Raw genomic sequence first — 72,089 nt, 5'->3', positions numbered from 1 at the left:
CTTGCTCTGGATTAGGCTTTGGCTTATGGGAATGTTATGGCTGGTTTCATCTAGCCAGGCCACTCAAACTTCCTCCATATCAGCAATAAAGCTATTTCACTTTATTATTTGTGTGTTCACTGGAATCATGCTTTTTATTTCCTTCAAGAACTTTTCCTTTGCATTCACTGTTTGGCTAACTGTTTGGCACAGATGCCTAGCTTTCAGCCTGCCTCAGCTCTTGACATGTCGTCTTCACTAAGCTTAATAATTTCTGGCTTTTGATTTAAAGTGGCAGATGTGCAGCACTTTCTTTCACTTGAACACTTAGAGGCCATTGCAGGGCTACTAATTGGCCTAATTTCAATATTGTTGTGTCTCAGGGAATAGGGAGGCCTGAGGAGAAGGAGAGATGCAAGGGAAGGGCCCTGGAGTAGTCAGAACACACACAACACTTACCAATTAACTTTACCTTCTTATATGGGCACCATTTGTGGTGCTCCAAAACAATTACAATAGTAACACCAAAGATCTCTAATCACAGATCGCCATAATAAACATAATAATGAAAAGTCTGAGACATTCTAAGAATTACCAAAATGCAACACAGAGACACAAAGTGAGTAAATGCTATTGAAAAAAATGGCACCATGTGGCCATCATCCAGATGGTCAACTGACACATGAAGAAATGCTCAACATCATTCATCATCAAAATACAAATACAAATCAAAACCACAATGAGACACCACCTCACACCTGTCAGAATGGCTCACATTAACAACTCAGGCAACAACAGATGTTGGTGAGGATGCGGAGAAAGAGGATCTCTTTTGCACTGATAGTGGGAATGAAAGCTGGTGCAGCCACTCTGGAAAACAGCATGGAGATTCCTCAAAAAATTAAAAATAGAACTACCTTATGACCCAGCAATTGCACTACTAGGTATTTATCCAACGGTTACAGGTGTGCTGTTTTGAAGGGGCACATGCACACCCATATTTATAGCAGCACTATCAACAATAGCCAAAGTATGGAAAGAGCCCATATATCCATCAACGGATGAATGGATAAAGAAGATGTGGTATATGTATCTATATCTATATCTATATATCTATATATCTATATATCTATATATCTATATCTATCTAGTGGAGTATTACTAGGCAATCAAAAATAATGAAACCTTGCCATTTGCAACTATGTGGATGGAACTAGAGGATATTATATGAAGCAAAATTAGTCAGAGAAAGACAAACATCATATGACTTCACTCATATGAGTGAGGACTTTAAGATACAAAACAGATGAACATAAGGGAAGGAAAGGGAAGCAAAAATAATATAAAAACAGGGAGGGGGACAAAACATAAGAGACTCTTAAGTATGGAGGTCAAACAGAGAGTTCCTAGAGGGGTTGTGGGAGAGGGGATGGGCTAAATGGGTATGGGGCATTAAGGAATCTACTCCTGAAATCAATTGTTGCACTATATGCTAACTAACTTGGATGTAAATTTAAAAAATAAATTAAATTTAAAAAAAAAGAAAAAAATAAAAAATGGTACCAATAGTCTTGCTCAACATAGGGTCATCACAAATTTTCCATATGTAAAAACACAGTATCTGTGAAACAGGATAAAACAAAGTACAATAAAAAGAGGCATACTTATATGTTTTCAGACTTTTAGAGACAGATGTTAAGTGTTTTGGAATCTGATACCATGAAGACTTGGGCTTCAAGGCAAGTAAAAATAGGCTCCACTTAGGGGTGCCTGGGTGGCTCAGTTGGTTGAACATCCAACTCTTGATTTCAGCTCAGGTCATGATCCCGGGGTTGTGCGATCGAGCCCCATGTCAGGCTCCCATGCTGAGCATGGAGCCTACTCAAGACTCTCTCTTTCTCTATCTCTGCTCCCCTCCCAATCCCACTCTCTCTATAATATATATACATATATATATATATATATATATATATGTATATATATTAATTTTTTTAAAAGAATATAGGACCCATTTATACTGGATACAAGTACAAACCCTGTTTGGAGACTTCCCCTCCCACAAATAGCTAATTCCAATGCTGAAAACATTTATATGTTCATCAGTCTTCACACATAAGTTTAGTTGTAACAAAGGCAATAAGAGTTACACGGACACTATTATTCATGGAAGTTCTAGTAAGAACCTTCTAAAAGAACTGGAAAGAAAGGGAAATTAAATTTTTGTTATGAAAAAGTTAAGATGTATAGTGATGCTGGGAATAGGGGGGTTTCAGAGGTAGAAGTGGCACTGTGATTCTGTCCACACATTCCATGGGAGAGGGTACCACTTCTAAGAGACACGAACAGTCACAAGAGAGGAATCCTCCACTGTGCAAGATATGTAAGGCTTCACTGTGTGCTGAGTAAATGTTCTACTTCCCCTTATTTTCCCTCTAGGTTTCTCATGCAACCTTCTGTTTAAATTCCTTTTCCCTGGTACCCTGATGCTAGGAAAAGAGTGGAGCTAAATCAAGGCATTCTGGTCCCCCAAAAGAGTGGACTTGTCCAAGGCCCTTGTTGACACATCATCACAGCCCAACTTCTGTCTCTGCCCAATTAGCCTCCTTTACTTCTCCTCCACAGGTGTTGATCCTAACACATTCCTATATACTAATGTCTAGTTCACAGTTTGCATGCCTGAGAACCCAATCTCCAACCTCTATCATTTTGGTTTTCATTTTATTTTTTTTAATCATTATTTTTGAGAGAGAGAGAGAGAAAGAGAGAGAGTGAGGGAGAGGGATTGGGAGAGGGGCACAGAGAGAGGGAGACACAGAATCCGAAGAAGGCTCCAGACTCTGAGCTGTCAGCACAGAGCTCAACGCAGGGCTCAAACTCACGAACCATGAGATTATGTCCTGTGCTGAAGGCGGATGCCCAACCGACTGTGCCACCCAGGAGCCCCTCTGCAACCTCTATCTTAATGCACACTAGGATACAGGTGTTCAAAAGATGTCAGCAATCTGTCTGCTCTGCATTAAATTCATTTTTACCAAATCTCTCCTCTATGGTAGAAAGTTGATTTTAGGTCATTTTACAAAGTCTTTTTTCCCAAAATTAGTTCTGTTAAAATAAATTTGTTGAATGACTTTGTTGATGTGCTTTCTTTGTTGAAATTTTGTAAACAGTTGCTAAAAATAAAAGTTAAGCTCATATGTCATCTGAAGAATTGATACAAGAAAGCTAAAAATGCCTAAAAGGAGGGGGAATAGAACATAAAAAAAAAATCATCCAAAAGAAATGAAGTTACTCTGGTTTCTCACAATACACATTTGGACACAGGAACCTGGAAATAATTTGCTAAGAGATTTGACTTTAAATGATAAAATTATTTAAAGCAGTGTTAGGAAAATTAGGATGAACAGAGGCAGGTGATTGCTATTATTACTGTAATGTACTATGTGATAACTATGTCATTATTTGGCATATAGGAAACAAACAAAAAAAAACCCGAAGATTTGGAGCATCAAAATAGAAATTGGCCAAATATCCTAAAAATTATATGTTTAAAGTATAAAATTAACTGCAAAGCAATTAGAAACAAATCATACCAAATATTAAATTTTATACCACTTCTTGGAAATAAGCTAAGATTTAACTGTCAAACGGAAGACTGGCAGAAAAATCTTAACAGCAACAAAAATTGACATTAAAAGGATATGAAGGGAGTACCTGGGTGGCTCAGTCAGTTAAGCAACTGACTCTTGATCTCAGCTCAGGTCATAATCTCACGGTTCATGAGTTCAAGTCCCACATTGGACTCCACACTGACAGTGCAGAGCCTGCTTGGGATTCTCTCTCTCTCTCTCTCTCTCTGCCTCTCTATTTCTCTCAAAAATAAATAAATAAACATTTTTTTTAAAAAGTATATGAAGTAAACAGAAACTGAAAAAAATTCACATTAAATGCCCTTGGTTATTGATGATGAAACACTGTTTTCTAAATATCAAATAATATATTTAGAAGAATAAATTACCCTATGGTCCTTAGAATTTACCAACTGTAAATTCTTTAAGATGCTTATATAAAAATAAAAACTAGTAATAAAAAATAAAAACTTAGTTTTTAAAAATCACTTACATCCTTTAAAAGCATTTCACTAGGCATAAATTATAGAAGTCTTTATAAGTAGTTAAAAGAAATAAGATTTGGGTAAATTGGTAGATTTGTCATATAAGTGAATTTTCATTTGGGAAATTTAATTTCAGAAAATTAGTTTTTGTAGAATTGATTTTCAGTGAGTTGGCTTGCTTCCAGCAAATCAGCCCTGGCAGAGTCACGGTTTTATATTCTACCAAGCCAATCAACCCCAGCTAAAATGCACTTTGTTCCAAGAGTTCCAACTGAAGTCTTGGCATTAACATTGACCAAGACTGCTTGGGTCATGAGCTCATCTCTGTACCAGTGACTGTGGCCAGGGATATGGAATACGGTGACCATTCAAGCCTGATCCTTGTGACACCCTCTGGAAGTAGGAGAGCAGTCAGGCCCATCTGAATGACGTGGGCTGCAAATGGAAAAGGGAAGACTTGCAAAAGGAAAACCTAGGTCTACTATCAGAAAAGAGGAACAGTAGATATATGGTATATCTTTCACTCTGAGACTTCAAATAAACTTTTTTCTTGTTTAGCAGCATTGCTCTGACCATTCCTAATGGGGCCAAATTTCATCACAGCTCTCAAAAGAAGCTATCTTATCATGCTTTCACATTCTAACCCACTTGAAGTCAGAAAGGGTACAAAAGGCATTTTTTTCCAACAAAAATTTGTTTGTTCCCCTATAACATGCTGTGAAGAAGAAATGGTATCTTTTTCCTCTACTGAATGATTTCTTTAACCACTCTGCTTTTTTGCTTCAATTCCAACATTCAAATTACTATTCTATACTTCAGAATGACAAAAGGAAAGATGTTCCCAAGTTGAAGTACATACAATTTGATATATGTTTGATATATTTTATTAGATGTTAGCTATTGCATACTTCTATTGAAAATAGATGCTGGTATATAAAACTTTTTTGCTGTATATCAAAATTTTTCATATTTTAATTTTTAACATATAAACTATTATTACTTTTTACTATGTTTAATCTCTAAATTAATTAACTCCACCATGGATAATTGAGGATTGGCACATTTTTAATAAAGCAAAATAAAACTACAAGTGTCTAAAGTGAATCTTCAAGGGCACCTGGGTGGCTCCGTTGGTTAAGCATCCAACTTTAGCTGGAGACATGATCTCCACATGATTTGGAGCCCCACATCGGGCTCTGTGCTGACAGCTGAGAGCCTGGATCCTGCTGAGGATTCTGTGTCTTCCTCTCTCTCTACCCCTCCCCCATTCACACTCTCTCTCTTAAAAATAAACATTAAAACAATTAAAAATTAAAGTGAATCTTCAGATGATACTGAATATGTTCTCATACTCTTTCTTTCAACAGTCATTCAAGAAATACACATTGTGAGCCAATCACTGTTCCAGGCACTATGAATATAGCTAAAAGAAATGTCTTACCCTGTGGAACTTACATTTAGCAGAAGAAACAGAGCACATAAACAAACATATCATATCAAGTACTGGTAATTATTATAAAGAAAAACAAAGCAGGGCAAAGGATCAGAGAGTGAAAGGGATATTTTAGGTAGAACAGTCAGAGTTTACAGACATTCAATAAATAATACACTCAGGTTGCATGGGTGGCTCAGGCGGTTAAGTGTTTGATTTCAGCTCAGGTCATGATCTCGCAGTTTGTGAGTTTGAGCCCCGTGTCAGGGTCTGTGCTGACAGCTCAGAGCCTGGAGCCTGCTTCAGATTCTGTGTCTCCCCATCTCTCGGCCCCTCCCATGCTCATGCTCTGTCTCTCTCTGTCTCTCAATAATAAATAAACATTAAAAAAAATTTTTTTAATAAATAAATAAATAAATAATACACTCAAGTTGTGTTTCAACTGAGAAAAAAACAAATAGGAAATTAACATCTCCCTTTAATTTGTAACACTAATCGTGGAAAATGTATCTGATAGCTGTGGGCAAGTGGATGTTCTAATATTGAAGTTCACAATTAGATAGACCTGCCAACCCAGTAATCATCGGTGTTAGAAAAGTACAGTCCACATCACAGGGTTAGATCTCCCTCACAGCAACATTGCACAGAAGGGGAACTCTTGCAGGCAGACAGATGCCGAGGATGAGGCAGATGTTCCCAATTCCACCTCTCAGTCTCTCAGGTAAATAAATTTACATCTCCTTCACTGCAGTGTTAGTAAGAAGCTAGAGACAGGATAGCTATGTTATTAAAGCCCCTCCACATGGAAGGCAAGAAGAGGAGAGGGATAAGAAAGATCTTCATGAAAAGATGTTTTTCTGCAGCCACCTTCTGCTGCTCATGTGTAGGTGCAAAGTACGTAGACACAGAGTTGGCTGTGTTTAACCAGGGATACACTATATCTGATGAGTGCTACAGAAGGCAAAGATGCAGAGGAGAATGGGAAAAGTGGTGTTGAGAGTGTCTAAAAGGGAATAAAAGACCATAAAATATAAATTGCACTAAGAGAAAAGTGAGTCCATTAAAACAGTAATAGTGAGTAAGCAGTATAGTAAATGAATTAGATCCAAATGTAATCAAATAATGTTGAAGACAGAGAATCAGTAAATGACCTGGAAATACAAGATAGTTGACTTGACAGAAGGAAATAAAGATCCACTGAAGATGTCCACATCCTGATCCCCTGAACCTGTAAATATGTTACCTTACATAGCAAAAGGGACTTTGTAGATGTGATTAAATTAGGTAGTTTGAAATGGGGAGATTTCCTGGGGTCATTGATATGGGCTAAACATAATTACAAGGGTCCTTATAAGACAAAGGCAGAAGAAAGAGACAGATAAAGGAGATGTGATGATAGAAATAGAGAGTCAAGGGGCGCCTGGGTGGCGCAGTCGGTTAAGCGTCCGACTTCAGCCAGGTCACGATCTCGCGGTCCGGGAGTTCGAGCCCCGCGTCAGGCTCTGGGCTGATGGCTCAGAGCCTGGAGCCTGTTTCCGATTCTGTGTCTCCCTCTCTCTCTGCCCCTCCCCCGTTCATGCTCTGTCTCTCTCTGTCCCAAAAATAAATAAACGTTGAAAAAAAAATTAAAAAAAAAAAAAAAAGAAATAGAGAGTCAGAGTCAGAGATTTGAAGATGCCATGGTTCTGGTTTTGAACAGGAAGGAAGAGGTCACAAACCAGAAAAGTAGATGGCCTCTAGAAGCCAGAAGAGGCAAGTAAAAGGCAAGGAAACATTTTCTCCCCTTGAGTCTCAAGAAGGAATGCTGCTCTGTTGATGTTTTGATTTTAGCTTTTAAGACCCATTTTGGACTTCTTATTTCCAGAAGCATAAGATAAAATAATTGTGTTGTTTAAGCCACTAAGATCATTATAGCATCAGTAGGAAACTAATACAGTTGGTTAAAGAGTGGGTGCTTGAATTCTGTATTTGAAGGTGGGGGTTACCTATTGGTAATGACAAAGTCTAGGGTATGTCATGGGCTATAGTGTAGTCAGAAACAGTGAGGTCAAGAAGCACAGAGGGGTTGAGTGTGATCATCTGCAAGGCTACTGAAGCCATCAGTAATGAAAACAATGATCCAGAGTTTTCAATCTTCGATGAATGAGTGGAGAGGGTTGGACATTACCAAGAAGGGATCTACTTCAGAGAATCTTATCTTTTGGAGAAAGGAGGATAATACAGTGGTCTAGAAGGAACATTAAACAGAAGGAGAACACCTATCTCATCTTCAGTCTCCATTTTATGTGGAATGTGAGATTTAAAAACTGCCACCAGTAAAGAGAACTAGATAAGAAACATCTTCAAGAATGACAAGGTATCAGTCAAAGAAAAAGGGTAAAGGTAACAGTGAGGACAGAGTAGTGGATATCAAGGATTTCAGATTTTCATGATACACTCTAAAAGCACAGGGAAAGAATTTGAAGTATGGGGGGGGAGGCAAATGACGTGGTCCTATCAGGATATTTGAGGTTTATGGAGCATAAGCCCAGGTGATGATCTATGAATTGAAATTTGGGGGCTTCTGAAGGTGACTTAGACAAACATGAGTGTAAAGTGTAATAGGGTTTGTCCTCATGCTTTTTTTTAGAAGGACAAGCAGTTCAAAATACAGCATTTTTTGACAATTATAACCTTGGATACTTGTAGTGATGAGATGAATGAAGAGGGATTATCTTACTAGCAAGAAGTGAGGCCTCTGGGCTTCCTTCCCTTAAGCTTGTCTTAGGGAGACAGACTCATCAAACACACAAAACTGGGAGGTCTTGCCGAAATCCTGCCTCAAGCCTCCTTTTCAAATTCCAGAGAGTGGACCATGGCTATGGGAGAGGCAACGAAGCTGTGGACCTCTCACCAATCTGCTGTGGAACCTGGTGGGGTCATGGTGGAGAGAGGAACAAGCCAAGGAAATTAATGTTATCATATGAGGGTTTTCCTAGATCTGGAGTCCTATCATTTCTATTAATTCAAGTATCTTCAATAAATATTCTATCGAAAAACATAATACCATATTTGGAGAAGGAATAATTTAAAAGAAAAACTGAATCGGTTAAAACAGAGCAGTGAAAATGAAAAAGAGAAAACAGTGCAAATAAACAGCACAGATCAAAATGGCTTTCACAAACACAGAATGAGAATGACTTTTTTACAACCTATGAGTGTATACACAATCTTAAAAGTTCAAACCTCTGTAGAAAAAAATTCACATTCACAAGAGAAAAAAATACATTCATCAAATTTGTTCTAAAAGTGAATTCTGTGTCTATGGGGTTGTTTTTGTTTTTGTTTTTGTTTTTAGAAAGTAGAGTGTGAGCGGGGGAGGGCCAGACATAGAGGAGGAATGAGAGAATCCCAAGCAGGCTCTACGCTGTCAGTGCAGATCCTGATGCAGGGCTTGAGCTCACGAGATCATGACCTAAGCTGAAATCAAGAGTCAGACACTTAACCAGCTGAGCCACCCAGGTGCTCAGAAAATTGAATTCTGTTTCTTTACAATGAATAGAGCTATCCCAGGAGAACGGCATAAAATTTTAGTTTGCACATTAAATTTATATACTTAATTTTTTCAAAATGTTTATTTTTGAGAGAGAGAGAGAGCCAGAGTGGGGGAGAGGCAGAGAGAGAGAGGGAGACACAGAATACAAAGCAGGCTCCAGGCTCTGAGCTGTCAGCACAGGGCTGGAACTCATGAACAGGGGAGGGGTGGGGGGATCATGACCTAAGCCAAAGTCAACGCTTAACCAACTGAGCCACCCAGGCACCCTATATATTTTAGTTAATACTGAAAGAAATTGTGCATACTTTATTCCATATGGTAAAAAGAGCTGTACAGAAATTGTTCCCTTTAGGACAAGGGTTCTTAAACGTGGATTCAGAGTGCCCATGAAGCAAGTGACATTTTATGTGAAACTACATAATAGAGTGGATGTCAGTGAATATAAGACGAGGGTCCTTAGCTTCCTTTAAATCCTTAAAATGGATTTCTCTTAAAAAAAAAAAAACATAAAAAACACAGTGCTCTAGGAGTATGTAATGTGAAACAAATTAAATCTGATAATGTTAAAAGCATAAATGGATAAATTGTAAAACAATGTGTTAAAATATGAGACTTTCATTCTCAGATTAGTGAACGGAGAGGGGGGCGAGATCAGTGGTTACCAGAAGGTGGAAGAGGGCGGGATGAATCAGCATAGCACAGAGGATTTTTAAGACAGTGAAACTATTTCTGAATGATACTCTGGTGGTGGATACATACCATTATACATTCCTCAAAACCCATAGAATGTCTACTACAAACAGCAAACCCTAACACTACAAATCTTAGTTAATAATAATGTATCGATTATTGCTCACCAACTGTAACAACTGTAGCACAAAAATGCAAGATGTTAATAATAGGGGAAACTGTTGGGGCCAGGGAGGTATATGGGAACTCTGTACGTACCACTTAATTTTTCCGTAAACCTTCAAAAAATAAATCCATTAAAACAAAACCAAACAAGATGCTGACCACTCTGAATAAAGTGGATTGGAGGAGAGATGGAATGGAAGTAGGTCTCCAATCAGGAGACTTCTGCAATCATCAAGTCAAGAGATGATAATTTAGAATAGAGTAGATAAGAATAAAAAGATGAGAATCAAAAAATTGGGGGGACTGTTACAAAAACTGGTGTTAATTTGAATATGGATAAAGAGGAAGGGGGGATGTACTGACAAATGACTTACACATTTTTGGCTGTGTAATGGAAAACAAGTAAAATTCCAAAATACAGATTTTGAGAGATGGATACCTTCAGACACCACCAGGATGTGTCCGTGGCAGCGTGGGATTTATGAAAGGTAGCTAGAAAGTTCAACAGAACATTCATAAAAGAAGGTAATGGGGTAAATATTTTACATCTTGGAATCATGTTGATATTCCTACCCTGTCCTAGCCAGCTCAGGCTGCTATAACAAAATACCATAAACTGGGGGGCTTAAACAAGATATCGATTTCTCAAAATTCTAGAGGCTGACAAATCCAAGATCAAGGTGCTAGCAGATGTTCTTCCTGGTGAGAGCCCACTTTTTGGCTTGCAGCAGGCAGCCTTCTCACTGAGTTTTCACAGGGTAGAGGTAGAGAAAGCAACTTACTCTTAGAGGGTATTAATCCCATCATGCCCCCCCCCATTACGTCCTCTAAATCTAATTACTTCCCAAAGGGCTTATCTCCAAATACTGTCTGTTAGAAGGTGGGAGAGGAACAGAAAGCTATCCCCCAAATTAAGGAGGCACTTTGAGACTGAAAAACACAGCCAGCAAAACTCCATGTAATTTACACAGGGTATCTTACTGACAGGGCGGATTGAGCAGATGATGACCCAGATGCAGCACAGCTATTCGCTGCAGAGTCTGGACCTCAGTCTACACAGATTATACAGCAAGTGGACAGGTGGTGGGGCAAGGGGAGGAGCACTATAGTGAGATCAAAGAGTTCTCATGCATTTCAAAGGGTTGGCACACCTAATTGACAGCTAACCTTTAATTAGATTTTGTGGGCCATCTATGAGTCAGGAAGGGGCAAGACTATGTTATCTCTAATAGATACATGGGAGGCTGAAGCAAGCCTCCCTCCATCCCAGCCTTAATATGTATTTCTAACATATGTACATTAATCTCCAAGAGGCCTGGAACATGTAACCCAACATGGTCAGCATGCCTACACCAACATATTCAGGGCTATGGCTTCAACACAGGAATTCTGAGGAGACACAAACATTCAGTCTATAACACACCTCTAGCCCTAAGCCGGAATTGCATTATTTTATAACATAAATTTAAATCCATACAATGTAACTATAAGATTGTACATGCAAAACAATACTTGAGATTTTGAAAGCAACCAGTTATTTAAACTAATTTAAATATTTAACATTTGAAACAAAACCTCCTCTCTCAAAGGAAGCCCAATGTTAACAGATGCTGTTTACAACATTTTTAGGTCCACCCTGTCTCTATCCCTCTCCACCCCCAAAAAAGAGTTGATTGCCTAAGCAAGGACTCATGCATTCAAAACAAGGTTCATTCTCTAATATCCATCAATGTAATCTGAAGTCTAGCAGCAAAACTGCCCAGCACTCTAAATTTACAAGGTATCACATTAGGGGAGAATAAAGTAACCAAGACCCAGATAACTTGATAGTCTGTAGTCGACACCTCAAATCTCCTCTGGAATCAGAGCAGACCACAGAACAGTGATGTACTAGCCAATGGAGACACTGTCACAGCCTGATTATGTAGTAATATGATGCATCCCTCACGCTGCTTTCATTAAAATACCATCACATCCACAAAACTTCTGAATAGACCATCTCTGAAGAGAGTAGTTCAAAATTATCATCTCATTAAAATACAACTCCTGCTTTCGTTGCATTTACTTGTTTCCTTTAAAGTTGCAAACTATGGTATATATGGCCAGGAGAACATAGATTATCCCTGAGACCTAACAGAGCAGGGCCTTAATGTACACAGAGGCCCAAGAGTCTATTTACTACGCTCCTTCCTCAAAATGTATTTCCTTCACCCACCAGCTGCCCATCCTATCCCCAGGGCATCAACTTCTGAGTTAGAGGTGAGATGAACAGTCCACATTTTATGCCTGGCCCAGCCCCATTCACTTTAAGTCAGCTTTAATCACCTCCTTTCTGTCACAGAGCCTGAGAGAGTTCTACACCTGAATGTCATGACTTGTCATGACCTAAGCTTGTGTTCACTGACAGGAAATTGGGAGAAAATGAGCTGGGAGAAATGGATGGAACCTGTGGAAAGTCAGAAAAAAAAAAAAAGGTGGAGAAAAGGAGGATATTCAGGAGTTTTCCTCAACCTCTCATCTGCCCAAAATTACATACACTGTCTGAAAGCTGTTCTTGATGTCCTTTCATTAACATTCACAGATCGCAATGATTGTAGGCAGAATGCAGGGGAAAGTTACGGTTGTCAAAGGTCATTCATATTCTCCACACAGGAAGAGAAGGAAATGTGTAGTCGTCCCCTCATTCCCAGTGACCTGTTATAAATGATGATTTTTATGTCAAACTGAAATTTTCTTCATTCTTTCTTATATAAATGTATAAGGGCTATTCTACACTAAGATGGGTCACCAAGGTAGCTTATAGATTTTCCTTCCCTTGAGACCTTTAAAGAAGATAAATATCAAGCTGCCTTTGAAGGATGACATGGAATCCTTACCACAGGCTGAAGAATGAATTAAAAACCCTTGGTTGTCCCTAGTCCCTATGAGTAAGGAAAAACAAAATGAAACAAAACATTAGCTATCTTCACAATATAAAACAATACTTTTAAATACTTATTTCCAATGTAACAATTTTTCTTTTTTAAATGTAACTCTCTGCCACCCTGACATTAAATGTCAAAGTAGCACCAACTCTGTCCAGTTGAGCTACAAAATTAATTGACTGCTATGAAAAATACCAATGGAGCATAATGAGCCACAGAAGACCCATATCAACACTAAATTAGAAGATATAACTGCCTTTTGGAACTCAGTGATACCGAAGTCTGCAGTGTCCAGTAATTAATGCAGGGTGATTTGAATGTTTATTAAAAGTACTAGATATCTGACATTTTCTGAGTAGACATAGAATCTAAGGGAAAGGTAAGTTCATCTCTTTAGACTTCCAAGTACTAAGACCAGATGAGTCTTAAAATAGCAACAGGTTAATCAACATCTGGCATATAGTAACTAAATGTTGAATAAATGAACTATATTTGTTTCTTCTCTCCTCTGGTCTTTTTGAGATTACTGGTTACTGCCCCTCACAATATTCTCAGACCTCTCTCTCCTTCAGGTATTAATATGTCTTTGCTTTCTCTTTTATTCAAAGTATAATTGCCTGGACAGCTACATGGTAAAGAATGAAACTGAACCACTATCTTATACCATATACAAAAATAAACTCAAAATGAATTAAAGACGTGAATGTATGGCCTGAAACCATAAAACTCTTAAAAGAAAATAAAGGTAATAAGCTCTTTAACATTGGTCTTAGGAATATTTTTTTTGGACCAGTCACTTAGGCAAAGGCAACAAATGCTAAAATAAACCAATGGGATGACATCTAACTAAAAAGCTTTTGCACAGCAAAGGAAACAATCAACAAAACACAAATGCAACCTATTGAATGAGAAAAATATATTTGCAAATCATACATCTGGTAAGTGATTAATATCCAAAATCTATAAAAGTGTACATAATCTAATATCAAAAAAACAAACATTATTTGAAAATGGACAAAGGGCTTGAATAGACATTAAAAAAAAAAAAGACATACAGATGGCCAAAAGGCACATGAAGAAAATGCTCAATCAAAAAGACAAAAATAACAAGTGTTGGTGAGGATGTGGAGAAAAGGTAGCTCTCATACACTGTTGATGGGAATGTAAACTGATGCCGCAACTACGGAAAACAGTACGGAAGCTTCTTAAAAAATTAAAAATAGAACTATTATACAATCCAACGATGCCACTTATGGTTATTTATCTGAAGAAAATAAAAACACCAATTCAAAGAGATATATTCACCCCTATGTTCACTGCAGCTTTATTTTCAAGAGCCAAGACATGGAGCGCCTGGATGGCTCACTGTGCAAATCTTGGTTTCAGCTCAGGTCATGATCTCACAGTTCATGGGTTTGAGCCACACATTGGGCTCTGAGCAGGAAACACAGGGCCTGCTTGAGATTCTCTCTCTCCCCCTCTCTCTGCCCCTCCCCTGCCCATGCTCTCTGTCTCTCTCTCCCCCTCTCTAAATAAATACACATTTTTTAAAAATTCAGCTCTTGTGAAGTATGGTCACTTAAAAGATAGGAAGATGGTGATTTTTTTAGGGGCTTCCTGTGTTCCTAAGATCCTGATGGTGAAAAAATGAGGAATGTTGTGAGCTTTGGGGCTTCTCTTAGTAGATGACTTACTATTACAAAGAAACATCTCCACTGACTTAACATCTCTAAAATTTCACTTCAAACATTGACTTTATTTTGAAAAGCTAACATGAAATCACCAAAGAGATTATTTCTATAGTAGTTCCTACAGATATAATCTCAATACTGAATGCCCAACAATCATTTATTTTTATTTCCTCTCACTCATAACACAGAATATAATTCTCAATTTTTCCTAAGGTTATCACAAAACAAACAAAAGGTGTTATATTGGGAAAAAAATTTTGATCTCATCTAAATGTCTAATACCATGCAAACAGTGCTCTGAAAGAGACACCTCATTTGTTCCTTTTGTCAATTAATCTATTGATATTTAAAGTTCACCTTAGGTTAGCTATTTTAAGTTGGATTTATTTCTTAAAAATTGCAAAGGATGAGGGGCATCTGGGTGGCTCAGTCTATTAAGCATCCAACTCTTGATTTTGGCTCAGGTCGTGATTCCAGGCCCATGGAATCAAGCCCCATCTCTGGCTCCTCCATGCTGAGCATGAAGCCTGCTTGAGAGTCTGTCTGTCTGTCTGTCTGTCTCTCTCTCTCTCTCTCTCTCTCCCTTCCTCCCACCCTCCCTCCCTCTCTCTCCTCTGCACCACCCCTCCTCTACTCACTCACGCACACTCTCTCTTTCTCTCTCTCTCTAAAATAAAATTAAAAAGCCCTAAAAAATTGCAAAGGATGAAATAGCCCATTAAAGTCAGCCTACAGATATGTTCCATAAAACTACATAATCTAAATCAGAAAATAATTTTAAGGCCCAAATTAACAAATAGAAACTTTGTATTTTGTCTTTAGAAGACATTTGATAGCATTTTTGTCTTTGATTCTCAAATGTTCCCAAGGCCTCCTATTCTAAGAATTCATTTCCTATCCCCCAAAGTTAAAAGTCCATCTTTACACATAAAGTATATAAAACAAGATCGAGATTATTTTAATATAGTATTTATGACTTTAAAAACCCTAGAATCAGTTGTTTCAATAGCAGCAACTATAATTACATCGCCTTTTAACACTGCTTTCCTGATTTGATCCTATTTAAGCTTTTTAAGAACCAACATAGTGACAACTTGTTCATTCAGAAGAAATCAAGAAAAGTAGGATTATACTCAGATGAGCATAAACTCATGTCATGTTCAACGAAATGCTCTGGAAGCTTTGAATGTTTTCTAAAATGTTAAATATTTCATGGTCACAAAGGTATATTTCTGTGTCATTCTAGGAATTGGGCTTGTTCATTTCTACAATGCCTTTGCACCCTCTTATGGTCATTTTAGGATTTGCTTTATTGGGAGATTCAATTTATTCAAGGCTATTCAAAGGTTTCATCTTGTAAATTTGAATTTTATTAGAATAATGACATTTACACACTTCACACCTTTAAATCTGTGATTTCATAATCCCAAATATTAATTGAAGCTCACACTTCTTCACAGTGTTGAGAAAACCAAAGTAGATAGAGTTGAGGTTACTAGGATAATAATTAGGAAACACTCCATACTTTCCAATTATGTCTGACATATTAACAAGCTAATAAGAATTTTAGATTCTGCCTCCTAGGCATAAAACAATTCAACAGTAAGGCCATCATTAGGTATCACATTTCTTACTTCCCAATACTGATATGACAAAATCAACTTAGAATTTGTTTGGGCCTGTTTATAAAAAGCATGAAAATGACTTCTAACTCAGGACAATCCCCTAAAAACAACAACAACAACAAAAACAACAACAACAACAACAACAACAGCAACAACAACAAAAAAAACCAGCAGAAATGTGGCTGTTTTTCATTAAAAAGTAGCAACAGCAAGATTAAACACACACACACACACACACACACACACACCATATTTTAATTGACTCATATGTTGTCTCAGAAACATTAAATTCCTTTAAAGCTAAGATCTTAGGGCACCTGGGTGGCTCTGTCGGTTAAACATCTGAGTTTGGCTTAGGTCATGATCTGGAGGTTTGTGAGTTCAAGCCCCACGTCGGGCTCTGTGTTGAAAGTCTGGAGCCTGGAACCTGCTTCAGATTCTGTGTCTCCCTTTTTCTCTGCCCCTCCCCTGCTCATGCTCTCTCTCTCCCAAAAATAAATAAACATTAAATAAAAAGCTACAAATCTTAAAAAAAAAAGGTCAATTGTTACCCTTCTATTATCTTTAATTTGACCCCCATAAAAAAAAAAAAAAAAAGACTGCTTCCTGACTAAAAATCTCCTTCTTTCTATTACTTAATGGTTTCATGTTCACAAAGCATTTGGGAAAAATGTGAAAAGTTTTAATGGTAAGTTTTATTTCTGAGTTCATGCTGTTGCTAGTGATAAGGATATCTGCTTTGTGGTGAAGAGAAGTAACGTTGAAACTCTACAGACAAAGGGAGAACTACTGGTTAAAGTGTTTATGGGGGCAACTGTTGTGTTTCCAGATACTTTCTTAGCAGGGTGACTGTCTCACATTGTAAGATATTTTTAACTTGAAGAGAAGTGTAACTTGAACACTATATGGTTTTAAATTACTAACTTATATTACACTCATATTTTTGCCAGAAAAGTACCTCAGAACCAATACATATATCTATAAATCTATAACTTTGGTTTCAGAATGCAACTGCTATTACTAAGGGCACAAAAATACACTAACCAAGAGTGCAAGAGATCCCATAACTGAACAACATTCAAGGAGCTAGAAAACACAGTTTTACCACGCTAGTCAAGTATTGTATAGGATGATGTTCCAAATACATAAGCTTTTGTTAATTCTCAAAGTACAAATGAAATTTAAAGATAAAATTTTGGGTGGTCCATCTGAAAAATGGAATTATTTTTCACAGTAGATAACAGCACTTACAAAGATCGCCAATACCAGTAAGGTATCAATTCATAGGTTTCCTATATGTTATTCAGTCTGTCAGATGTGCTCACTTCAGAACATCAGTTCATTGCCAGTTCCAGAAATGTTCTTTACATTTCAAAAACTCCCAAATCCTACAAGTCATTTCTCCTACATGACAGCCACGTACATGGTCTAAAATATTTTGTTCATTGTTCATAAACACTGAAAAATCGGATACGAAGTTGCTGAGTGAGCACTACCAGTACCTCCTTGTGTATGCATTTTTTCACAGTTATAATCATTGACAACTGGAAACTACTCTGTAAATATGTGTATCTTTTTTAAAAAGTGAATATGTCTTGCTAATGAGCATTGCAAATACTGGTGTTCAAATGTATCCTGTTCTACAAATGTCTGATGTGTCCTGGGATGCCTGGGTGGCTCAGTCAGTTGAGTGTCTGACTTTGGCTCAGGTCATGATCTCGCAGTTCGTGAGTTCAAGCCCCACGTCAAGCTCTGTGCTGACAGCTCAGAGCCTGGAGCCTGCTTCGGATTCTGTGTCTCCTCCTCTCTCTGCCCCTTCCCCACTCATGCTCTGTCTCTCTCTGTGTCTCAAAAATGAATAAATGTTAAAAACATTTGTTTAAAAAGAAAAGAAAAAGTCTGATATGTCCTACAAAAGTCTGATAATTCAATTGTTCATACAAAGATACAAAACAGTTAAATCTACTGGCTGAAACAACCATTTAGGAAGACAGTAATGAGGGTTGTTTGAAAGCAGAGTATCCTAGGGGTCCTAAACTACATAGCATAAAATTCCAGGCCCTTAAAATCAGCCACAGGACACTACTTTTCATTTCTTCAGCACTATACCTTTTCACATCCCAATGATTACACATTTAACTCCCTCTATCTGAAATAATTCTCTCCCTTATTGTAGTATACCACTATATATTGGGACTTATCACATGGTAATGCAATTATTTGTTTGAATGTCTATCTCTCCCGGTAGACCACCATATATAATATCTTGAAGACAAGAACTGAACGGATTTATTTTTATATTTCCCAGTATCTGAAAACTACTAGTCCAAAACATCATTATGAAGACCCATGTTTTAATCCTACGTGCACTTAATTTTCCATTTTCCTTGTATGTAAATGATTAGGTATTGTATTCCTTGCAGGATTGCTGGGAACAGAAAGGTACCCATAAAGTGACTAACCCAGTGCCTGGCACATATAAGTCAGTTACACGTGCTCAATAAATGTTAGTTGAACTGATCCTTCCTACAGCTCTTTCCATTTATATATTAACTCAAAATCTCCTCAGATTTTCCAAAATCTAAACCACTATCTTGTTCCTTCTTATATTTTGTCATATACCATAACTTAAACATAATCATAGCTATAAAAATAAAGCATTTTACTGTGTATTAAGGCAATTTAGGCATTTGAAAGCAGTAAGTTCAATTTTTTCCACGCATAAAATATCCCAAGAAATGGGAACTAAAGTTCAGGGCATTCAGCTTTATTTTCTCTTCTATTTCTCAACAAAAGAGGGGAAAAAATGCTTCAATATTTATAAGACTAAGAATAATGGATGTGCATAATTTTGCTTTAACATACATTTCTGCCTTTTAAACCCAGTTTAAACTCAGTGAAAGGCCAAGAACATGGACTTAATTATGCAGGAAAAAAAGATGCTTTAACTGCAGTGCACATTCAATAGACAAAATCCAAAGAAAGCAATCCTGCCTGAAACGTTTACAAATCAATTCATTATATTGATTTGGAATGAGTTGTGCTGTAATTTAAAGCATAGATTACTGCAGGCCAAACTTGATAAAGTTCTTTTTTTAAGGTACTTCACTTGACTATGGACTTGACCTGAGAATTTTCAAGAAACAGTGATTTGCCTAACTTAAAAAAAAAAAAAAAAAAAAAGCTACCATGTACAAAAACTAGGTTTTAAAGGGTAATGATTAAGAATTGAATCATAACTAAATTTCAGAAGTACAAAAAATTGTGTCTAACAAATAAGTTCAATAAGACATTGATATTTTGAGAAGAGGCAAAGTGTTTCTATTTCAAAACAATTTATTCCACATACAATGTATAGAATGTTTCCATCTCATTTCCTAGTTCCAGTGTAGTTCTGGAAGAAAAATGTAAGATTTGTTTCTGTTTTGTTTCTTCTTCATGGAAAAAGCTGTTCTTTGGCAAACAGTGATTAAGCCTAAGAGTCCTTTTGTCCCACTCAAATCTCCTGATGAGTCAGTGTTTTATCTTAATACAACTTAAATATTTTGCCATTTCTTTCCACACCATTCTTAAAAAGTGAGGATAATAATAGCTATCACTACACAGGGTAGTCCTCAAAAAGCACTGAAACTGGGGTTCAGAAAAGCTCATCTTATTTTAATTACACATCAAGCATGAAGTCAATGAGTTAATTAAGCGGCTAACTATGTGCTTCCTGGAGGAAAAAGAGTATTTGTTAAAATCATTTTTTTTCATAATAAAAAATAGGACCTAGAGAATGATACTGTACCCCCATTCCCCTGTCCCTGGGGTAGGGGGAGGTACACAGCAGGAAGTAAGTAAAATAATAATTTGCAGCTGAGTCACTCCAGAGACACAAGAATGAATGTATAACAAGGTCTTTTCATAACATTAAATCTCCTTCAGTGATATTTCTCTTGGGCCTCAGTTTCTTCATCTAAGCAATGACCTTGATTTCCCAGTTCTCTTGTAGTTTTAAGTGTTGTGAGTTCTTCATAAATTAAATTAAGCTATACTAGTCTGCTGTGAGCTAATGTCTAGATGACACATGGATATACAAACATATGAATGTGTAAATATGCAATGTGTAAGTTATTCAAACACATGTATAGATCTATTAAAATCTAAGAAAAAATAAACAGTTTTTGATACATCATCTTCAAAAGTCTAGGGGCACCTGGGTGGCTCAGTCGGTTAAGTGTCCGACTTCAGCTCAGGTCTTGATCTTTGAGCCCCATGTAGGGCTCTGTGCTGACATCTCAGAGCCTGGAACCTGCTTCAGATTCTGTGCCTCCCTCTCTCTCTGTCCCTCCCTTGCGCTCTCTCTTTCTCTCAAAAATAAAAAAAAAAATTAAGACAATTTTTAAAAAAGTCTTCATCATTTGTAGTAAAATGACACAAAAATTGTGAAAAACCAAATAAAATACCTCTATGGAAACAAATTATTTTACTTTCCAGGTTTCTCTTCTTTAAAATGAAAGCAGACAAACACAGCAAAATTATAGTCTATGAAACAAATTAGAACTAAAGAAGAAATTTTCAATTATTTCCACAAATGCCCAGAGCAGTTTAAGCTTTCTAAAATTTGCTACCCTGTTGAATTAGAGTATTTTAGCTTTATAAAAGCTTTCCTGAAGCTTGCCACAAATTTTCAAAATAACTACCTTTTTATCCATAGAAATTAATGATTTTGCCATGACATTTTTCCTGCAAATTTTTTTTTTTTTTTGCTTTTTTTTTTTTTAACATTTATTTATTTTTGGGACAGAGAGAGACAGAGCATGAACGGGGGAAGGGCAGAGAGAGAGGGAGACACAGAATCGGAAACAGGCTCCAGGCTCCGAGCCATCAGCCCAGAGCCCGACGCGGGGCTCGAACTCACAGACCGCGAGATCGTGACCTGGCTGAAGTCGGACGCTTAACCGACTGCGCCACCCAGGCGCCCCAATTTCCTGCAAATTTTAACAGGATTTAAACTACCTAATCTAATTGTAAGTATTTTGGGTTTTGTTTTTGTTTTTGTTTTCTTGTTATAGAATAAGGAAAAAAATAAGCTAGTTTTTCTCAGTTATTTGATCCCAGAATTTAAACAAAATTCAGTCTCTAAAACAGTATTTTTTTAATATGTTTATAATATTCAGTTGATTGGGGAAATAATTCTTGAAATAAAACTAATTAGTGATAAATGTACATATCTATTTAAAGATTCCTTACTAATTGTATTACTTCTGTAGAGTTGAAAGGTAACATTCCTTTCCAAGCTGATTATATACCAAAAGTCACAACCTTTGGTAGCACTGCCACCTGCTGTTGATTCTAGATCATTTTCCAGCATTTATCAAAAATAAAACTAGAATAGCATGGGCAAATTGGTCTGGAAAACAAGCATCGACATAGATTTTAGGGACAATTTGTGTGAAAACCACTGATAAAGTTTTTTTTTCTGACAACAGATAACGTTGTACCTATATTGTAATAAGCCTCTTACTATACAAAGGAGCAAAATAGGTAACTGTAAAGGGCCTTAAGCCTTCTTGGTTATTAACATTTGTTTGAGATATAGTTTTACAAAAGCATTTTTTATTTGACAAAGAAATAGAGGGATGTAGCACCCAGAAAAATGAAAGTAATAAAGTTCTTTCAGGAGGAATTATATGATTTCCTTTTAATTGAGTAAACCATGCCTAATAAAGGAAGATACAAGCATACATGTAGGGAGATACAGGCAAATGTGGCAAAACTGGTGAATCCACCCAAAGGATATATGGGAAAACATTTTTTATCCTTTCAACTTTTCCTAAGTTTACTTTCTAAATAAAAAGTTGGAGAAAAAATTATCACGCACTGATTTTTTAATTTGCTTTACCAATGCAGCTAAACATCACAGAATTTAAGGGAACACTGATATTATAATAGACAAATTTATATGTATTTTAAAGTCTGAGAAAGGTTGAAATACCATTTTTAAAACCCTACCAAGGCTTTCTTTTTTTCCCCCCAATTCTAGAGAAACATGATTTACAGCAGCAGCAGGCCTTATGGGAGATGGCTGGTCATGTAGCTGGAGCAGTGACCTAACACTGCCTCTTGGGGAAGGCAGGAACAAAGTGTATAAAAGAACATGAGTATACCCAATACTTTTTCTCTTACAATTTAACAGCTTCAAGACTGAACTGTTAGTTGCCTTGAAAGCTTTACCAGTATGCTGCCTTTTCCCTGTCTATCAAACAGTAAAAAACCACAACTGAGAAATTTCTTCAAAACATATTCATGAAGATTTTATTACTATTAAAAAGAAAAAACTATATTTTAAAGCTGCTTTTTTTTTTAACCAAGAAACCTAACATTTGCATAAAAGACAGCCTCTGGGTTGTCTGTACAACTCCCTTTCTGTGGATTTTTCCTCCCAACTCCCCTATCATAGATATTTAAATTCCATGACTCTAGCCAGTCATAACCTACCAGCCAGTGCTTCTCTCTTGTGGGAGTTCAGAATCGGAAATCAGAAAGGATATTTCAGTCTCTGATGTTTTTTGAAGTGGTGACAGGTAAACTCAAGAGTTATGGAATTGTCATTGAGTACAAAATACATGGGTAAGCAGAGAGAAATGTCCATTTGCACAGAAAAATAAGGAAAGACATGTACAGAAAAAAAGAAAAGACACAGAGAGAAGGAGTAATGTCTTACAGCTTTCCAGTCCCACCTGAGCCCAGCCATACTTCCTGCCCATAGGTTCCATGACATTCCCTTGTATTCATATAAAGCCCCTCACCTCCTTTGTACTCACACAGGTTTGCAGCGGGATTCTGTTCCTTAAAGACAAAAGCCTTGATTCCAACAATTTATTGACACAAGAGACACGGGGAAATTTTTGATACAATAACAACAAAAAAAATTAGAACCCCATGCAATAATAAAAACAACAAAAACAACAACAACAAAAGATGTAGATATTGTCTGTGAAATACAATTTTAGAGATAAGCAACCTCCATAGAAAACTGTAATATTTATCCTAACAGAGTCCCTATCTAGGAATAACAGTGGTGACCGGCAGATTGCATTGTTTCTTCAAGATATTCATTCCTCCACCTTATAAAGTCCCTCTCTGGTAATTCTCCCTGTGAAAGAAATATATTTCCTACTGCCACAATCTCAGGTGTGGCTACATTATTTGCTTTGGCCAATCCAAAGTAAGCCCAAGTGACTGTACCAGTGCCAGGCAGGAATCTGAATGGCATCTTGCAGTTCCACAGAGGCGTTCCTTTCTCTCTGACAACACAAGAAAAAACAACGGTGAGGCTGTGTTACAATAATGTGAGGATGTGTTACATGTCAACCTTCAATAGGCGATTAGCATGAACAAGAAATAAACCTCTATTGTTAGAAGTCATGGAAATTTTAGAGTTGATTGGTACCGTGGTATACCTGGCATAAGCAGACTGGCACAAGTCTCAAAGAGATGCTCATGACTAATAAAGCCAATGGGTAAGAAAGTAAATACTTCATCTGGAAGTTCATTTAAATATTGCCAATAAGCTTATATTTTAAATACGCCCTTGTAGTTTTCAAGCTATCAGACTGTTGATGTTTTAAGGATCTTTAAAGATAATGCTTACCAAAGGATAAATTTACTACTTCTGCCATGTTTCTAAGAACTGTCCACAGGTTTATGAAAAAGACATCCTTCTTCTTAAAGGATATTTCAAAGATATTCTAATTTTAGTGTTTGTACTTTTCCAAAGCCTGTGGGTATAAGTCTTTTCAAAACAATGTATCGATTGAGAAAAAGTTCTGAATAAATTTTATATTTTCCTTCTACCTTATGAAAACAACCTGATGCCAAAGGTTCTGATTCTTCCAAATAGTACAAACCAAAAAAATTGTTAATGCCATTCCAATTTTCTTGGTCATTTTATAACACCAATGGCCTTAAATCCTCTATAATCCAGATTATTAATAATTTTACTTTTGTTTAAGTATGTCTTTCCGAGGGGGAGCCTGGGTGGCTCAGACAGTTAAGTGTCTGACTCCTGATTTGAGCTCATGTCATGATATCACAGTTCATGAGTCCGAGCCCTGCATCTAGGTCTGTGCTGCCAGCATGGAGCCTGCTTGAGATTCTCTCTCTCTCTGCTCCTCCCTGTGCCCACCCTCTCCCTCTCTATCTCTCTCTCTCTCTTTAATAAAAAAAAAAAAAGAAAAGAAAAGAAAATGGGGGGGGGGGAGTATCTCTTTCTGAAAACAATGTCATATTTAATAGAGTTTTGATAACTGGAAATAATTATCAAATAAACATAAGATAAAATATGAGGCTTATTCTATACATTGTGCCACTAAGATTAGCTGTGTGACTTTAGGGAAGTCATTCAACCTCTATGAGCCAGTAGAGAAGCTTAGAAAAATGAGGATAATAATCTATACCTACTACATATTATAGGAACCAAATGCTATAACACCTTCACTAACCTAAAAAATAAAAAGCCACATTTTCACTATAGAAGCAGAATATATGCTTACATATAGTTTCCATAAACCTTAATACAAAACTAAATTGTTGAAGAATCAAGTAATGTTGGAAATTGCTTCTACTTTACACTAACCTCACTATTAAAACCACAATAAATTATATTAATAAGAGAATTGTCTCATGCAATTCTATTTTTCATTCTAGGAGGTCATTTGATAAACATCTCCATTTAAATACCAAAAACAACAACAACAACAACAACAACAATAACAACAACAACAACAACGTTAATGTCTTTAAGAAAAGAGATTAGGAAATAATCCCAACATGTTCTAAATTGCATATGTTAATATTTTTCTAAGCTTTTTACTTATATTTACTGATTTAATCCTTGTAACAAGCCTATGAGGAAGTTACTACTAATTAGTCCATTATTCATATGAGAAAACTGAGGCACAGATTAAGTAACTGTGCAAAAGTCACAGCTCATAAGTAGCACAGTCAGATTTTGAAACCAGACAGGCAGTATTAAAATTCCATTTCAACCTAATATTATCATACCAGTACGAGCAAAGGAAAAAGATTTTGGGGAAAGATGCAATATAGTTGGGCCAATAATAAACTATTTCACTAGTACATATCAAGTCTGTCTTTTAAATAATCCCTTTCACTTAAATTATTGAAATTTTATACTGGTAGAAATCATGTAAATGCATCGACTAACATAAATGTTGTTCATCTAAATCCATTACTTCCCTTGCTACAATTCCTTTCTTTCATTGTTATTGATGAATCAGCTTTGAAAAATCCATTTTGCTTCACCAGTGGGGCTGAGAAATTTTAATCTCTGAGTTAGACTGTGTTCTTGGTAATGAAAAAGTTGAAAGATCATGAGCAAATAAATGTATAGTAACTGTAACACAACAAATAACAGCTAGAGCATCTAGAACAGATCTTTGATACAGCACAGTACTCCACAAGAATACACTCCAAATGTGTACATAGCATGTATCTACCATATCTTTTAAAGAATGAATACGTACAGATGACAATGTAAAAAAAAAAAAAAATCCCATGGAATGACCTGTGTAAATATGTAACAACTCTCTGCATATAGTGAAACACATTTTAGATTGAGATTTGAATACTAATGACAATTTCTTGTAAGCTATTACTTTTATAAAGAAGATCTGACACTGAAATTTCAACTCTGAAATTTCAACTGAGATTTGAGAAATCATTAACTAGCCAAAAAAATTTTTTCCAAGTTGGAATTATATTCAAAACCTTCAAGAAAGACTCACAAGACTGAGTTTAATTTAAATAACTTAAATTTGACATATTCAAATAACTCAGAGCTTTTAAATTTAAAGAAATGAAAAAGAAAATATCCAAGTCCCAATATGAGAGAAAGGTGACAAAAATCCATTACTTTTAGGAGAAAAGAGTCAAACATTTCCAAGGAGACTATTTGACTCCTTAGAAAAACTAATTTGCCTAAAATGAGCCAGGATTTTATTATTGGCCCATTATGAAAAAGTAGATCTTACGCATTTTATTCCAATTTTTCAAATGAGAAACTTCAGACAGATTAAATATAAAAGAAGGGTCCCTATATTTTACATCTAAATTTGCTCAAAGGCAAGTTATCAACAGAAAAGAAATGTGGTTACACCAGTGTGTCACAGAATAATGATTACTATAGTGAGTCAAATGGATAAATATTGTTTCTGTAAATTCTCAAAACAACTTTCTTTAGTACTGTAAACTGCAAGGAACTAAAACAACAATTGTGAAATTACTATATTTTAGCTTTTAAGAAACTTGGTGAGGGATCTTTTTTTTCCCCTAGAATGTATCTGTTGCTTTTCTAACAATATCAATAAGCCCAGGAGGGCATCTACACACATTTCCAAGTTTTAATAATAGTCAACGTATTAAATAACTAATCCAGTATAATGCACCATTCCAAAGTAGAGTGTTTGGCCAATATACCTCTTCAGAGAGATACTGTAATTGCTTCACTCCACTTTCAATAAACGATCTATAATGAAAGTTGCTTTTTTAGGCTTAACCTAGAGCTGTACCCTGTGGGAAATGATGGGTCTTTGTAAAATGTGTTACAGTTTACTAATAAGGATGCAGAAGAAGCACAACTGATGAACCAGCAAATCTACTCTGACTTATTTGGTCTTTGCTGCATGAATTTGAATATCATCAAAATACATTATCCTTATCCTTAACCTGCTTCCTATGATTCACTCTATCCTCACACTTATTTCAAAAGGAACTTTAAGCACTTGAATATTTTACATACCTGTGCTGGTCCTACGGCATTACATAAAACAGAATATTTTTTTTTCTAAAGGACAAAAACGAAGCTTTGAATAGAAAGCAGTAACCGAGTGAATATTCAGGACCTGGACAAAAGCAGAGAGCATTTACATAGCAATATCTATATTTGATACTGATATATAATCAGAATTTCTCACGTAAAAATAACACAAATTACCTTCCCTGAATATTTACCAACTGACTATCAGGGAACCATGAAGATGTGGATTATGAGTCTCTTTTCACCAATAACAGATTGTTTTATCTTGAACACACCTGTTAATTCTTCTCTCCCTGCCTCTGACTCCCTTCCTACCTTCTGTCCATCTTGCCTTCCTTTCTGATTCATTCATGAATTCATTTAACTTCTGTTGAGGGTATAACATGTGCTGGGCATTATGGCTGCCTCTACGGATACAAAGATGAACAAAATAGTTGTGCCCCAATGGAGTTCCTACTCCTTTGAGTGAGAGAAAAAAATAAATACCTATACTATAAAATACTATAAGAAAGGTTTATTCAGAGTGCTCTGAAAGCAGACAAAGGGATATAATTCAGTTTCCCAGAGATGGTGACACAGGAACTGAGTAGTGAAAATCAAGTAGGCTGTATGGGTGAGGAAGTGGGGTGGGACAGGTATTTCTAGCAGAAGAAATAGGAGAGGTGACATACCACAACCTCTGTAATTACTTAGCTATGGGTCTAGGGTCGGTCGCAAATAAGGAACGGATGGATTCTCCAAAGTTGGGTGCATACCCTAAGGGTGCCTAAGACAAAGAGAAGAGTACAGGAATAAAATATTAAAATTTCTTTTACAATTATTCTTACCACCTTTTTAAAAAAATTCTATTTTTGAACATACTATTTAATGAAAATAACTTTTTAGTATTCTAAACCTTGTACATGTGTATCATTTGCAAATAAATAAATATACACTGGGTATACACCCTCCAAAAATTTTAATTAGTGGTATTGCAATAAAAGAAAAAGAGGGGCGCCTGGGTGGCGCAGTCGGTTAAGCATCCGACTTCAGCCAGGTCACGATCTCACGGTCCGGGAGTTCGAGCCCCGCGTCGGGCTCTGGGCTGATGGCTCAGAGCCTGGAGCCTGTTTCCGATTCTGTGTCTCCCTCTCTCTCTGCCCCTCCCCCGTTCATGCTCTGTCTCTCTCTGTCCCAAAAATAAATAAACGTTGAAAAAAAATGTTTAAAAAAAAAAAAAAAGAAAAAGAAAGAACCTCATAACCTATATTATCCTGAAAGTGATGCATAAGAACAAAGGATTTTAAGTAAATGAGTAATGACAGGATTTTAAAAGATCATTCTGACTGTATTCTAGAGGGTAAATTCGAAGACGAGTCCTCAGACAAACAGTTATAAAGCCACTGTAGTAATCCTCGTGAGAATATCTGAAACAATGATGGTGGCACAAGAGGAACACCAAGGAGGCTGCTTGTAAGAAAAAAAGAGTATAAAACTATAAATCACACTAACTTACATCATTCGTTACACTTTGGCCCTACACAATTCCACAAAGATAATTCCTATACCCTTCCAAAAGCTGGCTTACAAATCAAGTCATAATGTACTATTATCTGATTTGAGATCATTAAAATTTAAAGATGAAATTATATTCTTATTTCATGATGAGGACCAATATTTGAAAATCAATATAATCACTGTTCCTACTAGATCACTCTAGTTTTTTTTTTTTTTTTTTTTTCATGTAAGCTAATGTAAATCTTAATCAGAGAAGATGGGAAAGAGGGAAGGAAGGAGGGGGAGGCAAAAGTGAAGGGAACTGGAGGAGAGAAAGTGAAGATGCTGAGATCACTACCTAATTAACCAATGCCATCATATTGGTGATAGAACAAAGATAGTATTGTTTCCAGTTTCCTTTTCTGTTTTACCAGGAAAGTTTCATAGGCCAGGGACTTTTAAATAAATCTGCTTCCAAATATATCACAGATTTCCTTTGCTAAGAGCCAGAAACCAAACAAAAGAGAACAAATAATAAGATATAACTTGGGTAAGTTATGCTTTATCCACGGAGTTTAAACAGTTGGATTCAACAAAATTAGATATACTTTCTGAATAACTTATCTCCATTAAGTTTAAACTGTGGGAAAGGAAAAGATATGATAATAGAATTTGATTAAGTTGTACCTTCGAGTACTACTCTCCATCAACATTTAAGAATTCCTCACCTATTTCTGAATGAATAAATCAATTACTGTTCAAATTTTATTTCAAATCAAAGCACTTGGTCCTACATAAGAAGTATCATATTGGTGGCCCTGTTGCCAGAAAAGCCGCATGTGATTAAACTGGAAATGTTACCACCACAGCAGACAACTTTTCAACTAGGACAAATGGAATATTATATGAGATATCCCTAGTGGCATTTTGTAATAGTTCCTTATCCTGGCTTTCTAAAGGGTAAAGTGTTTTCTAAGAATTTCACGTGGCCTTCAATGGCATAGCTCCTCTCTTAAATTACTCTGGCTTTCCCACAATTCTGCCAGTCAGACTTATATTGAAACTGGCTGAATGGTGTACTGACAATAAATGGATTCTCAAGGATTATTCACAAGAACTCAAAATATATAAAGCATTTTGGGGCTGCCTAGCTGGCTCAGTTGGTAGAGCATGAGACACCTGATCTCAGGATTGTTAAATTCAAGCCCCTCAGCGGGCATACAGATTACCTGAAAAAAATAAAATACATAAAGCATTTTAACATTACTGTTAAAAATCATCATATAATGTTAAAAACGAGTTATCTTATGTATAGGGCGCCTGGGTGGCTCACTCAGTTGAGCGTCTGACTCTTGATTTTGGCTCAGGTCACGACCTTCCTGGGATCAGGCCCGGCACGCCTGCATCAGGCTCCCAGCTGACAGTGCGGAGCCTGCTTGGGATTCTCCCTCTCCCTCTCTCTCTGCCTCTTTCTTTCCCTCTCATTCTCAGTAAATAAATAAACATTTTTTAAAAAATGTATAGTTACTTTTTGTAATGAAAAGAGGGAGAGATGGTATATTCCTGTAATTTCTCACAGCTCTAGAAATTCACTGGATGCAGACTGACAGCTCAGAACAAAATGCCATCCTACAGATTCAAAAAGTGTTTATTAATCATTCTAAATTTCATTCCTCTTTTTAATGTATTCTGAGAATATCGTGGCAATCAGCATTACATTATTGTTGTAATGATAGCTTAGGAGGCAACAAAAATCCTCTCTGGGATACTGAAATCAGATAAGTTAGAGACAGCTGACAGAGCACTGTAGGGGCACTTTGTTTAGAAATAGCAGGTAAGGTGCCTTCTACAATAGTAAAGTCATCCCAGGTTTTCATTCCAAAACTCCACAGATTTACTTCTGAACTAACCCTACATGGTGCTCAAAAACAAAATATATTCACCACCAACAATAAATTAGCTGACATGTGAGCACATAACATGTGGCTTTAAATATAGCACTAAATTATTCGTCCTCCATAGAGATAGAATGGACTCTGATTCATAGAGCAGGTAACAAACCTAAGGCTCTCAATCACGGCTGAAGGAATTTACGTGCACTGCAGACATTCACTCTCTGTAGAAGGTCATCGCTTCACAGCCTGGGAAATAATCCCTGCCAGCGGACTTGCAAAGTGCCTGAGGCATAGCTCCTGAGAGGCATAACTCCTCTTCTTTCAAGGCTAGAGGTCGGAGCCATGATCACAGCTCAGTCAAATTTAAAGGAAAAATGTATCTAGGGTCAAAAATATCCTAAGGAAAAATAGAAGACTAAAACTAAAAAAATATACTGTGCTCCTCTGGGCTTTGGCATGGTGATAGAAAAACCTGTTGCAGAATATTAAATGTAGATGTTTTTTCATCTGATAGCTTCAAAATAACTAAACTAAAACTGAATACAGAATCGAATGCATGTCATGCTGCAATCTGGTTTGCGGACATTTTTAAATGCTACAAATCCTTTTAAATCCTCATCAGCCTAAACATTCTAGAAAAGAAAAAAAAAATCAAGTTTAAGTGACTTAAACATGAAATGTGAGCAATGGCTCAATGATTAAATGACTGCATCAATTAACTTGAGTACACAGAAAGAATGTTGTTCTTTCAAAGCAGTGTTAATTCTGCCTCTGATCAGACAGACTCCTGCTCATATCAAGGTTGTTGCTTCATAAAACACAACTCATACAGCAAAAGAGGAGAAATGATTTATAAATAAGAATAAACTGTTGTTTGGGAATTCTTCATAAAATACATAAACTAAATTGATGTTTATGTGAAAAATACAGTCATTTCCATACACTTCCAAGACTGAAAAACTCTGAAAATTGTTTTTGAAAATCATGAGACAGATGAAATTACCATAAACTCAACAAAAGTGGCTTGGTACCCATAAAAATCATAAATGAGTGTATTTAAAGATTAAATGCATTTCTGGATGTACGCATTGCAAAGGGGAAAGTGTTTTATTTTGGTCATCTCTGCCAACTGCTATTACATGCTGTCATTTTCAGTAAGGGGAAATGTATTTGCAAAAGCAGAGTGAGCACAACAGGCCTTAAATCAGACAAGTTGGGGACTGCTGACAAAGCGCTGTCTGCACTCTGCCTACCAGGGCCCTTGAATATCAGGATTTTATGGCGTGTTTTCCTGACATATCTGATACTTAGTAAACCCTACTGCCTGCTTAGAATCTGGAGTACTAACCTACTTGCTATTTCTAAGTTTGCTCTCACTCTTTCAAAGGACCAGGCTCTACCCTGGCAAGAAGGAAAGGAGTAATCCCTGATGAACTAACTGATTTTGCCCTTTCATTCTTCCTGGCTTTTCCAATCTCAGTTCACAGGTTACTTCCTCACGGTTTTCTGTGTTACTCAGAATGTTATGGTGAGGTAGTGAGTTAACTCTGAAATCTCTTCAGCTTACACCAAAGTTTTCTTTCTCACTCATACAAAGTGTGTTTCAAGTCTGGCAGCTCTCCACAGCAGCTTCCAACTGGTGAGTGCCAGTTCTATCTCTGTGACAGGGTTATCTTAACATGCCATACTCATATTGCCATGAAAAGTTAATATATATCTGGAGAGCAAGGTACTATCTCATAACTGCTTTGGCCCAGAAGGGCACCACTTCTGTCCACAGGGCATTGGCTAAAATTAGTCACAAAGCCATGCCTAGCGGTAAAGAGCCTGGGCCATATACCCTTCCCAGTAGATCTGGAAAAAGAGAAGAAAAACACACGGGTAAGTACTTTAAGTCTCCACTATACATTTTTCTAACCCTGTCCTATAAGTGTAGATTGAGTACCCACAATGCACTCTCCACTTTGTCTTCACTCCACCATAGAATATAAATTGTTTATTATCTATTTTACTTCATTAGTCAATAGCTCTTTGAAAGGAACAACCAGATGCTGTCTTCCTGACTAAATTCCATAAACACAGAAACAAACGTAATCACAGAAAGTCTGATGCATGCATGTCTAACGTTATTTGAGAAGTTCTAATTACTAAGATATGGTAGCAACATCAAAAATACATTTAACTTTGGGGTGCCTGGGTGGCTCAATTGGTTGAGTGTACGACTCTTGATTTCAGCTCAGGTCATGATCCAAGGGTCATGGGATTGAGCCCCGTGTCAGGCTCCATGCTTAGCATGGAGCCTGCTAAGATTCTTTCTCTTGCTCTGCCCCTCTCCCCAATTTGCACTCTCTCTCTCTAAAATAAAAAGCAAAATAAAAATAATAATTTTTTAACTTAATATGAAAACAACCGTTTATTCAACATCAACAAATATTCACAGAATGTTTCCTGTATGCCAATCAAAATCTAGGTTCAGAGAGAACGGTTGTAATTGACATAAACAAAGACCTTTACGTGTAGAAATTCACATTCTAATAAAGACATGCAATAAATAAACATCAGAAACAAATATCCAAAACAAGAATGCCAGAAATGAGAAAATACCAGTAGGAGAGCTACCTAAGCAGGCTGATCAGAGAAGCACTCTATAACATCTGAGAGACACATGATGATAAGAAGCCAACAATTAGAAAATCTAAAGCAAGGGTATTTTAAAAGGAGAATACAGCTAGTCCAAAGTGTAAAGCAAATGTAGTATATTCAAGAACGTAGAATATATATATGATGCATATAAATTAAAAACACCCCTAACTATAGTTACATGTGAAATTATCTTGCAATAAGGACCTTATGTAAAGTTCAAGATACTCTCACTTTTATGGAATTAACCTCTAAATTGTAGAGTTAAAGCACGCTTCCCAGCATATCTCATCACCATCAACCATCAATGTTATTAAGTGCCTTACATGTGAAAGAAAAGCAGCTATTATCATATTTAATTTTTTTAAATCAGACTCTTCACTTAAAAAAATACAATCTTTTAGAAAATAAGGCAAAAATATATGAAGTGTGAGTTAATACCAAAATTTTAAAGCAACGTGTGACAAGAATAAGACATATCTTCAGAAAGTATAAGGCTAATTACCAAATAAAATTATCTACATAAACTTTTATTTCTATATTATCCATAAACTCAAGTTTCAAGAATGGATGGACTACATGGATTTTCACTAAATTTGCAGGATACAATGGGCATATTTCTGCCTTAAGAAACATTCTGTGTGTTACATACAATATTCATTTGCAGGGCACCCAAAAAAGGTAGAGACTAACTTTCCAGAGCAGCTAAAACTAAAAAGTACAACAAAAGGACCATGAAATCTCAAAGGGGTGGTGATAATGAGAGATAGGCCATTTTAGCATTTAAAACAATGCTATGGATGGGCAGGGAGAAATTCGTAGTTTCAAACTTGAACTCCAAATTATTCAACTCAAAGGCAATCAATCCAAATTCCATGCACTGGTTTGCAATAACAGCAATTCTCATATATACAATAGGATATAGTGTGTCCCAGAATGAGTGGTAATAGGGATTTATATATTTAATGATAGTTGGTGATTCTCCCAAACTATGCAGAGGAGGCTAACTACTATATAATAGAGATTATGAACTAAAAAGAGGAAAAAAAGTTTGTTGACATTTTTTATGTTTATTTTATTTTTGAAAGATAGAGAGAGACAGAGACAGAGCATGAGTAGGGGAGAGAGATGCAGAATTTGAATCTGTCAGCACAGAGCCCAATGTGGGGCTCGAACCCATAAACCGTGATATCATAACCTGAGAGCTGAAGTGAGACACTTAACCAACTGAGCCACCCAGGTAGCGCAAAAAAATGTTTGTTTTAGTTAACGTTTGCCCAGAAGCAAATCCTGAGACAAAGATTCATATGCAATTGGTTATATAGGAAAAAGCAATGGTAAGGTAAGACAGAAGTGAAACTTGGAAGGAAAGTCAAGCATAAAGGGTTGGTTATTAATCAAGTATCCACTGTGGATTAAAAAGAAATAAAAATAATAATAATAATTCCTCTGGGGACATCTGGCAACCAGTTTACAGCAGTGTAGCCAGTATGTGAAAGGGTGAAAAGGGTTTTATATAGTTTTATATAGTCATTCATGTCAGTCATTAACTGAGGGATACTCCCAGGCAGTATTAATTATCTGGCATTGCTGGTCTACTGAGCAGGAAGGCAAAGTGGGTTCTGGTGACAAGAAAGAGTCCTCAGGCAAAGGAATACGATTGCTGTATGTAACAGCCAGCATACACTGACATGGCAAGAGCAAGGGTATATTGGTGGTAAACTGATCAACACGTGGATGGAAATAATCTAGAAGACCCATCAGAAGTGTGATTTGAGCTGGACTCTGAGAAATGGGTTGGATTTGGTTAAGGGAAAGCATTTAAGTTAGGAAATGTGGCATGAGCAAAAGCATTGAGGTAAGAAAGCATAAGAGGCATCCTAGATCAGTTATAAGCCAGTTTGGCTAGATCATGGAAACAGTTTATATAGGATATTCTTGGGAAAATATGGCAAAAAAAAATATGTGTTGGGTCCATATTACAGAAAGCAGAAATGCTAGGCTAAAGAGTTTTAACTTTTTCCCCAAGTATTGAGGAACATTAAGTGTCCAAGCAGGACAATTAACAAAATAAAAACATTACTTTATGGCATTAATATCCATGTTGGCACCAATCTTGTCCTTGGAATGTAAAATCCTATAGGATAGGAACTGAATCTGTTCAGTTTCGTTGGGGGAGGATTACATGCAGAAAGGATTCAGTAACCTATTAGCGATGAGCACCTGAAATTCAAAGAACCATGGTATCTAAATACCAATGGTTTCTAAATACCATTTTCTACTAAACGGAACCAATATTCCTTGGAAAAAGGACTGATTCCAGATCTGTGCAGAATATTTACAGTAAGAGCTTAAAATTATTTTGTCATGCCAGAAAGGAAGTAAACTGTCAAACACTACAGTAGTCTGATCAAAAGAACCCAGGGACCCACTTAGGGTTCCCACTGACCAAAGAAGTAATTTGAACATCAAAATAATAAATATTATAGAAATATTTTTAGATAATAATATCTTCAATAACTTGAAATATATTAAAATTTTTAACATCCATGAGTTCCTAAGTATATTTAAAAACTTGAAGGGGGCGCCTGGGTGGCTAAGTTGATTAAGTGTCTGACTTTGGCTCAGGTTATGATCTTGTGGTTCGTGGGTTTGAGCCTCACATTTGACTCTGTGTTGACAACTCAGAGCCTGGAGCCTGCTTCGGAATCTGTCTCTCTCTCTCTTTGTCTCTCTCTTTCAAGAATAAATAAACATTAAAAAAATTAAAAAACAAACTTGAAGGATATTAGGGAACTAACTCATTATTCTAAAAACTAGGAAATAAATGAGAAAATTTCACATTTATGCCATTTTTTTCTGTGTAAACTGTACTAAATGAGGTAAAGTTCTTCACTATAAAAGAGAATTTCTGTTAATAAATGTAGCATGATCAAATAAGAATATCATCATTTTGCGACTTGTAATGAAATAATGGAAGTAAGCAATAATAATTGATGGCTACTAAAACTATTAGCTGGCAAGTTGATGGGATAATTTATGTTTATCATAAACTTTATCAGCCTAACAATATATAAACCCAATAACCAACTGTAACATGAAATAGACAGTGTATGCCACTTAATGTAAAATAATAGGTAATAAATAACACCTATAAAGTCTCCTCATTGAAAAAAAAATTTTTTTAATCTGAAAAATCCTGTAGATTTAACTGCCGGTTTACAAGAAATATAGGCAATAAGATAATGTGAGAATACAATTTACAAAATTCAGAATATGGGAAACTCTACAGAGCAGATAATCATTATTCTCAAATAAATTGCAAGAAAAACTACAGGAGAATCTATAGATCAAAAAACATCAAATGTAATGTGGAAACTTTTTAAAGTCCTGATTTGAGCAAATCAACCGTAAAATATATTAAAGAAAATTTGAGACAATAACATTTGATACTGAACATCTCTTCTATATTATGGAATTACTGTTAAAATTTTAGTTGTACTAATGACATAGTTATATTCTTTTTAGGAGCCATTTTACATCTTAAATATATATTCATAATTCCAAAAAGCTTACCCTTAAATATTTATTAATAAAATAATATAGTGTCTGGTGTTTACTTCACAAGAATACTAAAGACTGGAATGACTATATATTTATAATTGTTTACACTATATGATTAATATATGAGTGCTCCTTATACTAATCTATGTAATATAAGTTTGAATACAAGATTGGGTATTCCAAGTGAGTTAACTAAAACTTAGTATTTCTGAGGTCCTATGTGATCCTGGAAATCATTAAAGACTAAAGACAACTACTCACAGAAAAAAGCACAGTACAGGTTTAAAAAGCAGTAAAGATGCGGTGCCTGATGGCTCAGTCAGAAGAGCACACAATTCTCGATCTTGGCATACTGATTTCAAGCTCCACAATGGGTGTAGAGGTTACTAAATTGATTGATTCATTCATTCATTCATTCATTCACTTTAGAAAAAAAAATACAAAAGCAAAAAAAAGAAGAAGAATAAAAACAGCAGTAATGAAAGCAAATGTCGACCGGTATACATAACTTCACTGTCATGAGAGAAAGCTTCCAATATCTCAAATTCAGGCAGGAAGCAGTGGTCAACCTTAACATAACAGACTCCTTAATATGCTGAATGCCAAGGATGCATTTCAGTAAAGAAAAAAACTCTGGTCCAGGAGACTACCAAAACCTAGCTTTGTAATCTCGAACTCACGCAACTTCTTTAGGCTTTAGGAAATGAAATAATTAACAGCACAAATAATGGTGGTGTGAGTACTAGCTAAACCCTCAACTTCCTAAGAGCTTTATCCTCTTTTAACCTCATAACCCAAAGAGGTGTTATGGGAGTTTGATACACACCCTTCAAAGGACGATTAAATGAATGAAGAATCAATACATAGTACCATTTTGCACATGAGGAGTTGAGTTTCAGAGGCCCAGAACTTATTTAAGGTCATATACTGGAGTAAGTTGGTCCCGCCAATATGCCAGGTTTATTCAACGCGCAAGTCGACTTTGAACACGCCACTGCATTGAAGCATACAGGAGAGGTTAGGTGACTGGTGTGAAATACTGAAAAACTTAAAACCGTTTCCACACACCTACGGTTTTCCATCGTCCGCACCACACTTCACATGTCTCGGTATGACGGAAAAGGAAAACCAGCCCCTGACTCACCACCAAGAAGCTGGACCTTAACAGCAGTGACCTCCCCGCCCAGGCTCCCGAACGCGTTCACCCCCAAGCCCCTCCCCTTCACGGATCACGCACAGTTTGTGATCCTCAAACTACATTTCCCATAAAACCGTGCGAGGACAGCGAACCTCCGCCGGAAGTCAGGAAGGCTCTTTCCGACGCCGGGAAGAGTGAGCGTGGGGTTTTCCCGGTCTTGCAGCAGTATCCTGCTTTCCTCTATTCTGGTTACCTTTGGTTAGTAACAGCAACGGCAAGTTAGTCGTCCCCGGTGCCCGCTCTGGGTTGGGTGGCCAGTTCTCAGTGCTTTTTGATCTCAGCGCTGTCGGCCTGGCCATGCTGGGTTGTTTGGCGCAGTTTCGGGGTGCGGTGCAGGTGCAGGCGCGGGAGCTTCCCGATGGGGGCCGGGGGCGCAGCCTCTCGGCTGCTGCTGGTTTTCCAGTCCAGTCTTTGAGGTGGGGAAAACAAAATGCTGCTTCAACTGTAGATTCACGTTAAAAGAAGGAATCTCACAGTAATAAGAAAAGAAACTATCTCAAGGCATTTAAGCGTTTGGAGAGAGAGTGCGTACGTGTTGCTTGACTGGTTAAAAGGCCACCTCGAATGCCCAAGGACGTGGAAATCGTTAAATAATGGGCAGTGACTTCACTGACAGAGCCGTACTTGAACTCTGCCCTGTTTCTTGAACCATGTGACATTGAGCGAGGCACGGGCCCCGGGACACATCGGTAAAAATGGATGTGGTTTCGTTAAAATCTAAGGCCCTTTTAACCTTCTTTAAACGACCTCTCAGAATGGTCTTTTTGGAAAGCAAGGGCGGCATTAAGCTAAATGAATCACCTTATCCTACCTTCAAATCCTTACCTTGTGGGAAACCCGTCAATGAGAAACGAAAAAATAAATCCAGCAGCCGAGCTGGATTTCAGATTTTGTGTAATTTTCTGGAATGAGAATCGGTTCTGTTTCTAGATGGCTTTTCTGCAAAAAAAAAAAGCTTCCTTTCTCCTGAGAATATTGAATCCTTAAGAACTGTACTGGGGATAGTGAATAGTACTATATTTTTGGAGGGCAGTTTTGCACTCTGTCCTGTGGAGTGGCGTCTTGGGAAGGTGAAGAAATGAATGACCTCAGAACGTAAGACAGTAAAATATTGCTTAAAGAAAACCTAACTGAAGAATCTGTGTGATATTTTGTGGAAAATCAATTTACGGGAAAGGCAACTTGGAAGGGAGACCATACATGAGTCAGTATACGGCAATAATTCAAAATAAAGTCCTGGAAAGTTGTAGTTTTTGTTATTGATAATATTCGTAAAGCATTTAGAAATCTCAATATGAAGAGAACAGTGAGATAAATTCTATAGTAAATCAAAAGAAATAAAAAGTTGTTTTCTAATATAGAAATCACTCCTTCTAATTTAAGTTGTAAACATATTTTCACCATTCCTGTGAGTAGTTTTTTCTTAAGCTTTTTGTTTTAATTCCAGTATAGTTAACATACTGTGTTATGTTAGTTTAAAGCGTACAATATTATGATTCAGCAATTCTGTACACTATTAAGTGTTCGTCATAAGAGTGCTCTTTAATCCCCATCACCTGTTTACACACACACACACACACACACACACACACACACCTCCCCTTTTGTGAGTAGTCAGATTTGACCTTTTTTATAAGTAGCAGAAAAATACAAACAGGAAAGGTGAACAGTTAATCTTTTTGGCCCATGTTTCCCCTAAATTTTGTTCATACTCCTATAAAATTGATCAGCCAAATTGCATTGTGAGAACACTAGACACAAAAGAAGTCAAAATGTATGGATTATAACCTTTCCTTTTTAGGCTAAATATCTTATTGCTTAAAGTGATAGAAGTCTAGTCAGAATCGCAAATCAATTCTTAGTAGCGTTTCACTAAACAAAAATTCATACCTTAAAAAGTACTTTGTTCTCAGAACATAACTCGTAGAGAACTTAAGCATGAACTGTTTCCACAAAGCATTGCTCAGTCTGTGCCCTACCACATTCAATCCACAATAAGACAATTTTTATAAAGAGGTAGGAAACATTTTCTATATATTTTGTTCTTACTGAAGAAAATGGAGTAACAAAGCAGACAAAGTTAATGGTTTAAATAGTTTCTGTCATTCAAGTTTTGACAAAGTGACCGCCAGCACAGTGTTCAATGAGAGATCCAAAATACATGGTCATTTGATTTATGACAAGGATGACAACTGCAGCACAATGGGACAAAGATGGTAATTTCAAGAATGGTGCCAAGTCAAATGGATTATCCATTGGGTAAAAATGAATCTTGCTGCTACTTTACACCATGAGCAAAAATAGTCCCAAATGGATTATAGAATTAATTGTACAAGGGATTGCAAAAAAGTGTTTTCAAGTGAAATGTAACACAGGTTTCAAATAATTAGCTGTAGGATCATAATTTTCCTAAAGGCAGGCACCTATTTCTGACAACATTGCCTCTAAGAGAATACTAGTTATCATCTGCGAAAAACCCTCTGACTTGACTTCTGTCTGCTTTAACCCCTCTCATTCCCTTGATCTATATTGAAATCTCTCTGATCTGCCTCAGATATCTTGACACCCCCTCTCAAGGATATGCCCCCCCCATTCTCTTTTATTGCCAAAGATCTTTATACATTGTGTTATACACCCCCCATGGTGAATTATATTTAAAATTCTCAACTGATAACAATTTTGAAATGTATACTATGATGGCAGTTGGCTATAAATGACCTTTTGAAGAGTATATAGCTTTAGAAACCATGCCTATATATCAGCATTCACATAATGTTCTAGTATTGAACAAAAAGCAAATGAAAATGAAAGGTTTTTTTTCTATTTTCCTTTTTTTTAAGGAAGAAATGTCTTCTATAAAAAGCCCAAAGCAAGAAATAATTTCCCAGTTTCACTGTTCAGCTGCAGAAGGAGATATTGCCAGGTTAACAGTAATCCTCAGTCATTCTCCATCTCTTCTCAACGAAACTTCTGAAAATGGCTGGACTGCTTTAATGTATGCCGCAAGGAATGGGCACCCAGATGTTGTCCAATTTCTACTTGACAAAGGGTAAACATTTTAGGCACTACTACTTGAAGGGCCCTGTGGTTTCATTTCTGGGTTACATATTTCCTTTTAAATTTTTCATGTAGCCATATTTATACGAATAACTTCTAAATAACTTGTTGACCAGTTTTATTATATAAAAACATAGAAAAATACCTAATTAAAAACTTTTAACGTCTTCTATTGAGAGAGGAACCCTTCATACTTAATAACAAAGCAAATTTATGAGTTAGTCTAATCTTTTTCTCCCAGGTAGAAAATGTAGATCTACCCACTATGGCTATCAAGAACCCCTTGTAAAATTGTAATTTCTTCCTATAGCACAGAAAACTTACTGTTTTTTATTTTACAGTTCTCCAAAAATTTTAAATATCTTGCTATCTCTAACTTTGCATCATTTATGATTATGTCTTTTAACCTTCCCATTAGTACATCATGTAAAAAAAAAAAAACTTATGTAATAATGATTAGAGGGCTATTATGTGCATCTGGAAATATTTTACTTTAATAAATATTAAAGAAAATTTTTATTTCCTATTTTATTTTTCTTTCCATTTGTAGGTGTGACAGATCCATTGTCAATAAATCAAGGCAGACTGCACTGGACATTGCTAAATTTTGGGGTTATAAGCATATAGCTAACTTACTAGCTAATGCTAAAGGTGGGATGAAGCCTTGGTTCCTAACTAAGGAAGTGGAAGAATGTGAAAATTATTTTAGCAGAACACTATTAGACCGAAAAAGTGAAAAAAGAAATAATTCTGACTGGCTACTAGCTAAAGAAAGCCATCCAGCCACAGTTTATATCCTTTTCTCAGATTTAAATCCCTTGGTTACTCTAGGTGGCAATAAAGAAAGTTTCCAACAGCCGGAAGTCAGACTTTGTCAGCTGAGCTACACAGATATAAAAGATTATTTGGCTCAGCCTGAAAAGATCACCTTGATTTTCCTCGGAGTAGAACTTGAAGTGAAGAAAGAGTCATTTAATTATGCTGGAGAAGTCCCAAGAGAAGAAGATGGGTTGGTTGCCTGGTTTGCTCTAGGTATAGATCCTGTTGCTGCTGAAGAATTTAAGCAAAGGCATGAAAATTGTTATTTTCTTCATCCTCCAATGCCAGCTCTTCTGCAGTTGAAAGAAAAAGAAGCTGGTAAGAAGTGAATACGGTTTACTTGTATTGCTAATAATCTGGTTTTGGGAACTGGGTAGGAATTATATGTATCTGCATTTTCTAGGAGGCACACTTTTTTCATCAAGCCATGAAGTTAGGCTATCTTCATTAGAAATTTCCTGAAGTTCTCACTCTAGGGGACTACTCTCCTGAGCATTTACAGCAGTTCTAATCAGCCAAGATTAGTTTCCCTAGAATTAATCCTACTGCATGCTGGTTTTATTTGATTCTTCACTGAATAATATTAAGCACCTGCTATACACTGAGCCTGATGGCAAAGACCTTGACTATTTTGTTTGCTGTTGCTGGGTATGCTAGTTCAGGTGGGATCTTATATGCCATGGTAAGAAATTAGGAGTTTTATTCTAAAATTCATTTAAATGTTGTAATCTGACCTATGTTTTAAAAAGAAACAAAAAACAAAACCCCTCACTCTGCCTGCTTTGTAGATCATGAATTGTAGGTAATTAATTGTGAAGTCAGAAGTCTTATTAGAGGGGATTGAAGGTTACAGTAGCCTAGCTAAGAGATTACAGTGGATTGGGTTGATGGAGAGAAAGGGAGAGTTTGAGATGTTCTGGAGGTAAAATTGATAGGGCTTGATCAGTAGGTTGAGACTACTGTGAGAGGGGATAGTAACCTGGACTGCAGCCTGAATGAAGGTGACAGAGATGGAGAAAAGGGGGCATGTTCAAGATATATTTTAGAGAGACAATCATCAGCACTTGTTGATGGATTGGGTTTGGGATATATAACGATGAAGAAAAAAGATCATGAATAATTGCTAGGTTTGAGTCTTTAGTAATTTGGTAGGTAGTGATATTTCTTGATAAAATAGCATAGGGTGACAAGTTGAGCAAAGGAAGCAAGACAGACTTGAAAGAAATAAGATTTTAGTTTTGGGCATATTTAGTCTTAGAGAAGGATATTAGAATCTGTAACACAGAGGGAGGTCTAAACTAGAAATACCCATATGGGAGTCATCAACATGAAAGTGATATTTAAATCTCAGGGAACTACTGAGATTACTTAGAGAATTGAGAGCAAGCAAGAAAAAGCCTTAGAATCACATGTAAATCCCCCTGAATTTTGAAGTCAGGTAGAAACAGAGGAGCCATCAAAGGTATTGTTGACAGTGTGGCTACAACCTAAGAGGAAAACAGGAGAATGCTCATGGAAACCAAGATGGCAGAGTATTTCAAGGGAGTGGTCAAATATACCAAATGCTGTTGAGAATTTGAGTAAGAAAAAGATTTTTTTAAAGGATCTTTGGTTTTAGAATATGAAGCTGTTGATGAATTTAACAAGTGGAATATCAGTGGAGTAGAAGGAATATAAGCTAAATTATGGTTGATTGAAAAGTTAATGGGAGGTAACGAAGAGGTCACTCTCAGTGTCCACCTTCCCTTAAATGTGTGGTAGGCCCTTCCAGAGGCTGCTTAGATGCCTCCTCCCAATGTCTGGATTGATATGTTTTATTCTTCACATCTGTGGAGAACACGTAATTTTTTATAATAGCACATGCGCACACTCAGGGGAAGCAGAGTAGGAGGGAGAATCTTAAGCAGGCTCCAAGCCCAGCATGAAGACCAATGCAGGGCTTGATCTCACAACCGTGAGATCATGACCTGATCTGAAATCAAGGGTTAGACACCTAACTGACTGAGTCACCCAGGAGCCCCAAAGTTGCACTTTTTTTTAAGTTTATTTATTTGGCAGGGGGCGGGGGGGAAGGGCAGAGAGAAGGGGAGAGAGAGAGAATCCCCAGCTGTGCTCTGTCCTGTAAACACAGAACCCAATGCAGGGCTTGAACTCATCAACCATGAGATATGACCTGAGCTGAAACCAAGAGGCAGACACCTAACCGACTGACCTACCCAACCCTGCACTTTTTAAAGAAAATTTTCTTTGTAGCAATATAAGTTTAATATCAGAATGATCTCTCTCTCTCTCTTTTTTTAATAGTTAGGAAACTGAGGACCTTTCATTCATTTAGTGTGTAAACTTACATAGTTAATGTAACCTCTTCGTGCTTCATTTTCCTCCTTCAGGAAAAGATAATAATAGTACCTATATCATTGCTCTAACCATTAAATAAGATGATGTAACCCATTGAGCTGCTTTTTATTTCACATAAAATATATTTGTATTATTTGTCATTCATACTATCCATCCATACCACACTATCCTCTGTTTCAGGTAGTCCAATAAAAATATACCTGTTTTCTTCATTCATTCATTCATTCATAAATATATACATACATACATACATACATACATACATAAAATCATGTATACAAACATCTTTGCATGATGCTTGGCATATAGTATGTACTCAATAAATATTAGCTTGTCTTATTGAAACAATATTGAAATAATGTAGATATTTAGCATAAATTACATACTACAAGGTAATGTAGTAGACAAATATTTAATGTTGCCTGTGGTTCATTGAATTTCAGTATTACATTTATTTTTATGTATGGTTTATTAGTTTTTGTTTCCCGGTTTAAAATATTGTTATTTATGGTTATTTTGCTTATTTCAAAAATCCTTAGACCACATAATGTATTTTAGGGAGAGCAAGTTTGTCAGGCAAATGCAAATGTAGCATTTCCAGTTTTATTGCTTCAGTTGTAATATTTCTGGTCAGGCCATATTCTTTTTTGAAATACCAGGGTATCTAGCCAAAATATATATATGCTAAGATTTTTTTCTTGTAGGCATTTTTTTTCATGAACAAAGTTAACCATGAATGTTATACAGTATTTTTTTTAACATTCCATTAAGTTTCCAGTTGTAAACAGGATATGTTTCACGGTGACAAGGAGCAGTAGTTTAATCACCCAGGAAAAGAGAAGTTCCTACAGTTTCCTACTAATATTTTTTCTTATATAGTCCAAGTCTAAATTAGGAACTGGCTTTGTAATGTATTTTTGTAAAAGTCACTATTATAAAGTCAATTTTTATAAAATCACTATACACTAGAATCTTGTATATCCAAAATTTAAAAATCATCTATAGTAAAAGCCTGAGGTAATATAGTATATAAGATAGATGTTAGTACATCTGTGTTATATGAGAATTGTATTTATTAGTTCATATTAAAGTTAAATCTAATTTTCATTTGTCATCTGTTGGATTAAATCTTTTACTTTAAAAGAAATATACACATCATAAAATAGGAATACTAACATCCTTGATCACAGAGCTACTCAGAAAATATAGAGTATGCCTTTACTGACTTAACATTTTACTTTGATATTAATTTGTTTATGGTTTATCACAGAATTAAAACTTTTTATGCTTCTCTTAAAGGGGTTGTAGCTCAAGCAAGATCTGTTCTTGCCTGGCACAGTCGATATAAGTTCTGCCCAACGTGTGGAAGTACAACTAAAATCGAAGAAGGTGGCTACAAAAGAGTATGCTTAAAAGAAGGCTGTCCTAGCCTCCATGGTGTTCACAATACATCCTATCCAAGAGTTGGTAAGCCTTTTCATCTACAGTGAAATCTCAGCCATCTGGAATCTTAGGGAATAAGACATTCTCTGAAGACAAGATTTTGAGTTGTTCAGGGGTTTACCTTTTTATTAAAAGTATGTTTAACTCTTAAGACTACAAGTATGTATACTTTCATGACTTTTAAGTAAGGGACATTGTATATAATTAACTCATAGTTAAGAAATGGGTAATCAATACGAATTTGATGTATTAAAATAGGTGATTTCAAAAGTTCACCAATCTGGATCCATGTAGTGCAGAAACAAACAAACAAAAAAAGCCCCAACATTTCAGTGCCTGTTTGAGGCATCACCAAAGCAGTAAAACTAGCTTTTCATCACTGCTGGTGTCTGCCTCCTGCTCTCCTCCTTCTAATTGCTGCTTTGGAGTCTCCTGTAGGTTTGGAAATCTGAGAACCTAGTCCTTTAAAACTTATGAAAAAAAAAAATAGTCTGAGCAATATCTGAGCAGGTCTCCTGGTAGTAAAGTGCATGACTTGGTGAACCCTGTTTTCACTGCTCAGGAGCATTTTACATTTGATTCCTGTTCTCAGTCATGACCTAGTGGGTTCTCAGTCATGACCTAGTGGATTAGTGACTTCTGGGAAATAAACTGTTACTTAATTTAAATTTTATTTTTTTAATGGCTTAAAATTTAATCATAGAGCCACATTAGCTTTTAAAAACATTTTGTTGAGGATTAGGATGGAAGGGAGAGGGAAATTCACATTTACATAGTAAAATTTGTATTTTCTTTATGCCATGTAATATCTTCTGTAACTTTTTTATAATTGAAAAATAACAATATGCCTAGCATACCATAAGTATATAATAATTGTTGCTATTTAGAAGACAGAAATGGTCTTCCTTTAGTTTATAATATTCTGTGCAATTTCCCTGAAATACTTTGTTATCGGGCAGAAAGAAACAATCACATAACTAGACAAGAGTCTTGTTCTAGGAGATACAACTTATTATAGTATTCGACAGTGATTTTACACAATGAGTCTAAATTATTTTTTTCTATCATTCATTCATCTTATTTTTAAAAAACAGATCCCGTGGTAATCATGCAAGTTATTCATCCAGATGGGACCAAATGCCTTTTAGGCAGGCAGAAAAGATTTCCCCCAGGCATGTTTACTTGCCTTGCTGGATTTATTGAACCTGGTAAGCCTTTTTCTTCATAACTTTAATTTTCCTTTAACTTATAATTCACAAATAAAAATTCTAGATAGCATTTGACAAATGCTCATGCTATGAAATTGGGATCTTTTTAAATTATTTTTCTGTGTATTTTAAGTGGTATAATTTTGTTTTTACTAGAATAATTTGGTTTTGATAATTCAACATTTCTTCTTTAATATATTGCTATTACACAAGGTATCTGTATCACTTACACCTCACTGGACTTAACTGTGTCACCTTTTCAAAGAGGCCTTCTCAGGTAGCCCCAAATACATTAGTTAGCTTCGTACCCTACATTCACAATTCTGTCATCCTGCCTGACTTTTCCCTACAGCACTCATCACCACCTGACATGGTATGTATGTATGTATTATCTTATGTATGTTTGTAGCTGTTTATCTATCTACTTATTTATTATCTACTCACACCAGAAAGTAAGTTCCATAAGGGCTAGGGCCTTACTTCATTCATAGTTGTAGCCCAAACCCTTAGAACAGTGCCTTATATATATTATATATACTAAGAGTTCAATAAATAATTTGTGGAGTAAATGATAATTAATATACATGTTTAATCTTAACTTCCAGTATTAACCTGCACTAGTAATAATAGTAAACATACATTGTGCCACTCTGTTTCGAAGGCTTTCCATATATTGAATCATATGATCCTTATACAGCTTTATAAAATAGGTACTATTACAGCAGTTTTACAGATGGGGCACTAAGGTACAGGAGCTAGATAACTTGCCCAAGATCAAATAGCTAGTGAGTGAGTAGGGCAGAGATACAAACCTGGACATTTTGGCTGAGTCCATGCTGTTAATCACTCTGCTGTCTCTAATAACTCTAGACTGTTTTTTTAACTGCTGTGTACCATTTTATTTATAAATATTGTTCAACTTACCCATTATGCTGTTGGATGTTTAGTTTATATCAGAGTTTCTGCTCAACACCCCCAAGAATATTCTTATGTTACTACTTGTGCACATTTGCAAGAGTCATGAAGGGTTTAAACTTGAGAATAGAATTGCTAACTCATAGTATATGAGAATCCTAACCTTTTGTAGATGTTGCCAAGTTGTTTTCTGAAGTGTCCCTACCAATTTACACTCTTTCTAACAGCATATGAAATGTTCTGTTATTCCACATCTTCACTAAGTTAGGATTTTCATACTTTATAATTTGCCATTCTGATGGGTATGAAATAATGTCACTGTAGTTTTCATTACTGTGCTGATGGAGCATCTTTTTCAAATGTGTTTTAGCCATCCAATTTTCATTTTCTCTGAATTTTGCATGTTTATATTCTTTGTCTAATTTTGTTTTGGTTGTTTACTTTTTTTTCTATTTTATGAGTTTTACAGTATGCTAATCTATAGCTATGGTCTTGCAAATATCTTAATGCTAGTCTATGACTTACCTTTCCACTATATTTTTTGGTGAACATAAGTTGTTGATTTTAATATAGGAAATATATATTCGTCTATTTCAATTTTTTTAATGTTTTTGATTTTTATTTTTGAGAGACAGAGTGAGACAGAGCACACACAGGGCAGGGGCAGAGAGACAGGGAGACACAGAATCTCAGGCAGGCTCCAGGCTCTGAGCTGTCAGCACAGAGCCCAATGTGGGGCTCCAGCACACAAACCATGAGATCATGGCCTGAGCCAAAGTCTGACATTTAACCAACTGCACCACCCAGATGCCCTTATATAAATCTAATTCAAATAAAAAGCTACATTTAAATAGCAAAATATTTTTAAACTTTCAGATAACTTAGAAACCTTTATTCTACTTCTCAATTCCAACAAATCAGAAATATAAAGTATATTTATAGGCATTATTTAACATAGCTGAGTCAACAGTCCTCTAGAAGAACAAAAACATTTAGAAAGAAAAAAATACTTTCATTTTCTGTGGTTTTTAGAATTGTAGTTTTATGTGGTCTTCAACTCTTTTGAGAAAAGTTATCTGCAATGATTTTTTGACAACATAAAAAATTTCTTACATAAGAAATTTTAGCCTTTTATAAAAATCTTGTAATAATAATTTGTAACTATTTAGTGATAATAAATAAATGAGATAATATATAAAATGCTTGCATAATGTTTAGCCAATATCAGTGCTGGATAGTTGTAGATGTTACAACTGTTACAGTGTAACTAAAAATTTGGACCCTTTAGAAAGGTGTTATGGAATCTTGATTATTCATGTGGTCATATACTAAAAGAAATCATGTTTTCTTGAATTCCAGTCGAGTTTTAGGCTCTGCATTCTGCTTCTTTGAATTGGGTTTCTGTCCAAAGTGATTTCCAAATGTTTGAACCATTCAGAGCACAAAATGTCTAGGAGATGTTCATCAGCTACTTGTTCTTTTGCCCTATTTGATTAGGGGAGACAATAGAAGATGCTGTTCGGAGAGAAGTAGAAGAGGAAAGTGGAGTCAAAGTTGGCCATGTTCAGTATGTCTCTTGTCAGCCATGGCCAATGCCCTCCTCCTTAATGATTGGTTGCTTAGCTGTGGCAGTGTCTACAGAAATTAAAGTTGACAAGAATGAAATAGAGGATGCCCGCTGGTTCACTAGAGAACAGGTAAAGTTCAATTTAATTTCCTTCTTCTATTGATTGTTCTCTGACTGTATCAGTTTGGGCATGCAGCAAGGATATATGTTTTCAACAACTTGAATGAATGGCTATGGCCCACTCATCATGCATGGATTACAATGTAATTGATGTGTCCTATGTTAACTCATTCTGTGGGAGTCTTCTAGTTGATGATTCTGTGCCTTTTTCTAATTTCAAATGCCAATCCTTCAGATTAATGATACCTTTCAATGGACTTAAAATAGGTAAACATTATTTCAAAGATGAAAAATAGGAATATTATTCTTAACCTTTTTATATTGTAGTTTACAGCATTAAAACAAGTAGCTCTCAAAAAATATCAATACAAATGCTTAAAATTTTTGAAAAGTTCTTGTTTATTTTAAAATATGCTTAAGGACAAGAATAAAAAAACTATATAACAAAGATACACTCACAAGAACTTTTTAAAACATTATCCTCCAGTACTAGAAGGCAAGATAAACTACTTATCTGTGTTTTGCATGACCTAACGTATTTGTGTAGAAAAAAAATGGATACACTATTAGTAGTGAAGACCTGAAATCTTTTCTGATTTTGCCTAAACAAAATTAATTTTATTTTATGCTCAACCTCAAAAAGTAGAAATCAGATTGTTTTTTCAAAATTTTATAAAAGGGAACCCATTCCAAAAGTTGACTTCACTTTGAAAATAAATGTGGAGCATATACTTTTCTTTTTTGTGACCTTACTTTCATAAGAGAATATGTCTTTCTGGAATATTTTGTTAAATTGAATCACTAACTCATTGAATCTACTAAAATTACTGTACTAAGTTTTGCATGTTGAACTTGGGTGTTGTCACTTTCTCCTGTTGTTATTCACTGTAAAAATCATCATGTTTAATTGGATTGTATAAGCATAAGAATAGTATTTAAGTGTGACAGTGTTGAAATCCTAATACATTTTATTATGGTATATTTTAGGTTGTGGATGTTCTGACCAAAGGGAAGCAGCAGGCATTCTTTGTGCCACCAAGCCGAGCTATTGCACATCAATTAATCAAACACTGGATTGGAATGAACCCCAATCTCTAAATCAAATAACTAGACTTTGAATATTAATTGACTTCTAATACCACTTATTCCTCAAGTGAGAATAGAAATATCTGGTGCTTTTTAGAATGTCACAACACAAAATACCATACTAGGATTCAGAAATATTTTCAACATGTACTTTCCATCTTAACCATAGAATTTGTATTTTTATAAAATACAACACTGCCTCAGATTTTTTAAATCTGAGTTAGCCTTCTCCAAACATTTTTTTGATTGTGCTTCACAGTTCTGTCTCACTAAACCATATTTCTAATAAAAAAAAAATCATGTTGTAAAGATATATGTTCTAAAAATGTAAAGAAACCTGAATTCCAGTGCCTCTTTTAAGCATTAGACCAGTCACTATATTTCTATTGTTGAGAAATGAGACAAAATAATTTTAATGAATTTTAAGCTTCATTTTCAGTCTTTTTATTACTACAAAGATTCTTTCAGTTGTCAGTAGCTGATTTTTGCTCACTTCCCATTGTATTCCATTTTTTGTTCTGGCTCCTTTGTTCTAGCAGTGGTGCTATTATAGTGTTGCCACTAGTCTGCTTTGATCAGTGTTAAGAATTTTCTACCTTAACAACTGCAGTGATCAGAATATTGTGCCTTCATGGAAGGAGACCTTAAGTGAGAGCATACCACTGTGTATGCGACTTCCCCCTGAAACCTAAAATCAATTAATCTATCTGTTATACTCAAAGTTGTTCTTAAGACAAATCAGAATTCTCTGCTTTTTCACTGAAATTAAATGTATTTGAAAGGAATTCACCTCAAAAATCAGATGCTAAATATTTCCCAGATTTACGTATTCAATAAAAACACTGGCTTTATGTCATTTTGTGATAAGGGATATATCTGCATTAGCAAAAAAATATGTAATCATTACTAATATTAAACTCAAATGCAACATTTTGATTTTAGCCCTCTTTCAGCGTATTCTAAGAAGCCTTTATAAAATAAGTGTATTTTAGAACTGAATCAGAGGAAAATAGTAATTCACAATTTTGTAACATAGAACTGTCATATTTTAAGACTGTTTTGAAATTAAGTCTATAAATGTATAAACTTATATAATTTATTATGTTAGAACTGGAAGAGATCTTAAGGATAATATATGTAGTTCAGTGACATTCTTTTGTAGATAAGGAAAAAGAAATCCTGAAAGATGAATTTAACTAATTTAATCAATTAAAGGTGAATCAACTAATTAATCAATGAAAGTTAAACAATTACAACTTACTATTGTTAATACAATTAATTGTAATTACAGTTAAATAACTTAATTTTAACGGTCTGTACTGGATAGCCCACTGCAAGACTCTCCCTCTAATAGGAAGTAGAAACTACTACTAAAAATATAGGTAGAATAAATTATAATAAGGGATGATAAGAACAAATTTAATTTACCAAATATTGTTAATTACAATTTTAGATACTAAAATCATTTAACTTAAATATGATCATTTTCTTAGATAAAACTTTCCTGATGAACAATGATTTTCTTAGTAATTGAAGAAAGCTGATTGGTGTCAGGACTGTAGACAAAATTGACTTACATTGGACATTTAGATACATAATAAAACTTAAACTTCATAAGTAAGTAGAAAATTATGTGCCTTGATTATTATTAAGTATGATGACTTGGGGTTCAGTTTTACTCCAAATGTACTTAGAGAATCTAAGATTACATCACAGAGTTCTAGGTTTCCATGTTCAGATAGTAAAATAAAATACAAAATATCAACAAAATGTAGTTATGAATTCAGTTTCAGATAATTAATCCTATACCCAGGGAAAATCATTAAGTATAAATTATTATTAATAATCATTTTTAACATTGCTTACCTCTAAGAGGTGAATAGTTATATGTAAATAAAAAGAATAGCAAAGAAATGGTAAAGGTTCAAATACCATGAATGTATTCTAATGGAAATGAAGGTAACAATACATTAAAATGTTTATCTATTTTCTGTTTTGTGTTACGTATTTTTTAATGTTTTGATAAATGTCTTCTGAAACTGAAAAAAGCCCAATTTCAGTCATCCTCTCTTGTTTAATGATGTGTAAACAACAAGTATAAAAGCCCTTTTAAAAGTAGCCATATTTGGCAGTGCCTGGTGGCTCAGTTAAGCATCCAACTTCGGTCAGGTCACGATGTCACAGTCTGTGGTTCGGATCTGTGAGTTCGAGCCCCATGTCAGGCTCTATGCTAACAGCTCAGAGCCTGAAGCTTGCTTCGGATTCGGTGTCCCCCTCTCTCTGCCCCTCCCCCACTCATGCACATGCATGTGCTCTCTCTCTCTCAATAAATAAACATTAAAAAAATGTTTTTAAGTAGCCATATTTGGAAGACAGTTTTTATTTTAGGTCATATGTATATTTATATACACATACATATATATAGTCAATTTTTTATCTTCAGATATGAAGTTATTTGTCTAGTCTAATATCTATTATTACTCGTCTCATATTACTAGTCTTTGCATTTTGTATTTTTCACTGTTTACTGTTCTTGGAAGGGCTAGAAGAATTAGAAGCCTACATGTTTCGTTTAGTTGGAAAAATGATTTAAGTAACTTTTTCAAAGAACAAGTTGGGAGATTTGAATGAAGACAGAAAAGAATGGAACAACAGAGGGTAAGACCATGAGGTGTTTGTTGTTGGTTCTAAAACTGTGTTGCTAATGCGTATACTGCAAAATAGCAGGTGAAAATGTTCTATAAAACAAGTCTATCAATTATTTAGAATAAAATCTCCCCAATGCAAATTTTATTAGGGATGAGAACCAACTATTAGATTCTGAATATGAATATATATATATGAACATACGTATATGTACATATATATAAATATATATGTATTCATATTCACATATTGCTGAATAGGTAGGAGTGATAGAAGTTGCACTTTAAAGGCCTATTTCTCTCTAGTAGAAAAATATCTAGGACAAAGTATTCCAAAGTGCAAAATTAGGTTTATCTGTCTACAAATGTAAAAGAGGTAGGTCTTGAGGCAAACCAGAAGTACTTGCAAATGGGTGGAAAAAGAGGGTGAGAGAATTTGACTTCAGTGCAGGTAGAGGCTGCTCCATAAGGGGTTCAAATGCTTGGGAGCTTTGACACCACAGGGGTGGATGAGAGGCAGAGAGGGTGTATTTCCAGGAGACAGGGATAACGTCTCCTAAAGCCTACATCTTCAAAAAGTCTCACCAGTCAAGAGAGAAATGAAAAGGAGTTCTTTTTGTGAAAATACACTCAATGCAGAAAAAAAATTTTTTTTTCCCCTACACCACGCCTTGTCCTTTTTCTTCCAGGACACTCAGGTAGAATTCAAAACAGTTTCTATAAAAGCAAGTGCAGTTTGTTATCATCTACAATGGATTTTCAGATGATTTTTATTTGCCCGAAGTAGAATGGTCAAAAGGAAAGTTATTCAGGTAATAAAGATGGCATAGGAAAATGGGTAATCAGGAATATGAATTCTTTTATTGTTTGGAAAAATATTTTCTCAACTATAAAATAAACATTTGAACATGTTAACTGGGCTAGCAGGCAAATTCCTCATTCTATTTTCACTTAAGGGTATCTACATATAATTGTACTCCTTGGTAGAAGTAGCACTTTTAACTTTATTCCTTCAAGAATACTATGTTTCCCTTTTCTGGCTAAGCATACAAGCCATAAATGGACATTTCTCCCTTCACAATTCCCATTATAATGATGTTGTACAGAATAGCGGGGGCAGGTGTGGAATTTTAAAACATTTTAAGTTAAAAAAGCAGACTTTCTGCTAATGGAGACTTTTTTTCATTCTAACTAGTCTGAGAAGAGACAGACAAAATCTAGCATGAGGAACAAAAAAAAGTTCTGGCTTTCCAGTCCTTGGCTCGTGGAAACTATACTGGACCAACTCCCTGTCTCACCTCTGATGGATTAAGAACATTCTAAACACTTAATTTGTGAGGTGGTTTCATTTTTACTAAGGTAAATGTTCCACCCAGAAGTAGAAATTGAAACTAGTACTCATATCTATTTTAGAACAGCGTAAGTGGATAAATGATGTAGTCTGGTTTATTTTTTCCATTTTTTTTTTTAATTTTTTATCCTGTCCACTTTACTCCAGTCTGAAATTGTAGTCTATTGGAGCAGTGTGATGTTTTGAACACCTCAGTAGAGTACTTTATAAATATTTATACAGCTTTCAGATAGCAGTGAGCTGAAGTCCTCTCTATCCGTGGAGCTAAAAACAATTTAAAATGCCATTTATCCAACGGCTTTGCTGCTAAGCGTTATTTTGCGCTTTTTTTGCTGGGTTTTGTTGTGTTTATGAAACAAGTTCGAGCACTCTACTGCCAGTTGGGAGGATTTGGAACTCCAAATAAGATGCCCTAATGATGTACACAAGCTCAAACTTCAGGGGCTGCTTTGGTCTGACCATCATCTGTTCTGTTCTGTTGTGAGGTGTTCAATGTGAATGTAGCCATGAGTGGTAAGCAAGTAGGAATTCTGTGTGCTCTGGAAGACACTATTGAGGATGAAGAGAGAAAATGTGTATGTATCAGTGTGGACCTCAAGTTTTCATGGCTGTAGAGGCAGAGAAGGTGTATTTCCAGGAGACAGGGATAACGTTGCCTAAAGCCTACATCTTCAAAAAGTCTCACCAGTCAAGAGAGAAGTGAAAAAGAGTTCTTTTTGTGAAAATAAACTCAATGCAGAAAAGAAAAGATATTGATCTTTTTCTTTAGTCCCAGCCATTTTGTACATCCTCATGAATAACAAACCTTTTTTTATTTTATTATAAGTCATAATAGTCTATATGATAAATCATAATATTCTATGATTATCATTATGATGATTACATAAAATGCTATGTTCTGTTTTACACCATGAAGCCAGTATGTATATTCTCCTTGTTCAGTAAATCTAACATTAGCACTAATAAATTGTGACTTTAATTCAAATCTGATTTCTGAACTTCGTAAAAATTATGTTGCCCATTCTCTCCCACGTATTTCTCAGAATTACTTATGGACCTATTTACAACAAACTCCTAAGACAATGTAACTCTTTGTTAGCTTATTCTCACAATACTTTTTACACAGGACTTTATAAAATGTTGACAGTTATTATTTCATTTTATCCTTAAAAAAACCTTATGAAATGAATGTCACTATCATTATCCCCATTTTACAGATGGCTAAGAAGCATTAACTTTCTCAGAGTCCCATAGTTAATAAATAGGAGAGCCAAAATTTGAACCCAAGTATTTCATTCCAAATCCTTTCATCTTTCCACTTAACAGACTATCTTACAGAATTTTCTTAATGCTTCATTGAGAAAAGAACTTCCAGTCTCAGATTTCTCATTCAATCCCTTAAGTTTTGGTCATTTTTCTGGTGGGGCCTTATATTCTCGTTACTCTGGCCATTTCTGCAAGACTACTTACTTAATTCTCAGATTTCTATCTCCAAGTGTCTACTAGACATACCTGCTTGGACATCTCAGTGCCTCCCAAATAGTACATGTGTACAATTAAATTATCTTTTATCCCAAGTACATTCCTGCCTCTAGAAAGAGCAGAAGGAGCAGGGAAGGGGCAGAGAGAGAAGGAGAGAGAAAATCCCAAGCACATGCTGTCAGCACAGAGCCCGATATGGGGCTTGACCCCCGGATCATTGACCTGAGCCAGAATCAAGAGTCAGCCACTTAACCAACTGAGCCAACGAGTTTCCCCTCTATTTCCCTATTTTAATAATCTTGTAATTTCCAATATGGAACTTTGGGGTATTGTGCTTACTTTGTCTATTTTATTCCTACCCCACCCCACAGCCAGGCAATCTCCAAATCCTATCCCTTTTACTTCTGAATACTTCTTGAGTGTATGTTTGCTTCTACTTCTAAGTACTTATTGAATCTTAGTATTTCATGAATCAGTATGTCTGTCTGTCCGTTGCCACCATTTCAAATTCAGGCTACTTACCTGCTTTCTACATCAGGTTCTTAAATTTGTCTTCTTACTTCAGGTTTCACCCCCAATCCATTCTTCACATTGCAGCCGAAGCGATCTTGTTAAATTCCTCAAAAAGACTCCCATTTGGAGCACATGGGTGGCTCAGTTGGTTAAATGTCCGACTTGGGCTCAGGTCATGATCTCACCATTGGTGAATTCAAGCCCCCTGTTGGGCTCTGTGCTGACAGCTCAGAACCTGGAGCCTGCTTGGGATTCTGTGTCTCCCTCTGTCTCTGCCCCATCCCCCTGCTCATGCTGTCTCTGTCTCTCTCAAAAATAAACATTAAAAAAAAATTTTTTTTTTAAAGACTCCCATTTGGACAAATTTTCCAGTGCAATTTCTTTGGCATAGCAATTTACCCCTGGAGTTTCAACTCTGGTCACTTCCCTTTCTTCCAGCCTCTTATATATACCGTAATTTATGTGTTTGCAAAAAAGCCAAGAAAAACCTAAATTTTTATTAGGTGTTAATAACATAAGAATCACCTGAATAATTATAAGCAATACCACTTTACAACTATGTTAATAGAAATGTCTCATTTATTTAAAGATTATAAACTATCTCTAAACTATGTTTTCATTTACATATTTCATAGGATTTCAAAATTCTAAATCAGGGCCTATATTATTTATCCCAGTTTTACAAATGAGCATATTGAATCTAAGAGAAGTCAAATGATCCTCAAAGTCAACATAAGATATGGAAATGTGACTCAAATTTAAATCTTCCTAAGCAAACCTCTGCCATACCATATACCCCATACCATACACCATACTGCTTCTGCCCCTGTATCTACCTCACAAAGGTAAATCAATTACCTTATAATTAACGCCACCAGCATAGAGTCAAACTAGATTAAGTTTTCGTTTGTGATGGGGGTGGGGGGTTTCTTCCACTCCATTTGCACCACATGAACATCATAGTTTTGTTTCATAGCACCCCTATCCAAACTACTAAGCCACAAAAGCACACATTAGTACTTCATTGTTCACTTGAAGGTATACTTGAAAATAAACAGACTGTTGGGAATGGTTAAGACAGATAATAATAGACTGATTAAAGGATGGTAGATCATTCCTGACACTGCATAAGATTAAGTATGCTAATCAGATTTTGGATTTAGACAACCCAGATAAACCCCAAGTAGAACAAGAGGAAGTACTCAAATCTTGACTTCATTTTCTTTTCAAAATACATATTTGCATTTTATCTATGTCTCCTTTAGAGCTGTGGAATTTATGAAGGCTTTACCCAGGTGAGTTGATTATATGTTCTTTTTAGTTTTTACTTTTTTTTTTCTTTTGCTGTTTTGAATGAAGTATCCTCTATTTTAATCCTTGCTGTCCTAGATTAGTTGCTTAGCAAAGGATGAGAGCAAAGGGAAAATTATGTGAATGTTATGTGTGAAGACAATTTAACAACATATTTCTTTCCCGTTACAAAAAAAAAAAAATCCAACAGCTGTTTGTAACTTGCTGTGTTACCGAATATGATGGATACAGAAAAAGGATGGATGGGAAAAAAAAATTCTAAATAGTCAATGTGTTTAGGCCTCTTTTATTTATGCTAAGAAAGACATCATATGCACATTTGAATAGCTACCATCCATATCCTAATTTGGTTATTTGAAATAAATTGTGCATTTGGAAAGCAAGGAAAATGCAACTGACAAGCTAGGCTTCTAAGCATAATTGAAATTCATTCTGAATTCATGAAAGGTCAGTTGCATTTCAAAGCAATAGCCCTTGTTTTGAATTCCTATAATTCTGCTTTGTTTCCATTGCAGCATTGAATTTGCTAATCACCAGAATGATTTTCTCATCTGATTTAGTTAGTAGCATTTTCTTCCTTAATTTTATAATTTCACCTATATAAATGTTTATATTTAATTCTTTGAAATATATTGATCACCCAAAACATCATGATCTGACTTCATGAAAGAAGACATTAAGGAGTAATATTTTTTCTATGAACAACTGCAATTACTCTGAGATTTAGACCATTTCATAGGCAAAGTTTATCATGGCTGATGCCTTTTGTATAAGTAATCCCAAATCAAAGTTTGCAGAATCATATATTTGCAATTTCACTGTCAGTTGATCTTTCACTACGTTCCAAGATTTTGATGGCAATATATATTTACAAAGAATTCTCTCACCATCAAGAGTTCAGCCAGTCCTTACCTTCTTCAGTCTCACTTAGAATTTAAACACTAAATGGTTTTCAACCTCTTTTTCTTATCCCGGCATTTAAACATTAGTTATTTTCTTCTAATGTCAGATTACCATAATGTTGAGTAAGTATCCTAAAACCCTTTATTTGGAAAGTAAACTGAAAAATAAATATTGTCTACTTTTTGTTTGCCCATATATTCTTTCTGTGGCTAGAAATTAATTCACTTCTTAAAAAAATTCTGTGTGAAGTCATTTAACTTCTCAAAGAAATCTGTAGTAACCATGTGATGAAATTACAATTACTATGCTTGTAAAATAGTACTGGTGTCTTCAGGGCAAAAAAAAAATCCATAAAGGTCTTTAAAATGACACACCAGGAATTTAACTGTGATGAGCCAAATTCTCAACTCTCTGAGTTATGATGGCTTTTTCATAGATTGGTTCCTGATCATTTTTGCAAAAAGCAGAATGAAAATTCTGAATGTGCTGACTTGTGAAGATACACGCTCATTACACAAAATGCACTGATCTGTTATTCTTATCTCATGAGACTGCCCAGAGCTCAGTGAACTTGAGAGATGGGAGGGAATGTTAGCACTGATTATCTGCCCAAGGTAAACCTAATAATAAAGTGATTAAATTAACCTGGCAAATTAATTCTAAGCATAATTTCTCATTCCTTCCTCATTGGCCAGAGTGCAATTTACACACATTTTTAGGACAGTGGGCACACTAGAGCATAGTAGCTCAAGCTATATAAAAGAAAGGTCAACAGAAAATATCAAGCATAGAACATTTAAAATAAAGGCATTTTTGTTGCTTTAAAAAAACATGCATTGGATTGGACTAAGCCACAGAAATTTACTTCAGTGAATTAGTGAAACGAGCATAGAAAATGTTTTAAAATCATGATTCTGAAATGACTGAAGATGATGTCTCCTCTAAATTTTTTTACTGAAGCCCCTTCATGACCCTTATACCTGTTTACATTAATATTATCATAAAATTATTTTTTCTGATGTAACAGTAATTTTAAGGTAATTCAAGTTACCATGAATTATGAAATCTAACCAATAAGGAGGTTTAAAAATGCCCAAAGTACACTAATAAAAATTAAAAGTTGGCTCTTATAAGTAGCTGATGATGATAACATTTCCATTGAAAGATTTGAAAGAATATATTCATTACTTCCTTCTGAATGACTGGAAGTAGAAATTAACCAATGGCCATTTTTTAGGCTACTATTAGTAAAACACAGGTTAGCTTGGGGGGCAGGAAGAAGAATTTGCAGTGTTTAAATATTTATTTCAGCATTTTCTCACTCTTTACAATTTAGCAGTGTGGTTATATACTGGTTTTTCTTGGTTCTGTGCTGAAAAGGAATGAAGATGTTACACATTTTCTGTTTAGAGCAATCAAAATCTCTGTTGTCAGCAGAACTGATGAGATCTGCCCCTGAGGGATAAGACATCTCATTGAAAAAAATCACAGGGATTTCATGTTTGGGGGAAACTACACACAGAGGTTTCTGTATAAAGATCAAGACACGGTATATTCGAACACTACTTCAAACTGAGGTTGAAGGTTGAATGCTTCAAAATTAAGAGGATGTTATTTAAACCCATCAAGAGTTGGATTTCAGCAATTATTAAGCCTTCAGAGAAGCATAGCTCTTCTGTAACATCATGAAGTAGTATGGCTTCACTTAAATAAGTGAAAAGAGGAGACAGCATTCACCCTTAGAAAACTCAAAGGCATTCTTCATTTAATTAATAGGTAGGGAAAGCCTTAAGCAGGAAAAAAGTAGTCTCTGAGATCCATTCAATTATCCTTTTGAGCCTATCCTTTGCTAACTTTTAACAAGGTATCTAATGATATATGTAAGTGTACATATATGCTTTATTTTTCCTCTTTCTTCATCTAATAGAAATATACCTGTTTGGTAACCTTTTTATTATTTGAAATATGTAAATGTTGCAATAAAGTTGCCACTTCTTGTCTAGTTGCAGACAGTATAATTAGTGGAAGAGGAATAATGTGAACTGTCAGTTAGGACTGAGAGAATGGAAATGGGATTCTCAAGAGAGATTCTGAAAGTCCCTGTGCTGGTCAAGGTCAAAGTAGAGGAAAACCATAATTACAGATTTCTCATACCTAGCGATTAAAAAAATTTCGAGTAGATAGGTTCTAACTATAGTTGAATAGGGTGATTCCTCTTCATACAGTGATATTTAATTCATGCATCATTCTGTACATGAGATTAGCAAAACTTGTACTCTGATAATCATTCAAAAGCCAAAAAGGAAGTGAAGCAAAGCAAAATACAAAACTGATTTCTAGTTTAGTAATGTCATGATAATAACACATAGAGTAAGACTGTATCTTGTCAAATAAGAGACACATACCACTGCTGGTATACAAAATGGTTTGGGGTGGTACAACATTTTTTTTAGTGTTTTTTTTTTAATGTTTAGCTACAACCCAGAATTTCACATGAATTATTGTCTAACATGAAACTAAAGTAAATTTTAATGAATCGAGAAACTACTAAGCAAATAGCATGGATATTTCATAGGAATAGTAAGAATCATGAAGGTAGTACACAAGTGACCGAAGTCAGGGAATAATGAGCAAGTTTCATTCACCCAAAAAATGTTATCAACTACTGTGTTTTTCCACATATATGGAACAGGAATACATCAAAGTATAAAACAGATAAGTTGTTTGCCCTTGTGGATCTTATATTTCAGCCCATATCTCTAAAGGTTCTTCAGGAGACTAGGATAATCTAAAGCTATACATATTGGGCTGTTCTATCTACCTTTGCTGGTTCCAAAGTTAAATTTCCTCTAAATTTCTGTTGGCTCAAGTCAGGTTAACTGTGGAGCAGCCAGGGGGCTGATTCAGAGGAAGAAGATAGTCCCACTAGAGATGCTTCATAAAAAGCCATGCTCAACAAATACTGGAGTTCTATGGAAATGAGCTGATGTATACACCATTATAAATAGGAAGATCAAGGGCTGGGTACCTCATTCTCCCCGCCAACTACCTTCCTTCTGAAACTTCCATGACACTGTAATGCCCCATGTACTTGCCAACCATTTTAGTTCTAGAAGCAAAATACAGAATACAGAATACAGAAACACTTCAACTCTTGAGAAGCCAAATGTGAACATGGGAAATAAGCAATCAAAAATACAATGTGACTGGGCGCCTGGGTGGCTCAGTTGGTTGGGTGTCTGACTTCGGGTCAGGTCATGATCTCACGGCTTATGGGTTTGAGCCCCACGTCGGGCTCTGTGCTGACAGCTCAGAGCCTGGAGCCTGCTTTGGATTCTGTGTCTCCCTCCCTCTCTGCTCCTCCCCCATTCATGCTGTCTCTCAAAAATAAACGTCAAAAAATAAAAAATAAAAAATAAAATATAATGTGACATCTCCTCACACTAGTGGCCCTGGCCTGCTAATCTGACTTTCTAGATTTTTATCACTAACTATGGTTAGCACAGAGATGAAAGAAGGATATTGAAGAGTTACCCCCCGAAGTCTGATTTAGGATACAATTTTGGTAGAGCCTCTTTACATGGGGCTGAGCAAAAAATAACAAGCGATCTCTCAAGGAGTTCTCTCCCTAGAAGCTTGCTGATATAGAAAGAAAAACAATCTTATGTGGATCCTGAGAAACTTGACAGAAGACCATGGGGGAAGGGAAGGAAAAAAAAAAGTTAGAGAGGGAGAAAGCCAAACCATAAGAGACTCTTACAAACTGAGAACAAGCTGAGGGTTGATGGGGGGTGGCAGGCAGGGGGAGTGGGTGATGGGTACTGAGGAGGGCACCTGTTGGGATGAGCACTAGGTGTTGTGGACAATAAATTGGACAATAAATTTCATATTAAAAAAATAAAAATAGGGGCGCCTGGGTGGCGCAGTCGGTTAAGCGTCCGACTTCAGCCAGGTCACGATCTCGCGGTCCGTGAGTTCGAGCCCCGCGTCGGGCTCTGGGCTGATGGCTCAGAGCCTGGAGCCTGTTTCTGATTCTGTGTCTCCCAATCTCTCTGCCCCTCCCCCGTTCATGCTCTGTCTCTCTCTGTCCCAAAAATAAATAAACGTTGAAAAAAAAATTAAAAAAAAATAAAAATAAATTTAAAAAAGGAAGAACAATCTGTACTTAAAGCAAAACAATAAAAAATTTTAACCTTACTATGTACCAACTGGGAGAGGAGGAAAATGAGGTGGAATGAAGTGAAATGAGAATTCATTGCAAGTTTCCTCAGGACTGCTCTACTTTAAAATCTTAAGGCCATTAAAGATTTTCTGAATGAGGTTCCATTCCACCTATCCAGTTTTATCTGTTTCAACAGGGTTTCTGCATCAGAATGACTTGTTGCAAGGGGCTGAAGAGTGGCTGCCTACTAAAAATGCATATTCCTGTGCCCTCACTCAGAATGTGAATCTCCAAAGTGAGGCCCCAAATCTACATTTTTAGCAAGTTATGCAGTGATATTTTCAGCATTCTCAAGTTTGAGAATCCCTCTGCTACACTGTAAACTCCTTGAAGTTTACATTATATTTACATTTTCACATTAAGTCCAGCTCAGAAGCTTGAGCCAAATTATTTGGCACAGAGTGCCAAATTATTAATGCTACCTCCATGGGAAGTACACTGGGCTTTCCCAATTATAATGTAACTCCTTTCATTTTATAAGAAAGCGAGCAGGGAAAGGGATAGTTCCTGAAGCATTTCAAAAAGAGCCTCTACATTTAACACAGTAAAGCAATAAACATCTTGCAAAAATCTTAAGTAAAAAAAATTTTCACTTTCAGAGTCTTTCCATAGTAGTAAAGGAAGAGAGGCAGCATCTCAGCACTATGTTTCCTTGGGCAATTTGCTACATCTCTGTTTCCTCTGATGAGATATGAGGGCATTGGATAGATGATCTCCCAGCTATCTGTCTTGAAACAAAGGGCAGACACTTCTGGAACTGTAAAGGATCTTCATCTTTAGTTCATCTTTCCCTTCCTTTACTGGTATTACCTTATTTATCAAACTTTATTAAACACTGAGCTCAATTTCCTTTTGGTTCACTAATATAAATTTTTCCTTACCCATTTCTTAAAACATTAATAATAGTAATATTAACAATAACAAATTCCACACTGCACAATGCTCTTTTCTATCTGAATTTCATTTCTGCAGAGATTGTAATTTAACTTAACATAGCATGTGCTTCCTGCTCTCCAAGCATTACCCTCATCCTCTAAGTTATATTTGATCAATTACGGGCCAAATAAAGTGATGGCATTCCAACAAAGCTTATGTTTAAAGATAATTATTTTAGTAAAGAGGTTCTTTTATGTCTACTGGACTCAAAACCTTAGCAGATTATATCCAGTGATCACCAAGATCATGAATACTACCTGTGAACTTCAACAACTTACTTACTGTGCACTTGGGGAAAGGAAAAGTTACTTTCACTGGACGTGATGTTTGGATGTTTCTATTTTAATATTTTAACCTAATGGATTCCAATATTGTATCTATAGATATGGATACAAATATAGATAAAAACAGATGTACTCTTCAATGTTTTCAACACAGGGGAAGAAGTAAAAGCGTGAACAATTTACAATAGTACTGAGACTACCTTAAATGATCATAACTAAAGCAGTTTAGTTTCAAGATGCTAGCAAACTATTCATTAACAATTACTACCTGGCAACCAGGTTTACAAAGGTTCATCCTTGCAGCTCTATGGAAGTTGAGTGCGAATCTGAAGTGCTATATGCTCAATACTGAAACAGCTGTTTTCCAACATAATTCTTCTTATGCCTTATGTAATTTTTAAAAATTAATGATGAAAGGGTATAGCTTAAAATTCATGCCATTCAAAATCAGGGATGACAGGGGCACATGGTGGCTCATTTGGTTGAGCTTCAGACTCTTGATTTCAGCTCAAGTTGTGATCCCAAGGTGATGGGATCAAGCCCCACATTGGACTCTTCACTGAACAATGAGGGTGGAGCCTGCCTAGGATTCTCTCTCTCTGCCCCCTACCCTGCTCACTCTCACGTGTGCTCGCTCTCTCTCTCTCTCTCTCTCTCTGTCTCGCTTAAAGAAAAAGGAAACCTTTTCAAAATCAAAATCAGGAATGACAGAAGACAGGTTTGTACACTTCCAAGAATAAATGGACATTTTAGAATTTTATTTTCTCTCAATATTGTCATATATTTTTTAATTTTTTAAATGTTTGTTTATTTAGAGAGAGAGAAAGTGAGCATACAAGCAGTGGGAGGGGCAGAGAGATAGGAGAGAAAGGATCTTAAGCAGGCTCCCCGCTGAGAGTGAGGAGCCTGACTCAGCTGTGAGATCATGATCTGAGCCAAAATCAAGAGTCCCATGTGCAACCCACTGAGACCACCCAGTACCCCTCTCTGAATATTTTTAAACTTGAACTTTCCATAGTATGTTTTACATGTATAAATTTTCTTTAAACATGTAGTACAGAAAACATAGAATTTGTGTTAAAATCCAGGACGTAAAGCCATGAGAAATACACTAAGATTTCTTTCAAATTCTACAGAAAACTCAAACCAATTGGTGTTAAAGACATTAAAGAGAGATAGTATGCTACCCTAGAAGTATTTAAACATCTGAATTTCTGTCTTTTTTCTTTCTTTTTTTTAATTGAAGTATCATTGACATATTTAGTCTCCTTCTAGAATTTTAATAGTGATCATTATCTACCCTTTTATGACTCTTTCTCTTTTTACTAGTGTTAGATGATTGCTTTTGAATGTTCCAAGGAAAACATTTCGGCTTATAGAGAATTTTTAAGTAATTTGTCAGAAAAGTGCCATCAGTAAATTTTCTAGCAATACCTTTAAAAGAAATCTTTACCATCTAATAGTTTCCTCAGAATAATGGTGTCACTATGTAATTTTGCAGTAGAAAGATATTGTTAGCATTTCCTGTTTATATTTTTCCTCCTTATTCTGTGAATTATAGTAATAAGTCAAAGCCCAGTTATAAAAAAGATCTATATAATCCAATATAAAGGTCTCAAATGTGATAGGATTCAGCTGATATATAACAGCAATCACAGTAACTTTTCCGAGCTTTAGTACCAATTTTGCACAGAACAAATAAACATTTATGAAAAATATAAATCCAAGAAGTCTGTAGTGGAATGGATACCTAAATATACATCCCAAGGTCTAGTGGTGGTATATTTTACTTGTGAATAAAATTGTACTTTGTGCATATGTGTTAAAAAAAAAAAAAAGACTAAAGTGCTTAGAATTTTTCCAAAGTAGAAGGAGAGGCCATTAGAGAATTTTAAACAGGGGATGACATGATTTAATTTATATACTTAAAAAAACTGCATGCTATATGAATAATCAAAGGATATAAATATGGAAGAAAAGCAGTTAGAAAGATATTGCATTGGTCCAGATTTTAAATATATATATAATATGTACATACTTATGAATATATATAAATATATATTTTTAAAATATGGACTACATATATATATGTATATATACTCACACGTATACACTTACACATGTAGATATACACATATAGAAAGAGAGAAAGAGGGAGGTTTTGACTTGGGTGGTAGCAAGGAGAAGAAAATAAATGGACATACTAAGGATAAGATACTTAAAATAGTGTGGGGCAAACTGGCTGATGGTTTTGATGAGGAAAGTAAGTTAAAGAGAAGAGTCAAAGTTCATACCTAGGTATGTGATTTGAGCTAGATAGATGGTGAAGCTGTTGGCTGAGATTGGAAAGATTTGGGATTCAGGGGAATAATTGGAGAAGGCAGAGAACATCAAGAGGTCATTCTGGAACATGATAAATTTGAGATTCCAACTAGACACCTAAGTAGATATGTCAGTTTGGCAATTGGATATTTAAGCTTGGACTTTCGGGAATAAGTTAGGGGTAGAACTATGAATTTTAGAATCATCTATATAGATAGTTTTAAAGCCATGATATGGTTGAGATTTCCTAGGGAGAGAGGTCATGAAAAGGCACAAAGAACCCTGAGGATGCCAAAGATTAGAGACTGAGCAAGGGAAGACCCAGCAAAAGTGTCTAAGAGAGAATGGTCAGTGGAGCAAGACAAGGACCAGGAGAGTGTGGCACCATGGAATCTAAAGAAAGGAGTAAAGAAGAATAGAATGATTGTGTCAAATTCTGCTAAAAGTGTGAATAACCTGACCACAGAGAAGTGACTACTGGCGTTGGCAATATGGATGTCACTGGTGACTGGGACAAGAGTGATCCCAACAGGGTAGGAATTTAATAGACTGCTTGGAGTGGGTTTGGGAAATGATGTGAGGAGAGAAAGAAGAATCAGAACATATAGGCAACTCCTTCAAGATGTGTTGCTGTAAAGGTGAAGAGAGGCATGTGACAATAGATGGAGTGGTGAGGGAATGTCTGTACTCTGACACGAGAAGGATGTAACAGAAGACAGAAATGGCCACTGCAAGAGAGGAGGGGAATGACTGCAGGAAAATGGTCCTTAGGCCCGTTTCATCTTCCACATAAGAGAGATTTGATAGTATCTGATGCAAATCAAAGAAGTTGGCAGTTTAGTATTGGAAAGCAGAATTTCAGTTGGCTTCTATTTCCTCTGATCATGTGTCCTGATCTTTAAGGAGAGCATGGGAATAAGAGAAGGGATTGGAGGTTAGAAAAACAAGTGTGATATACTTGTTTTAGAGATAGGAAATATGCAAATATTATTAAATCATTGTAGGAAAGCATTGGAATGATTGTGATGTCTCTATGTGAAATTAAAAATTCTACACCATGTGTAAGGAAATCCAACAATATTCTGATTTTCCCAGTGATAACTGCTCTGAAGTTTTTGAAATATCAAATATCAAATTCTTTAATCTTTTAAAACTTTGGTGCCCCTGCTTTCTGGTGTTCTAAGCAAGCACCCTCCCTGTGAATAAATTTATTAGGAACACCTTCTCCCACTCTTCATTTTGTTCAAGCTCAGCTTAGACCATGTTGTTGTAGCTATACCCTGTTTAACCATCAAATGAGGGAAATATTTGCTGCCATTTAAGTAAAGTAGAATTTGTAGACCACCCCCCCCCCAGACTGCTTGTGGGACTTGTATCAATTATATATCAATTATGTCACTACCATTATCTTAGGTACCTCTTACGGAAGTACAGAGCAAGAGATATCTAGTGGGGAAAAAGACAAGCAATGTATTTATTTTATTTTTTTTAACGTTTATTTATTTTTGAGACACAGAGAGACAGAGCATGAACAGGGGGAGGGTCAGAGAGAGAGGGAGACACAGAATCTGAAACAGGCTCCAGGCTGTCAGCACAGAGCCCCATGCGGGGCTCGAACTCACGGACCGCAAGATCATGACCTGAGCCGAAGTCAGACGCTTAACCAACTGAGCAACCCAGGCGCCCCAGTGTGTTTATTTTAAAGTTGATCTTGGGGCACCTGGGTGGCTCAGTCAGTTAGGTGTCCAACTCTTGATTTCAGCTTAGGTCAGGGATTCAGAGTTTGTGGGATTGAGCCCTGTGTGGGGCTCTGCACTGGCAGTGCATGGAGCCTACTTGGGATTCTCTCACTCCCTCTCTCTGCCCCTCCCCCGCTTGTGTCCATGCAAGCTTGCACGTGCATGCTCTGTCTCTCAAAATCAATAAATAAACTTTAAAAAAAGGTCTTCTTAAAATAGACTTTTATTAATGATCAACAAATTAATACACAGTAAAAGGAAAGAATACATTCAGAAATATAAGAAGACATCATTAAAAACATAATTTGATACAAACTGAGCTATCCATCTAATTCACTTGGTCATACATATTTATTAGGTGCCTATTGTGTCAGGCACTGTGCCTGAATATTCAATATTCAGCAGTACATTTAATTTCCTGGATCAAAGTTGTCATGCTCTGAGGTAAAGTGCAAACTAATTATAAAATTTGCTCTGTATGATCAGAAGCAATCTCACGGCATCTATATACCTTGTATATCTGCTCAAAGACAGAATTAGCCTAAGTCCCAACAGCCTGGGTTCTAGTCTTCAATTGCCACTATTAGTGTGATACAGGAAACAAGGATTCTCTGAGTATCAGCTTCTCCCCTGCAAAATGAGAATTTTGAATGTGATGATCTTGAACATTTAGATATTCTGGCTCAAAAAGAGTTTATGGTTTGATCAGCTTTATCTAAGCATTCATTTGCAGCTCGGACGTCACAGATATTCTCCCAATGTCAGGTGCTCAATACAAATGCGTGTGTCTAACAGATATGTATATATTCTCCAATATAAAGTTAAGAATGATGAAGTTTGACTGGAACCATTTATCACACATTTCAGTTGTTTCTTCAAGACAATTCTGTAAGGTGAAATTTGCTACCATTTCCATCTCAGAGACAAAGGAAACAGCCTCACAGAAATTGCATGACCTGCCCTGAGTAAACAGCAGAGCCAGACCACAACCAAGATCTTCTGAGTCAAAGCCCAGAGTACTCTGTACTAAACACAGTGCAGCCGCCTACATTTCGCTGTTCAAACTATATGGGACCATAGAGAAATAATCAATAACCCAGTCAAGTGCTTTTGAAGCAATTTTTTTTTTTAGATTAGAAAACCCTTTATGTATAAGACAGGGATTGAAAAAAAAGAAAGATATTAATTACATGTTTGTAATCCTCTCCCCCACCCAACCCCCATGTTGGTCTTCTAAGAATAAAGGATTATTGCTTGCTTAGTCAGCCATAGGAACTTAATTGTGCATATTGGGGCAGAGAATAGAAAGGATAATTGGAACACGCCAAAAGAGTGTCAATGGCTCTGTATAAAAAAGGTTGCCTCAGGAAAAAGAATTTTCAGAAAATTATGAGATTTTGAGAGTTTCTAGAGGAAAAGTGATTTGAAATCATCACATACAATGATATAGGGGATTTTGAGGAGAGAGATGAGTTAAGAAGAATTTAAATAAAATTTGCCAAAACTGGTCACAAAACAGCCCCCCCCCTTTTTTTTTTGAGTTACCTGTAAAACAGATAAAAGTTGAGCTGTTCTGCTGAGGTGTCCAAAGGCACAGTCTACCTAATACACGCAAAACAAACTGCTTTAGAGTGAAGCTATTTCTCTTCACATCTCTGCAGACAGTTTAATCCTCTAAAAGGAAAGCAACTGAATCAGGCTTAGCTCTAAGCACAGGCAGATAACTACTGAGGTGATAGTGGGGAAGTTATAGGCTATGTCTCTCCCAAGTATCTTACCTAATACTTTTTATTAAGACATCATCAACAGGAAAAATATCATTTGTTCCACAAGAAAGGTACAGAATTAATTTTATCTTCTACAAATAATTCATTCTTCTACAGAGACTATAGAGTGTGTATCTAATCTTTTATTTAAATATAGGGTATATGGAGATAATGTAATGGTGGCAAACAATCTCCCTACCCTACTTAATTTAGCAGGGCTACAAATATGATGATAATAAATTTAGGTCAACTTCACAAAAAATAGATATTTCTACTAGGCTAAGAAAAGTTGGAGTATAAGAATAATCAATGAAGCAGAATATAATTTTATAACTTACATCCTAAATATCTACACATGTGAAGAAATATATGTTTGAATATTCACATGGTATATAATAATGGACTCTAAATAGTTGGCATAGATGAAAATTGGTTAAATAGAATTAAACAGGATAGAAAATATAATTATAGTAATAAAATATATTTGAAGGAGAATACTATTGGATACCCGAAAATGATATTATGTTTCAAGCTGGCAAATGAGTTGTTAGGAATTTTACTAAACCTAATTCTGAGTAGAAAATAACTTTGCATTTTATGCTTTTAAAGGACAGTGAAAGCTGAAGATGCTCAGCTCCCCAAAATGAAGAGGAAAAGAAGAAAAGCCTATAAAAATTGGAAAATCCTGAATCCCACAGTATGTAAGTCTAATTCATTGGTTTTATAAGTATATATAAAATGAACCCAGCCACGTATTTTATGTATCACAGAATGTCTATAAAAGTAGGAAGACAAATGCATAGAAGTGTAATAAAATGATTTAGAAGTTTGATCGGTTGTTATGTATAAACATCTGCATTCATTATTAATGGCATATATTATGAATAAAAATTTAAATAAAAATATTCAGACAAAGAATATGAAGAATTCTATTCTTAGAATCTGTTATCAGTGGATTATTATATAACTACCTCAGTTCTGTCTTGCTACTCATAGAAATTGAACTACAGTCAGTTGAAAGAGGCTATAAACTGTAAAATTATAAAATTGTAAAAGGCTATAAACTGAACTGTTCTTGGCGTGAGGGTGTTATTTTAAGAATAAATTGTAATCTATAGTTTTGGAAGGCAGTCCACTAGTATATAAATTGCTATAGTATACATGGTGTATTATAAATAGGCTTTAGAGAGACATGTTTCCACGTCTTTTCTTCCATGATTTCTGCATTACAGCTCTCAGATTGTAAGCAGACCACTGGGAACTGTTTCAGTACTTGCCTTGAGAAAAGTCATTCCCTCAGACTAGAAGAGAGGCAAATGGTAACTCAGTGGAACCCCAGCGTGTTTGAGAACCTAAAGTTGGAAAGTTGTGATTCCTAAACCTACGAATCTTTATTTGATTCTGAAACAGCAATTCTATTTCTGCACCCCATACTTCTATGCCACCTCTAGCCAAACTTTGGTAGGATGTTATTCTTTTTCTCATTAATGATAATTTTTTACTCTTTATGTAAGTATTTTTATAAATATCTTTACTAAAATATGTAGGTATATATAAAATCATAGCTTCATAGCCAAATTGAGAAAGCATTTTAAATCATTAGAGGGCCGCCTGGGTGGCTCAGTCAGTTAAACGTCTGACTTCAGCTCAGGTCATGATCTCACGGTTAGTGAGTTCGAACCCTGTGTCAGCCAAGAACCTGGAGCCTGCTTCAGATTCTCCATCTCCCTCTCTCTCTCTACCCTTCCCCAGCTCATGTTCTGCCTCTCTCTCTCTCAAAAATGAATAAACATTAAAAAAATAATAATTATAAATAATCTTTTCCAACTTTTAGCTTAATCACCTTATTAAAATTATCTCTGTGGAGACCTGGTTCATAGATTTCCATGACATCACTATCTATTTGTTGCCCATTCTTTCTTTGCCTTTCCCAATACTCTCTTTCAGATGTAGCTTCAAAGATATGAGATCTTTGCGTTTTGTTCACTGTTCAAGAGTTAAAAAGTATACATTTTATTTTTATTTTTTATTTTTTTAATATGAAATTTATTGTCAAATTGGTTTCCATACAACACCCAGTGCTCATCCCAACAGGTGCCCTCCTCAATACCCATCACCCACCCTCCCCTCCCTCCCACACCCATGTTTACTTTTTTTTTAACCTAAGATCTGCTACTTCAAGCTCAGGTTCACAAATTTTTTAAGCAAAACATCCTAAAATTATAAAGTAGAGAGTAAAGCTTGCCAGCTGGCAGTTCTAGGGCCAAAGCTGGTCCCTAAATATATTAGCCT

The 72,089-nt window shown here is 35.8% G+C and overlaps 1 protein-coding gene across 3 annotated transcripts; it reads left to right on the top strand.

Moving 5' to 3' along the window:
• Positions 1–37,837: 37,837 nt before the first annotated feature.
• NUDT12 (nudix hydrolase 12) lies at positions 37,838–52,529 on the top strand. 3 transcript variants are annotated; one of them, XM_047823252.1, is made up of 7 exons: positions 37,838–37,948; positions 40,591–40,799; positions 41,358–41,944; positions 45,284–45,451; positions 46,522–46,635; positions 49,048–49,247; positions 50,225–52,529. In XM_047823252.1, the coding sequence occupies exons 2-7, from the start codon at positions 40,597–40,599 to the stop codon at positions 50,333–50,335; spliced, it is 1,383 nt and encodes a 460-aa protein (XP_047679208.1). In that variant the 5' UTR covers positions 37,838–37,948; positions 40,591–40,596; the 3' UTR covers positions 50,336–52,529. The 3 variants fall into 3 exon arrangements, with proteins under 3 accessions (XP_047679208.1, XP_047679212.1, XP_047679205.1); XM_047823256.1 differs by having other exon boundaries at positions 37,853–37,948; positions 40,595–40,799; XM_047823249.1 differs by having other exon boundaries at positions 37,864–37,884.
• The last annotated feature ends 19,560 nt before the right edge of the window (positions 52,530–72,089 follow it).

Source organism: Prionailurus viverrinus, chromosome A1 (assembly GCF_022837055.1).
Source record: "Prionailurus viverrinus isolate Anna chromosome A1, UM_Priviv_1.0, whole genome shotgun sequence".
In the NCBI taxonomy this organism is placed as follows: Eukaryota; Metazoa; Chordata; class Mammalia; order Carnivora; family Felidae; genus Prionailurus; species Prionailurus viverrinus.
The sequence above is the reverse complement of the archived record's forward strand: the minus strand, read 5'-3'. Positions and strand labels throughout refer to the sequence as shown.

Bases quoted from the DNA above. Each gene is read 5' to 3' on its own strand.
- NUDT12 (XM_047823252.1), top strand. From the start codon at position 40,597: ATGTCTTCTATAAAAAGCCCAAAGCAAGAAATAATTTCCCAGTTTCAC. The intron at 45,452-46,521 runs GTAAGCCTTTTC...TTTAAAAAACAG, and splicing joins TACATCCTATCCAAGAGTTG to ATCCCGTGGTAATCATGCAA. The intron at 49,248-50,224 runs GTAAAGTTCAAT...GGTATATTTTAG, and splicing joins GCTGGTTCACTAGAGAACAG to GTTGTGGATGTTCTGACCAA.